This window comes from Micromesistius poutassou (assembly GCF_964030765.1).
Source record: "Micromesistius poutassou genome assembly, chromosome: 13".
Classification (NCBI taxonomy): Eukaryota; Metazoa; Chordata; class Actinopteri; order Gadiformes; family Gadidae; genus Micromesistius; species Micromesistius poutassou.
Genome location: NC_140283.1, coordinates 7,281,988 through 7,354,076, shown reverse-complemented (window position 1 = coordinate 7,354,076; position 72,089 = coordinate 7,281,988). Strand labels below are relative to the sequence as shown.

At 42.3% G+C, this 72,089-nt stretch overlaps 4 protein-coding genes across 5 annotated transcripts in view; 3 read left to right on the top strand and 1 right to left on the bottom strand.

Annotated features, from left to right (window-relative positions):
• Window positions 1-17,023, top strand: part of sf3b3 (splicing factor 3b, subunit 3) — a 32,500-nt gene extending 15,477 nt beyond the window's left edge. The window contains exons 18-27 of the mRNA XM_084477562.1: window positions 45-199; window positions 460-634; window positions 2,328-2,533; window positions 2,946-3,102; window positions 5,840-5,965; window positions 6,273-6,485; window positions 7,855-7,953; window positions 13,815-13,958; window positions 14,298-14,402; window positions 15,955-17,023. Of these exons, the coding sequence (XP_084333688.1) occupies window positions 45-199; window positions 460-634; window positions 2,328-2,533; window positions 2,946-3,102; window positions 5,840-5,965; window positions 6,273-6,485; window positions 7,855-7,953; window positions 13,815-13,958; window positions 14,298-14,402; window positions 15,955-16,095 (1,521 nt within the window). The 3' untranslated portion in view covers window positions 16,096-17,023. The remainder of the gene's footprint in view (window positions 1-44; window positions 200-459; window positions 635-2,327; window positions 2,534-2,945; window positions 3,103-5,839; window positions 5,966-6,272; window positions 6,486-7,854; window positions 7,954-13,814; window positions 13,959-14,297; window positions 14,403-15,954) is intronic.
• A 9,263-nt stretch (window positions 17,024-26,286) lies between these two features.
• On the top strand, window positions 26,287-44,673 carry il34 (interleukin 34; the record flags this gene model as incomplete). Its single annotated transcript, XM_084477034.1, has 7 exons — window positions 26,287-26,332; window positions 33,249-33,352; window positions 33,722-33,799; window positions 33,933-34,010; window positions 34,288-34,395; window positions 36,385-36,568; window positions 44,609-44,673. The coding sequence occupies 7 exons, from the start codon at window positions 26,287-26,289 to the stop codon at window positions 44,671-44,673; spliced, it is 663 nt and encodes a 220-aa protein (XP_084333160.1).
• Window positions 44,674-48,401: 3,728 nt separating this feature from the next.
• On the top strand, window positions 48,402-66,069 carry lonp2 (lon peptidase 2, peroxisomal). The gene is made up of 17 exons (XM_084477532.1): window positions 48,402-48,700; window positions 49,368-49,503; window positions 49,823-49,933; window positions 50,067-50,198; window positions 50,331-50,453; window positions 52,229-52,392; window positions 53,869-53,963; window positions 54,210-54,328; window positions 54,504-54,643; window positions 55,127-55,268; window positions 55,869-56,019; window positions 58,816-58,942; window positions 59,240-59,382; window positions 60,112-60,197; window positions 62,406-62,613; window positions 62,724-62,914; window positions 63,200-66,069. Exons 1-17 carry the CDS (start codon window positions 48,471-48,473, stop codon window positions 63,428-63,430), a joined length of 2,529 nt encoding a protein of 842 aa, XP_084333658.1. The 5' UTR covers window positions 48,402-48,470; the 3' UTR covers window positions 63,431-66,069.
• Window positions 66,070-71,658: 5,589 nt separating this feature from the next.
• The window catches only part of siah1 (siah E3 ubiquitin protein ligase 1), a 17,169-nt gene continuing 16,738 nt past the window's right edge, over window positions 71,659-72,089 (bottom strand). For both annotated transcript variants that reach the window (XM_084477528.1, XM_084477527.1), the window contains one exon: window positions 71,659-72,089. This exon is cut by the window's right edge and continues 2,278 nt beyond it. The gene's annotated coding sequence lies outside the window, so the exon portion shown is untranslated.

Below are 72,089 nucleotides of genomic sequence, written 5' to 3'. Positions count from 1 at the left end.
TCCACCTCTCGCTCTCTCTCTCTCTCTCTCTCTCGCTCGTGCAGGTGCTGGCCATGTCTAGTCGCTCCTGGCTGAGCTACTGTTACCAGTCACGTTTTCACCTGACCCCTCTATCTTATGAAACTTTGGAGTACGCATCCGGCTTTGCCTCTGAGCAGTGCCCAGAAGGCATTGTAGCTATCTCTACCAACACACTCAGGTATAGCCCCACCATTCATCATCTTTTATTTTATTATGGATTCCAGGGCACATGCTTTTTATTTTGCACTAATTGTGAAACAATCATGACTCATTAGTTTGTGAAATAGTTTTTGTTATGCATCCAAATTATTACAGTTGCAAGTCAACCCATGTCATTGTCTGATTGAGATTTGCTGGTGTAATTCTGTACTTGACTCTTGGGTCTTATAAATGGAGTGTAGCTGGTTCTTCATCCGTCATGTGGTTCTCTCCCTGAAGGATCTTGGCATTGGAGAAGCTGGGTGCGGTCTTCAACCAGGTGGCCTTCCCTCTGCAGTGCACCCCCAGGAAGTTTGTGATCCACCCGGAGACCAACAACCTCATCGTGATAGAGACCGACCACAACGCCTACACGGAGGCCACCAAAGCTCAGAGAAAGCAGCAGATGGCAGAGGTACATACACATGAAGCATGGGTTGGGGTGTAAAACCCTCAATGAAAGGTGCTGTGTCTGTATAGAATTGATTGACATCTAGCGAAACAGACTCGTTAGATTATTTATTTTGTTGGTGATGTGCCATTGTTTGCAATGGCGATGTGCCATTGGCGACACTTGGATAAAAAAAATAGTATAGTAATTTCAGTGTTTGAATAATACAGGTGCATCTCAATAAATTTGAATATTGTGTAAAAGTAAATTCATTTCAATAATGCAATTAAAAAAACAGATTCATATTAAATTGGATTCATTACACCCAATGTGAAATATTTCTAGCCTTTAAATGTTTTAATTTTGATGATTATGGCTTACAGCTCATGATAATTATTATTCTTATTCATACATTTTTTATATTATATTTTATATTGCTTCTTTTTTATATATATGTCAAGGTTGTTTCTCTTTATTTGTGTTGTTACTGTGTGTAATGCTGCTGCTACACTGCTGCTACACTATAACCCAAAATTCTGTATCTCAGAAAATTTGAATATCGCACTCTAATCGGCTGATTACCTCAAAACACATGCAATTGTTTCCTGAGACTTTAAATAGTTTCTCAGTCTGGTTCAGTAGCACACTCATGGGGAAGACAGCTGACTTGACAGTTGTGACAGTGAAGAAGTAATTTTCACCCTCCACATGGGGGTAAGCCTTGGGTCATTGCTAAAGAAGATAGCTGTTCAGAGTGCTGTATCAAAGCATTTTCACAGGAAAAGGTGCAGAAGCACCAGGGATAACCGCAGCCTTCAGAGGATTGTCAAGAAAAGGCCATTAGAAAGGCCGGGTCAATGCCTCAATAGCCACCACGCACAGACGTATCCAGGACACGCATTGCTCATGTCAAGCCACTCTTGAATCAGACAACACCAAACGTGTCTGGCCTGGAATAAGGAGAAAAATAACTGGTGTGTGTCCCCCAGTTGTCAAAAGTCCTCTTTTTAAGATTAAAGTACGTTTCATTTGGAAATCAAGGTCCTAGAGTTGGGGAAGAATAGAGGCACAGAATCTAATTTGCTTGAAATCCAAAGTCAATGCAGCCATCTACCAGGACATTTTAGAGAACTTCATGTGTCCTTCAGCTTTATGGAAATGCTGATTTCATTTTCCAGCAGGACTTGGCATCCATATATCCAAAGTTGAACTTTTCAATAGAATTATTGAAATGAATCAACTTTTGTGTATTTTTTCACTATGAATCTTTTTTTTTCCCACTAGTCTTCCGAATCACGATGGTGGCTCTCCATCGTGATGTCGGTCAGCCATCACGCATCGGCACAACCCTAATCATAACACAACGGTTATGGAAATTAGAATGACAGTACATTGAATTAAATTGCGGCTCTCCATCGTGATGTCGGTTAGCCATCACGCATCGGCACAACCCTAATCATAACACAACGGTTATGGAAATTAGAACGACAGTACATTGAATTAAATTGCAATGAAGTTACAATCCACAACATTAAAGAGAATAGGCTCCGAAACAGATAAAATAAATAAAAACAAGGTAATATTACACCAGACCGCCATTACATTTTTCATGGCACGCACCCCCTGGTGGCAGCTCGCGTACCCCTGGGGGTGTGCGTACCACACTTTGGGAATCCCTGGCCTAATGGTTGAAAAACAATGCTTCTGATCCTTGCAGGAGATGGTGGAGGCGGCCGGAGAAGACGAACGGGAACTTGCTGCCGAGATGGCAGCAGCGTTCCTCAACGAGAACCTGCCTGAAGCCATCTTTGGGGCTCCCAAAGCAGGAGCTGGACAGTGGGCGTCGCTGGTCCGCTTGATCAACCCGATACAGGGCACCACACTGGACCTGGTGCAGCTGGAGCAGAACGAGGCCGCCTTCAGGTGAGGGTAGCATTGTCGGTTCTCACGTAGATATGCCCCCCCACCCTGCCCACACCCACCCCTGCGTCATCTCTTGCACTGCTAAACCTAGTGCATGCAGTGTATATGTCAGCCCTAAAGTGTATATGTCAGCCCCTAAAGCTCTAAAAAGACTATGATTGGCCTTTTAAGACATTATTTCCTTTTTCTGAATTATGTCATGAATTTGCCACTGGCTATACTGCAGAATACACAATATTTACTTATTGTTGAAGCGCTTGTATAGCGTCCTACTGTTAATTCCCAAGGGGGACATATCTATTTGATATCTATTTGAAGTGCTTGTGTTTAGCTTCAGGAAACCCTTGCTTCGTCTCGCGCTGATGTTCTCTTTGCTGTTCCCTCCCGTCTCCCTCTCTCTTCTCCCACACAGTGTGACAGTGTGCCGTTTCGCCAGCACCGGAGATGATTGGTTTGTTCTTGTGGGCGTGGCTAGAGATATGATCCTCAACCCCAGGTCGGTGGCCGGAGGCTTCATCTATACCTACCGGCTCTCCAGTGCAGGAGACAAGCTGGAATTCATGCACAAGGTGGGAACCGACCCCTGCGTTTTCACCATCGACATTCAAATGATTCAATGTTATTTAATATAAAACATTTATTATGTTTGTTTTTTATGTGACAGTCTCATCGAAAATGATTCCTACATTAATGCAAACTTTGAGTCCTTCTATTGCATGGGTAACACAAATTCCCAGACAGAAAGGACGATGCATTAAGGAAACTCCAACTGCCGTAGCATCGGCCCTCAATGAACCTCATTTAAGTGTTTTTCCAATGGAACCGTATGTTAGAGTGGCAGCCTTTAGTGGCAGCCATAACTAACTATTTATTTTGGTGGATTCAATCAGTCAAGTAACGCAATCTGTGCCCGCGTATCGCGGTATGAAGTTGAGATGGAGACTGAGATATCAGTTTGAATAAAGGCATGGATTCTGTCCCCAGGATGATGCCACTCCTCCCCCTCCTCCAAATTGGTCTCATGCAACTTGTTGGCCATGGGGCTTTTTCAGCTCACATGTTTCCTTAACTCAAGTTGATTAAGATGGGAAGTGAGCAATAATCAGCGCGGCTCTTTTGAGCACAAGGTCTCGGTCACAGGCGCATTCCCCCGATGACATACCTGTCAAGTGTATTTATACAGCCCTAAGTGGCACCCTTTAAAAGGTCGAGGGCAGCACATTTCTGTTTTCCCACATCCCTCAATTATAGCACAGAGTGACGCTGTTTTATTCCTGCTATCTAGCAAGCTGCCTGTGTTGATCTTGTTTGAGACCAAGACGATCTTTGCTGGCCAGAAATGTGTCCCCATAACCTCGGTGTTAAGCAACAGCCTGAGACATGCTTATGGTTGACTCAGGCTGTCTTGCCACTGCTTGGCAGGAAAAAATATGATGGGGAAATTGCAATACAGACCTATGGTCATTTCCATGGACGTTCTCCATCTTCAATGTCTCTAAGAAAGCCATGTTCAGGTTTTCATATTAACAAAGAAGCCCAAAAATAACACATCACATTGCATTATACAACAGGAACTTCATGCATGCAAATATGCACATGTTAACCATTAGGGGTGTAACGATACACCAAAGTCACGATTCGTTATGTACCTCAGTTTTTAAGTCATAGGTCGGTATGTTTTTCGGTACAGCAGGGTTAAAATTGTATTTTTATTAAACTTTTTATTTGATTTATTAAATTCAATTAACCGGACGGTTGCTAGTTTGATCCCCGGCTCCTAGTGTCGATGTGTCCCTGAGCAAGACACTTAACCCTAACTGCTCCTGACGAGCTGGCTGTCGCCTTGCATGGTTGACTCCACCGTTGGTGTGTGTTCATCATTATAAGTCGCTTTGGATAAAAGCGTCTGCTAAATGTATAAAAAAATGCCTTACACACATGAAAATACATCAAATACAATTGAGCATAAAAACACGATAAAGTCCAGGACTTATTTCCATTGTGGTCCTCAACACAAAACATCAGGACAAGACAAGTCACTCAATGTGTGATAATCAATAAAAAAAAAAATAATAATTAATCAGTACACACCAACATTATTAATTACAATTTGCAATACTAGAAGTAGCAGACTTCAGCAGGCCAGTGCATGAAAGTGGGAAAGACGTTGCATTAAGGAACATTTTATATGAAGATATATATTGAATTTGAGTCAATTTAACCCCTTAGTGACAGCCAGTACCTCTGAACAACAACGCAAACAGTGACTGGTGTGGGCTTTCTTGTATGTGTTACAATATGGTACTCAAACAGACAAATACTAGGAGTATAAATACTTATAATACTCAAACAAAGGAAATTATTCTCTGAGCGAGCCACAAAGCAGGTGGAAAAGAAAAGCGATGAAGGTGACTTGGGGAAAAAACAAGTCAGTTTCCCCACCGCGCTTGAGGAGACGTGAAAATCAGAACTGTAATGTCTCGGCTATGCTACAAATATGCCTGGTCAATATGATATATTGATGGATATCTATTAATGGTGTAACGATACACAAAAGTCACGATTCGGTACCTCGGTTTTTAAGTCACAGTTTGGTATGTTTTCGGGTTAGCAGTTTTTATTATTTTATTTTTATTAAACAATTGTATTTTGATTTATTAAATTGTATCAAACAAATGCCTAACACAAATGAAAATAGATAAAATACAATTGAGGATAAAAACACAATCAAGTCCAGGACTTATTTCCATTGTGGTCCTCATCACAAAACATCAGGACAAGACGAGACACTCAGTGTCAGAGTGTGTGATAATCAATAAAAACTTGAAAGAAAAAAAAAAAAATTGGTACGTACCGAAATGAAACGCGCATCAAACCGTTAGACCATACCGAAAAATTTTGTACAAATGAGTATTGTTACACCCCTAATATCTATGTATATCTTCCTGTGGTAAAAAACTAAAATCCCAGAAGCAACTTAACCGCAATACTCTGACTCTGGAAACACTGTTAACACTGTTCTCGCTAGGAACATTCTAGAAACCATTCTAGGTACCATTCTATTTTGAAGAGAACCTGTTGCTTTGTTATTCTTTCTAAATTACACTAAAATCAAAGGGATGATTTTAATGCTCTACACACAAATATAACAATTTATCACAGACAACTTGGCACTTAAATGTTATCATTGCAATAATGGAAACATTGCAAATGTTTATGAACATTATTCAATTACTGCCGACATTTATAATAAGGAATAATCTTGTCTGCAGCTAAGTATTGATTGTCATGCTTTTTGATTGGCAGACTCCGGTGGAAGACGTGCCATTGGCCATTGCTCCATTCCAGGGGCGGGTCCTGGTAGGCGTTGGCAAACTGCTGAGGATTTATGACCTTGGCAAGAAGAAACTACTAAGGAAGTGTGAGAACAAGGTAAAGTTAATTATTGATCAACTGTAGCAGTTGGGAACCCGCCACACCTTTTTTAGGACCTTATATGGACAGTCTGGCAGAGACTGAACATGCACTGTGCTCCTTGTGTGTGGTCCATGGGTTCTTGTTATTCAGTCAATGGCCGTTATTCACGTTTGCGTTTTAATTTATAACCTGGGTCAACGTGATATGATATGAAGATTTTGTGATGGACTATTCTAAAACATGCCAACTGGCATTTGGCTACCATTACTCCGCTAACTTAATTTCTCCCCCCCCCCTTTCTCACCCGCACTCACACCTCCAGCACATTCCCAACCTGGTGACCAGCATCCACACCATCGGGCAGCGAGTGGTGGTGACGGACGTGCAGGAAAGCTTGTTCTGGGTGCGCTACCGCCGCAACGAGAACCAGCTGATTGTGTTTGCCGACGACACGCACCCCCGCTGGGTGACCACCGCCTGCCTGCTGGACTACGACACCATGGCCTCGGCGGACAAGTTTGGAAACATTAGCATCGTGAGTACGAATGGGTATTGTGAGGGTTTGATCGGTGGAACAATTGTTATTGATACTGTTCATCGGTTAGGTACTTACACGGTACTCTCATTGGTTACTCTTTTTGTTTGACTGTTTGTCTGTTGCTTTGACAAAAAAAACAAATAAAGTTATTGTACATGTTTTATTTGCAAAGCAAGCCAAACTATTATCTCAGAAAATATTCTGGAACTTTGTATCTGGGCCTTATTTGACATACTGAACCATATTGCTTCAAGGACCCAGGAGTCAGTTGAGATTGATTTTTTTGTACTCAAACTTTGGCAAACCGTGAGAACTGCAAATGAAAAAAAAAAAAAAATCGTAAACCCAAATGACTTAAAATTGGGTCTTCATAGGGGACTTCACTGACCAACCATGGTATTATGATTCTGTTAGAAATCTCCGTTATGGCAGATTTATGCGAGTCCACTGCAGTGAATCCCAGAACTCTAACTTGGCGGGCCTATCAATTACCTAAGGGGGAGGCCCTTAGGTAATGGGAAAAGTCGTGCGATGATGACAAAAAGGAAAGACATCAGGCTGAATTGTCAATAACTCACAACCAAACGAAAACGATCAGCCCAATTATTCAATCAATCACATGTCCGCTTCAAAGCAGCCCAGGGAATTGAAACTCGGCGTGCTTGCTTATCAGCCTTGCAAGCATTTGCATATTGGCATGCTCACAGAATATTGCGCACACAACGAGTTGGCTCACGCAACCATTTGCATTCAGAAAATGCATACGTGGCTATGTCTAGTATTGAATTATGTCTAGTGTTGAATATGTATTTGTTGATAGGGAGGCGGTGATGGAGGCGGGAGGGATAGTGGGCCTGTGTCTTCAGCCTCTGTGTGAGGTTTAATTGCTTTAGAGGATGAGGGGAGCCGAAACTGGAGCAGAAAATACCTTTGTGTAATTGGGTCAGAGGAATTTAATTAGCTGTGCAAGCAAATACTTTCTAGCATTCAATTAGATATCTTCCTGGATTACATTAAAAACAAGGGCTGTGTTTAAGCGGCTCTTATACTTCTTTGTAGTTACATGTGTCCATTTTTTTTTTTTTACCAACTAAGTGAGCAAATGGATTATCTCGACTCATATATTTAACATAAATTAACAATTAGATTTTCTTATTTAACTTCACTGGAGTCCTAATCGTGTTTGACCTGCTGTGCTATTCCTGGTTAATATTCCTGTCTTGCATAATAAAGTAAATATACAGCACAACCACCCAGAGGTCTCCTCTGCATGCTAAAAAAAGATTTCTGTAATGTTCTGAGCTGCTGAGGGAGACGGGGCAACAGCAGAGCTTTGTGTCATTGTTTGTTTATTTTTTCACCCAAGGTGCGTCTCCCCCCAAACACCAGTGACGACGTGGATGAGGACCCCACAGGAAACAAAGCGCTGTGGGACCGAGGCCTTCTCAACGGTGCCTCACAGAAGGTACCACACCTGCCCCACCAGTGTGACGGCAACCTCACATTCTCTATTCCAATGAGGGTGTCATTTAGGTCCTCTCCTTTTTGAAATCTTGATTTGAATTCCTACAAAATCGACCGAACCTATACACGGGCATGCATGACTCAGACAGATCCATCTCAATGGATCTCTCGACCAAAGTGTGTGTGTGTGTGTGTCTACATCATCGATAAGCAGAGCTTTGTGGAATATGGTCAAATGTGTCTTGCATTTTGCTCAGCTTTGTGTCTGGGGGATGAAACATCTTACTGGCCCTGGCAAAACTTTAGGACTGTGTACAAATTTATTTATTTTTCCCAGAAACTAAAAATGTTAAGCATATGACCTTTAAACTGCTAAAAGGTCACCTATTGTATTTTTTTGTGAACCATGCATGTGTGCATAGCAGGGGATGTGTCTTGTGCAAGTTTCCCATTCCCACACATTTCTTTAGCAATATCCCTTCTCGCTATATGCAGCCATGGTTCACGTTTCTTTTTTCGGACCCAGCCCAACCACAGTTCCTAGTTTTGTGGTCTTTGCTCATTATGTTGGGGGTGTTGGTTCTCCTCTGGAACTCAAACTCCTTCGACTGCCTAGAGCAGTATCCGATTCCTCTGTGATGGCCTGTGGCAGCTTTCCCCCGACCGTCCATCCCTGGACATGTTTAGTTGATCCTGGGTCTGTGGTGGCTGGGGTCCTGCGGGCCGGCTTTCTCTTGTGGTACTGTGCGTGAGTACGCTCACTCAGTGATGCGCATGAACGCTCTCGAGGCTTTTCTTGAACAAAAACTCACCCCCAAAGGGTATTGTGTGATTCAAACATGAACAAAACCCAGTTTTTGTTTTGTCTTTGCTGTTTGCTTTTCCGATTGCGCAATTCAAATTCATAACCAATTTCTTGGGACCCCTGACAGCAGTCGCCATAGCTGAGCTAAACTCATTGAGGGATGCTAAGATCTGGATTTTCCTTCATGCGTTTTTGTCTCAGCGGTTAATTTAATCAAAGTAGACATTTATTTAACTATTTAGTGTTGAATTGTTAGTTAAACTTTGTCAATTTTATTATAATTTCATAAAGTCTTTTAATAGATAATCAGTCACTGCTGTTTCCATTAATGGCGACAATGACGTGTGCCTGTGTGTTTACATCTGCAAATGCAAATGCCAGAGGTATTGGCCAAGAAACCATTACATTGAACACAACCTTTGTATCGTATTAGGTTGACGTTTCCTCCAGGTTGGGGGTTGGACGTGGGACTAACAACCCCACCTCTGAAAAAACAAGATGTTACAGAAACGATGACGAAGGAAACAAAAAGAGAACTCTAACCTGGGAAAAAAAGGTTCTTCATTCCGAAGACCTATGACGTTGAGTGGTGAAAGCCAGGAGCTACTGGAAGCCTCAAGACCGACAACCCTTCTTTCAACCAGGAAGAACATTACCATTGGAATGTAAGGACTATGTACCAAGCATGAAATGCAGCTCAAATAGCAGCAGAGATGAGAAATTACAACCTGGTGCTATTGGGAATTAGTGAGGAAAGATGGACACAAGCTGGTCAGAAAAGGCTCATGAGTGGAAAAATGCTGCTATATTCTGGCCATGAAGAGGAAAATGCCCAACATACTGAAGGCGTTGCTCTCATGCTATCCCAATCAGCACAGAGAGCACCTATAGGGTGGGAAGCCCATGGACCAAGAATCATTACAGCGTCTTTCTTTTTTAACAACAAAAGAGAATATAAGCATGAATGTAATCCAATGCACACACCAACCAATAACCATGAAGGAGAAACAAAAGATGAGTTCTGTAGTCTGACTGACTACAGAACATCTTGGGCAACTACTCAGAGAAAGATATGACCCTCCTTATGGGAGACTTGGAACGCAAAGATATGAAAAGACAACATATGAAGAAGTGATGGGAAGACACGGACTGGGAGAAATGAGCAACAATGGAGAGAAGCTTCTAGAGATTTGTGCATCAAACAAACTTGGAGGCAGTATATTTTCCCACAAGAACATACATAAAGTAACATGGGTATCGCTGGACTATGTTACGGTAAACCAAATAGATCACATCTGCATTAACAAGAAGTTCAGGAGAACACTACAGGATGTGAGAGTGAAACAAGGAGTAGATATGGCATCAGACCACCACCTGCTAATGGCCAGACTAAAACTCAAACTAAAGACCAGGACAGCGCACACAGGAAACAAATAAATACAACGTGAACCTGCTAAGGGAAGAACTAATTTGAGAAGAATATAGCGTGAAACTCTCCAACAAATATGAAGCTCTGCAACATCTACTAGAACAGGAGAATAGCATTGACAAGCAGTGGCAACATATTAAAGACTATAACATCAACGGGTCAGGAAGTCGTCGGCTACAAGAAATACCAGCAAAAGGAATGGATATCTGCTGAAACATTACAAAAGGTCAAAGTAAGGAAAGAAAAGCTGAACTACATCAGCAGAAAAGCCTGATCAGCCGGAGACTACGAGCACTGACAGGCAGAACTGATAGACTGAATAAATAATTTGTTCCCAGGGCCATTCAACTTCATAATCTGTAAATTAAAGGTCAATTAAAGGTAATGAGCACTGACAGGCAGAACTGATAGACTGAATAAATAATTTGTTCCCAGGGCCATTCAACTTTATAATCTATCAATTAAAGGTAAAGAGAGACTTCTCTGCATAATATCCATCCTATGTATCACATCATCACTGTCCTGTACCTAAATGTCTACTGTCTATGTTAGCCCTCATGCTCTGCCTCTCCCTCCAAACAGCCTGGACTAAATTCACTTTAAACACTAGTATTGCTTGTTATTGACTTTTTTATTTTTTCTTCCAATGTTTACACTGTACACTTTATTTCCCATATCTATTGTTGTATATCTTCAATCCATCTCTGCGCTGCCACAGGCCTCTTCTAATAGGTCCACTTAACTACTCTAGTTAGCCCATATTTAATATTTAATTTTTAATATCTAATTCTGGTCTCCTCTCATACTTGCTCTGTCTTGCCTTACCTTTGCACCTTAACATACACACTGGTCTACAATCCATCTCTGTGCTGCTACCCATACTTGTTTTTTAGTATTTAATGCTGGGCTACTGACTTAAAATTGCACTGTCTTGCCTTACTTCTTTGCACCTCACCAAACCATGCGTAGATCTCTACTGTACCACAGGGTTAGTCCCTGCCCTGTCACCCTTATCACACTGCCTCAGCACATTAATGTGGACCTTGTTTGTTTGTTGTTACTTAGTATCTTTCTCTTAGTATCTTTAACCTTATTGACTAGTGTATAGTATCTTTATTCTTATTTGTTGATTTGTTGTTGTTGATCTCCCCATCAGCTGTGACACACCTAGCAGAGATGAGATTCGGAAAGCAGTACAGAAACTGAAGAGTGGCAAAGCAGCAGGGCCAGATAATATTCCAGCAGAAGCCTTAAAGGCTTGGAGAAAAACTGCCACCAGACAGGAAAGAGGGATGCATTGATTTAAAAGTACAACTTAGCGCTGTATCAGCGGTTCTTTCCCAAATCATTTAACCAATCATTTACCCTAAAACTAGGTTTTGTTTTGGAAGCCTGGAATATACTTTGCTCGAATGTATTATTGTTATTATTATTTTAACGCATGGCATAGCCTACTATACTTCATTCATGTTCATTCATGCAGCCCTATGGAAAAAAAGTTTCCACAATCCACACGCTATTTCTATGTAGTTTCACACGTATGAATAATCTTTGACACCATAATATTTAACATGCAAATGTAGTGGTGCCTGGTTGCTGCGGGGGAAAATCAGCTTTGCGCCGGGTGCAAACTAGCAAGGACACATGCGTCGGTGTAGAAAGTCAATTGCGCCGGGCGCAAGATAGGGCCCTTCTTCTGTTTGGCACACATGGCTAATTTGCATACGCGCACAGGACTGTCGGAATGGGAACATGTCGGACTGGCAGCATTACGGGGGCGCAGAGTTACATTTAAAAATCGCGTTCAAGTTAAAATAAATAAGAAAAGCGAAATCAATCTGTGGCGCAGCGCCACACATTGGCCTATGTGTGGGAAACACTGGACCAACACCTAAGAGACCAACAAGCAGGTGTGAAAGGCGGCCTGTGAGTGGCTGGATGATGGTGGAGAGAAAGTTGACAACGACAGCCAGGTTTGGGATTATGGACCAAAAAGGTAGTTTTATTTCCTCCAAAACCAAGGTCCCAAAAATAACTAAACAAAAATAAGTCCATTAATTACAAAAATAAAGAAATGTTCCAAAACAAGAAAACAACTGTAGCATTCAATCAGCCTAGCAATCGTCTAACAAAACTACTGTGTGCTCTCGTACCTTCCCCCCCAGCCACAAACTGCGACTCCCTTTAAATAAGCCCACTAATTGGTTGCAGGTGGACCAATCAAGGCCAGTTAGGCCATACCATTTACCAAAGGGGGACATTCCCTGGCCAAGGCTGCATGTGGCACCCTTAGTGCTCCGGAAGTCAAATATCACGTTCGGAAGTCAAATATCACGTTAAAATATGATGTGAGGGGAGAAACAGGGAGAAGGAATGTTCCCCTTCTTACAGCAGGATTTAGGAAAAACCGGTCATGCATCAACTAGATTGCCACCCTTCGTATAATCGTTGAACAAACCTTAGAGTGGAACTCCCCGTTGTATATCAACTTTATTGACTACGAAAAAACACTTTCGATAGCGTGCACAGAGAGACTGTCTGGAAACTATTGACAAATCATGGAGTGCCCACTAAACTAGTGAACATGATTAAAAGCAGCTACGAGGGAATGACTTGTAGAGTTATACATGAGGGACAACTCACTAAACAGTTTCTCACAAAACAGTTTTCTCACTCACGAAACATTCGTGTTTCTCCTAGTCATCGACTGGGTAATGAAAACTGCAATTGAAGGAAGGAAAAATGGAATCCAGTGGACATTATGGACACAACTAGAAGACCTGGATTTCGCAGATGACTTGGCACTGCTTTCACACAATCACCATCAGGTACAAGAGTAGACGACTCTACTCGTAGAAACATCAGCCCAAGTGGGCCTTAACATACATAAGGGAAAGACAAAAATCATGAGAATGAACACAAAGGGGGGAGCCAATAACACTTGAAGAAACACAACTGGAAGAAGTGGAGTCTTTTTCCTCCTTGTGCAGCATCAATAAAGAGGGAGGGACAGATGTAGACATCAGAGCCAAAATAGGAAAGGCAAGGGCAGCCTTCGTATAACTGAAGAATATATGGTGCTGAAAGGAGGTACAACAACAAACAAAAATAAGAATCTTCAACTCAAATGTAAAATCAGTGCTGTTGAGCCGAGATCTGGAGAACAAATTCCACAACCAGCAAAATACAAACCTTCATAAACAGATGCATGAGAGGAATTCTGAAAATCCATTGGCCAGACAAGATCACCAATGAAGACCTGTGGACAAGAACAAAGCAAACGCCAGCTAGAGACGAAATCGGACGAAGAAGATGGAGATGGATCGGGCATATCCTTCGTAAACCAATGTTGAATACAACCAGACAGGCTCTGGCGTGGAATCCCCAGGGAAAGAGAAAGAGGTCAGCCTAGAAACACCTGGCAGAGGGAGTTCCAGATAAGACATCAAAAAGATGGGATGCACCTGGTCACAGATAAAAAAAGAAAGCCAGTGACCGAGTTCTCTGGAGATCCTTTGTCGACGGCCTATACCCCCCAAGGGGTGTCAAGTCATAAGAATGTCATGAATGATACAATAACCGACCAACAAGCATGCAGTAAAATACATTTCTCCTTTTTGTCCCCCAGGCTGAGGTGATCATGAACTACCACATTGGAGAGACTGTGCTGTCCCTGCAGAAGACCACCCTGATCCCAGGGGGGTCGGAGTCCCTTGTCTACACCACGCTGTCCGGGGGCATCGGCATACTGGTCCCTTTCACCTCACACGAGGTAATGACTGACTCATCTTTTCTGTTCACACACACACACACACACACACACACACACACACACACACACACACACACACACACACACACACACACACACACACACACACACACACACACACACACACACACACACACACACACACACACACACACACACACACACACACACACACACACACACACACACACAGAGAGAGAGAGAGGCTTGAATAACATGGTTGGTTAATTCAAACAAATATTGGTTAATTCTATGCCAGGATGGACAGTGAAGCAGCCAAGCAGTATCCTTGGCTGCTTGTATGATGGTTTAACCTGTCTCCCCTCTGACTTTTCCCAGGACCATGATTTCTTCCAGCATCTGGAGATGCACATGCGCTCAGAGTTCCCTCCCCTGTGTGGCCGGGACCATCTCAGCTTCAGGTCCTACTATTTCCCAGTGAAGGTCAGTATCACTGTTTGTTTCGCTGAACACAAAACTAAACTTGTGCGTCTTGTCTCCTTTTGGACTCGTTGTGCTCAATGTACTCCTTAAGGCTTAGTTTCATGCGTCCTTTACGTTGGAATGAACTGAGCAAAACATCCTCTAGAGGGCGTCGTTCAGATTCAAAAGTTACTCCAATAAAGTATAAAAAAAAAAAAAAAAAAAAGGTTTATGACAACAACAAACATGGCGACGATGGGGGGGATAACTGCATCTATTGAGAAGGAGGTAAAAAACGCAGGCAGAGTTGTAGACGGCGGGGGTCAGTGAGACCACTAAATACATCCCAGAGTGTGGACAGAAGGCTCCGTCCATATCCGTATCTAACATAGAGCATTAATTAGCCTTTACATGCATGGAGTCGCTTTGCAGACACCTGCATACGATGTAAGTGAATGGCTTGTAGTGATGGGTCGTTCGCGAACGAGTCGGCTCAAAGAGCTGGCTCTTTTAAGTGAATGATGGGAGTCGGCTCCCGAACGAGAGTTGTTGTCTTTTTTGTTCTCCCGTGCTACGGGTGCTACACGCATTCATTCTACGCGTGCTATGCGTGTCACGGCGCATGCATGGCAGCCAGCAACCAATCACGAGAACAAGCAGCGAGGGGGCGGGGGATTTCGATGCGCGATACACGTTGCCTGTGACTGACAGGAGGAAAAGAGGGGAGAGACGAGTGCGAGCGTGTGAGTACAAGATGAATGAGACAAGGAAGCAGCTTGAAGCAGCTTTTGGATGCATTTTGATCAGTGTGAGAACACAAAGGTCAACACGTGCGCACGTGTCAAAATGAGCGTCAGAATTACGGCATGGCACCATTATAAAAGGTATACAGTAAGCGGTAATATGAAGAGCCGTTTGGGAGCCGAAAGAGCCGGCTCTTGTTGGTGAGCCATTCCAAGAGATCCGACTCACTAAAAAGAGCCGAAATTCCTATCACTAATGGCTTCAGTCGTTTCGCGTCCCTCCTGCCGAGGCACTTATCCCCTTATGTGTCTTAGGCTCGCCACATGTTCAATGATGTCACCCGCCAATGTACGCGTCCGCTCCTTTGTAGCGTTGGTGGAGCGACTGATGTCAATTGGGCGTCTCTCTGGGCCTAGACAAGCCGGAGGCAACCCTTTGGTAGTCACTCAATGGCCCATAAAGTGAATGCACACCCTTTACTTAAAAAACACCAAACGCCTCCACATTGTGACGGGAGGCCCAGTGCCATTAGTTTGACTGGAGCAAAGATGGAACTGAATTGATGCAGTGCTACTTCTGGCTCGGTCCAATGAAATTTGTCCTCAATGTTCCCTTACGTGAATGTGATATTGAAAATGAAATGTTATTTTAAGTATCGTTCAACTGCTCATCTGCCGACTCTGTACTTGGCAAAAAAAAAGGACAGTATGTTCAAATCATAGAAGGCTTGGAATATATATTCTTCTTCTATTCTATCCCCCCAAATAATAAGTTATTTGTTGTTTAAAGCCTCCAATCGACCTGTCCCTCTTGTTTCTGCCGTCCCCAGAACGTGATTGATGGAGACCTGTGTGAGCAGTTCAACAGCATGGACCCTCACAAGCAGAAGAGCGTGGCGGAGGAGCTCGACCGGACGCCCCCGGAGGTGTCCAAGAAGCTGGAGGACATCCGAACACGCTACGCCTTCTAGGCTGACGTGCCGGCCTGTACGGACGGCCAGCGGGCGGGCCACCCCAGACGCATGTTCCACTTACATGGACTCGTAGAGGCCGAGAACAGCCCTCCTGTTCTCACCATCCAGGGACCCTCTTCTGTGTTTTTGCTGCCAGTAGGCACCTGGCGCCTGTGTTCACGCAAGCGTACGGACGGCAGCCTTGGAAATCTGCCGGTAACGGGTGGATTTCTTTGGAGGACTTCTGTTATTTAATTAACCTGGATTACTACCAGATCACTCTGATCAAATCATTCAGAACTGTTTTTGTTCTATATTTTCGGTTTCAAATGTGTTAATTGTACCCCCCATTTAACAATAAGTGGTGGCTGCCACATGTAGAAATATGGTGAAAATTGAGGATTTTTAGGACAGGCTTTTAAAAAACTGATCACTGACTGTAGGCAGCCTATGTCAACTAGAAATATCTGTATCCCTTTGTTGTACACTTACTTACACTGATTCAAGGCTTTTCTGACAAAAGATATGTGTGAATTGTTGTTGGAGTTATTGTTAGCCGATATGACTCAAAATGTAGCTGTCGGTTGGCTCTTATAAAAGTTGCTCCTTTATCTATGTGGGTGTCAGCAAGAAACTGATGCCCTGCCCTAATCCCGGGCTGGTGTCACGTTGGTAAGAGTAGCTTTCCATGGATCAGACTAAACAAGTGGGTTAAAGCATTCTGACGGATAACAGCCGCTGTATTTGGTTTGGCCCTGTGAAATTCCCAACCTCAACCACAAATATTCTGAAATCATTCTCCCCTTCGTCACACCCACCGATGAGGGGGTGTTCATGCTGTCCTTTGGACACAATACTCGGACATGTTTTTACACGGTAGTCATTGGATTGAGGTTTTTGTGGATACAGGGGGGGTTTGTAAATAAAGTTGTTTTTTTACTTTTAATAGTGTTGCTGTGTACTTTGTGTCACCGTGTGAGTAACAGCTGTGGTATAGGATGCAGATGTTTCAAAGGGCCTGACCAACAGGTGAAACATTTCCAATGGAATTGCATGTGAGCGCAAACATGATGTTAAAGTTGCAATGTCAGGAAGCTGACCAGTTATCACTAGCATGGGCTTCGAAGAGACCAGTGCCCGTGGACTAGATGGATGGACCATTTATTTAATTCAAAAACGTTTTGAATGTAACGGAACATCACCTCCAAATGAGGACATTACTGAAATGCTATATGATAAGGGCTATGGGCGTAAGTGGCCCAATCCTCACCGTAGGTTATAGGCGAAAAATGCACTTGTGGATTTCATTCTGTTCTTTAACTGATCAGAAACTGGTGGCTGTCATTATCCTATTGGTTTATTTCTATTTAACACCTAATGCAAAAAACAGATATTTCCGTTCAGTTAGGTGATTGCACTTGCCTCTGGACATAAAGTGCTTCATTAAAATAATCGTTCAGATCAAAGTTTTTAAGGGAACCACGCACAAAGTTAAGACCACACTCACCAGTTGTCAGATGTCCTAAAGACAAAATTGAGTACATTTAGGGTAGATTACCGTTGCCCACAATGGACTGTTTGTATCCCTATAGTTTAACTGGCATTGCAAATACTGCATGAAATGTTGATGGGCAGATTGGCAGTTTGAGTACTTAATTATAGATTTTCCTACCAAAACGGGATGGTAGATATCTTGTCTAATTGCTTTGGTTTTGGAACTAATACATCATTAGTTCAACTGCTACTAAAATTTTTTTGTTTTTAACCTGATCTATTTTTAGTGCTGTCTGGTTCAAAATAACCAACCTTTGATAATATGCTTTCTATTTGTGGATGGGTCAGTCTTCTGGGGCAGGCCTTAACTCGCTGTTGAACATATATACAGCTCCCAACATTGTGAGTGATTCTTCTATCGCAGCAATGTAAATTGGGTGACCTTATCTCAACAAGACTTAACCTAATTTACCTTACTTAATAAATTGTGTTGAAAGGAGCTGAAACCATACACATCCTCTTTTCCTGAAATCAGTAGTAGACCAAGCCTGATAACAATATTACCGCCACTCAGCATTCAGTCCAGAGAAAAGTAATTTTTTGAGCAGTAGCTTTTAATCATCGTATATTTATTTTGAATGATGTGAAGAATTTAGTAAAATTACAGGGTTCAGAGGTCAGCACAAGATTACTGCAAAAGTCTTAATCGAAACAAGTATTTTACATTGCTATTGTGTTTACATTGAGTGTGTGTGTGGGGGCAGTTGACTGAGGTGACGTCTCTCTTTGGCCACATTCATAAAAGTATTTTTTAAAAGTATGTGTTACTCCATCAGTAAGTGTAAATAAATCAGTTGCAGTCTAAATAAGTAGAATCCTGAAAATTGTGTAGTGACAAGTTGGGAAAATAGGTTATTCAGCCTAAACTATATGCTACTAATTAAAAAACAATTAATTTATCAATGTCACGAGTTCTTAAATTATATCAAAGTAAGAATTAAAAAAATAAATGTTCTTACTTTTCAGGAATCACATTTAATCTTCATTTCTTTCATAAGATATAATAGAAGAAGAAAGGTATTAAATTCTTAAGAAATCTTTTAGGGAAGAGCAGTTTTGTGAGCGTTGATAGTATGATTAACGTAAACAAAGAGAGAGGTACGGGCAGCATTTTTTATTTGTAGATTATATCAATTATAGGGAGCTTCCATTGATAGCATTATCTAAATAACTATCGATCAGCATTGGCTACATTGGGTTCAAATGTTACACATTGCAACTTTAAGAAAAAAACTGTGGTAATCAAGATTTATCTTAAGATACTTTTATGAATCAGGCCCAAGGTTACAAGATTTCTCCTAACAAACGGCCATTCGTTCATAGATTGAGCGCCTCTATTCCCTTGAACAGACTGTTGTAACAAGTCATCGTGGGAAGCTGGCCCAGTAGGAGTGCAAACAGCCACTCATTTCAGTGGAAGCTAGCTGGCCAGCTATCTAAATTAATATCTACCATATGGGCTCAATTGAATTAAGGTCAAGTGACTTGACAAGAGGACCAGTGCGAGCAGGCTGAATTCACTTTAGTGCTCATTCCGACCAAGATATTTAGCCAGTGGACGCCTTCCGCTTTATGATTTAGAGTATTAAAAAATTAAAAAATTAAAATTTGAATTAGCAGTTGCCCCTCTAACTTATTGGTAGACTCTCAAAGTGAGGTAGAGTGTAAATCATAAATTAACACCAATGAAAAGCTAGCAAGTTTTCATGCTTTTGTTCAGTTGACCCAGTAAGTTACCCCTAACCATCCAGGCAACCTGCAACAACTCTTTTTTTGTCAATTAGAAGGACAAAGTGCAATGACATTACATTTAGGACATTTAGCAGATGCTTTCATCCAAAGTGATTTACAATTAGTATCCAACTTTGTTGAGCCTCAGAGCACTAATGCTCCATGCTGAACTCAGTCCCCATTGATTTGACGAGCACTCCTTCCTCTTCCTCATTCCTCCCTCCACAGACTTGGAACGTCCTGTGGTAGAAAGTTAAACAACCCCACTGGTACTTTTGGTAACGGCCTTAACAACCGCAAACCTCTAATATGTTTTTCTCCATTAACACGACACAAGTACGTAAAATAAATATTACTCATGAGATAACAGTATTCAGCTGGATTCCCCTGAAATGCAGGAGGGTTGGTTTTGGAACTAATGCATCGTTGATTTGTAATGCATCAAGGTGTCCTCTAGTCTAGAGACATGTTGTTGCCTAAGGGTCATGCGCTTAAGTCAAGTGTGGTTTTAAAGTTGAAATTGCCTTACATCTGTGATCTGCATTTTACTGTCGTGTTCAAGAGTTAAACTTTAACCTCTGTTACCCTTTACTTTTGTTTCTGCATGCCATCTCTGTCTCTTTCCCCCCATCTCATCTCTTTTACGGAGGACTGCCACACATTCCTCCGTAAAAGAGTAGTGGTGGCCATTACATAGTATTGGTCATTCAAAGTATTTGTCATTAGGGCCAACACATTATTGCTCATTACATAGTGTTGGTCCTTACCCAGTATTGGTTATTACATAGTATTGGTCATAAATTCAAACAATGTGAGACAGACACACACACACACACACACACACACACTCATCTTTCGGTCATTGTTGAGGCTGATGTCAACATGCTTTAGAGTCAATGGGTCACATGAAGGTCGCATTTTCTAGCTGACCTAGGTTACACATGACCTTGAAAACAAGAGAAATCCATTCGGAATGCATTCAATGTGAATATTATTGCAGCCAGTGTGAAAGGGTGAAATATTATCGTCCTTGACTGGCTATTAGGCAACCAACCCACCCATAGGCATACGTAATATAAGGTGACCCGATTTCTGAGACAAAATCCGGGGACACTGCCCGGACGGGATGGGGGGGACGGGATGGGACGGGGGGACGGGGGCTGGGACGTGAAAACGTGAAAACTGAAGACGTCTGGTCACCCTAACGTAATAGTTAGGGTGACCAGAGTTATCCCCAACTGTTTAAATTAATTATTGTGTTAATTCAGTGACAGGTGTGCTTAAACTGAGTCACTGGTCAAGTAAGACACAAATCTTCAGTTAGTTTTTATTAAAGCTCCGCTTCAAATCACCACTGAAATGGAAGGACCAGATGCAGCCGGCCTCGTCTCTTCCCGGGGTTTCCCATGTGAGAACACCACCCAGTTCATCCCAAAAGATGGGAGTTGTGGTCAAGGGTTGGGTATGAGTGTGTTGGTTTTAGGTCTGGTTTGTGTTAATGGAATCTCCCTAGCATGCACTTCCAGAAAACAACTCCATACATTTTCTCCGAAGGATGGATAGTGATGCTAAGTATTTTCCAATCATTGATTTTGGCTCATATCTGTCGTGGTCGTTGGGACGACTCTGCGAAGGTCTGCTGCAGTTGCAACTATTTTGCAAATCCATCAATTTCTATTCAAATTCTGCGTTCCATTTCAACAAAACTCATAAAATCAATATAATTCGGATGTTACATTTGATAGGGCTATCCGACACAACAATATTGCTGGACAAAACAGCGGTAACAAATTAAGAAATATCCCCCTCGCAGATGAAAGTCCAGACAGTGTTCCAATTCATTTTTAGACTGCTGTGGCTAAATACATCAGCCTATCCCATGTCATTTAAGCTCTGTGAACTGGACACCCTTCTGTGCCACACGTAGAAAACAGACCTTCAGATACATAGTTAAAGGAGTCAATCGGCCTTTGGAGCCTAGCCAGAGGTCCACAAGTTCACCGCCGTGTAGCACGCGTAGGACGCAGATCTTTCAGATCTCTTTTAACCTGCTTGCCTGCTTTCCTCATCAGTCACAGAGGTGCTATTCTACGGATCGAGTCAGAAAGTGCCACCGCGGTCAGAAAGTAAATTAGTTGGAATATTGTGTGGCACCGTCAAGACGTACGGTGAATGACGCATTGTTGATGTCAAAGTGGAATGGTGACATATCCAGTTCATTGTGGTTTCTCCCAACGCTGCCAACTACTAAAGGGGAGGAGAGGACAACCCAGTCACAAGGAGTGTAACCCAGGCTGCACTGGAGTCTAGAGAGCTCTGACTGAGCGAACTCAATGGACTAACTCTCATTGCTACTCCTTTTTGTGAAAGCTGTTCATGAGGCATATAGGGCCAAAATTCCGATTTTTTTTCGTTTTTAATAGCATGCACTTCACCTCTAAACGGGAATAATCTACTTCATGTGTAGTACGGAGGGCTCTAGTTGTGTTTCCGTGCAGTGGAGGTGCTATCTCTGTGGGCCGCGTGTGCGCGCGCCTTGGATGGAGTCCTGAAGCCCCGGATCTCCTTTGAGGTAGGCTACAGGTGCGCATATGGATGCACGGATCAACCGTATACTTCCGTATCCTGCTCATTTAGAAACATATGTATCCTATTCCCTTTTTTTCATTATATTTTGCGTGTAATCATTGGCTCGGTTGAAAAGAAGGCATTCTTTAGCCAAAGCGACTTTAAACAGAGTCCATTTCCTTTGGTGTTTATTAGGACAGCTCTGTTTCACTAAGCGGCCTAAATTTCCGAGCATACCAATTAAATGATCCCGCCAACTACTTTGCCATATCGTCCTTTTATCTGATGCCGTTTCTCATTGAAATCTCCAAGTGAGGCTACCATCCCAACAGTGAAACACACATTTTAAACGGATACCACACGTCTGTGTATCTGTGTTATGTGTCTTGGTTGCGGGTGAATGCATGCGTCTACGGTCTACGGAAGGACCTGCCGAAACGGAGTGACTTTGCCTTGGGAAAGTGAAACAAATTCGCCATTTTATCAGACGAGTCAAAACTTAGATAAGATTAACATACGTCAATGTGGATTTTTTAACTGAGCAGTAGCCAACTATTAGACCTGTGTATACGTGATGAGATGGACATGGACACACATCCCATTCACGGTTCACTGACGTCAGTGTGCTGTATGGGTTATGTCTGGGGGCTGTGTGCGGCTGTTTCTCTACATTGGCCAGGCATTGGGTGTCAACCCAGCCGAAGGAGCATTACCTGGTGCGGTCTTGCTTCTCTTATGTGATGTAACTGTTTCTATGCGTCACTAAGAATGATTTATCTATCTCCTATGTAAAACCTCTCTCAGGCTCAGTTCCTGTTGATCGTACTACAACACCTTGTCAGGATTCGAAATTGTGCCAGGACACTTGTCCGTTTATGGTGGTGTTATATTATCCAACACAAAAACAACAAAGGTAGCCTACATCATTTGCAGTTGTAAGGAGAAGAGGGGAAGTTAGGTGATCGTTGATTGTCTGGATGGTTTTTGGCATTTCGTTCAGAGTGAAATGGTGTGGGCTGTTGGATCAGTGGAGTCTTAGCTTTCATATAGTTATCGGAGGTGAATGGAGTTGAAAGAGATAGATATGGCTGTGCACTTGTTTATGGAATACATTACACTTTACATGCTTATTCGTTTGTTTGAGCTGGTTTTGTGTTTAATTTACGTAACAACGTGTACGATAGAGTAGACTAAAAGTGGAGAATCTTTACATTTCTAGTATATTTTACATGTGCTCATCTTTATTTTGAAAGAAATTAGTTAGCAGTTGTTTACCCTCAGTTTGCAGTTTCTTTATTTTTCTTTCTTTTTTTTCCGTTTTGGTAGGCCTACTCCATCCCAGTGCACATTGGGCCTCCAGCAATAGCCCACTCGGCTCGATTAGCTGCGTTAAGAGACGAATCCAAGTTCAAGGGAGGACTAAACCATCAATTTCAAATTGGTCAGGGGTGAGAGGGGCCTCAGAGATCCAATAATGTCTGGCTGCAGCCTGTAGGACATGGACATCTAAAAAATCGTTTTACGCTAGCGATGATGTTTAGTAAATTATGTCCCTTTCAGGGTTAGGGTAGTAGTGGTTAGGGATAGGGTAGTAGTGGTTAGGGTTAGGGATAGAGTAGTAGTGGTTAGGGTTAGGGTAGTAGTGGTTAGGATTAGGGTTAGGGTAGTAGGGGTTAGGGATAGGGTAGTAGTGGTTACGGTTAGGGATAGGGTAGTAGTGGTTAGGGTTAGGGTTAGGGTAGTAGTGGTTACAGTTAGGGATAGGGTAGTAGTGGTTAGGGTTAGAGTTAGGGTAGTAGTGGTTAGGGTTAGGGTAGTAGTGGTTAGGGTTAGGGATTGAACAAAGAGATTGAAACTTTTCACTCCCCGCGAACCACGCTTCGCCACTGGACGTGAGTAGCAGTTGGATGTGGATGTCCGTGTACTACAGGCTGCAGCCAGACCCCACTCCAGAGAACATCCACTTTTTTTTTTTAACACAAAGTCTTTTAACTGATTTATTGAGTAAGGACACTAATTACTTAACTTTTCATTTCAGGCTTTTTGAGGGTCTGCCCTGCATTTGGGCACTAGGAAGTCAGTCCCACTTTTCCCCCAACCACAGCTCCACTGCACACACATTAAACAGTAAGCTCTTTGCTTACCCCACATGCCGCTCCCCCACTCTGCGTTTCTTCTCAAGATTTCCTCCTTGCTAATTAAGGGAGTCTTTTCTTGCCCTTTGGGGGGCTAGGGTTAGTGGGGTATCATAAATATATGGCTTGTTAAGCCCTTATTAAGACTGTACCTGTGATTAAGGGCTATACAAATACAATTTAATATAAATTAAATGGATCCCCTCTGTGATCATTATTTGGTAGTTTAACAAGAACAAACTACCTTCCATACTTACAATGGGTGGTAACTTAATCTGAAACCATACATGTAAAGAACTCTCATGAAATGAATGGAGTAATGAACTAATGAATACAATTAAACTCAAGTTCAAACCGGTTGATAATCGGATGATCTCAATTATGTTTGAAGTAATTTTTCTTGCTTAAGCCTTGTCCAGCCCATGTGCCTACCACCATCAGGCTGTCTGAAATATAGTTCTCCCATTCTAAACCATGTTTTCCATCTTTCCGGATTCCAACCTCTAGCTCTGAGGCCATTCACTCTGATAAATCGTTTTTAACTCCACCTCTCATTTCCACCAGACTTCTGCTGTCTGAGGGAAAGGGGTGATTGCGCAGCAGTTGGTGTGAACTGAAGAGCAGGATGATGTAGGATCCTCAATAACATGTTGTATTCCTTAGCCCTCCAGTCTATGTTAGAAATGAGTGTAGCTGCGTAGTGGTTTAGTTAATTTCATGAAAATGGTTTGGCATTGTTGCTCATCTGTGGTAGCAAACTTACTGCTGTCTGGTTAGCCTTTCCACAATCTGTAGGGTACATTCTGTACTGCTCAATTGAACAATAACAAGCTGAACAATTATTAACCCCCTTTGATGCTTTATGGTCATAATAGGGCTTTACATTTCTTTGACACGCAAAATCATATTCTTATTATATAACATTAGTTATGGGGTCTTACTCTGACTTCCAACTCTAAACCCTTGTTCCAATGTAGAATCCTGTTAAAATGCTCATTTTCAGTGTCTCAACCAGCCTAAAAGCAGCTTGGTCTTTGAAAGAAATAACATTTCTTTAAAGAATTAATAAAATACCAGTTAGTTTTCATTGGTATGAGGGAACTAGTTGTCCTATTCTTAAATAGTTTGGTAAAGTTTATGAGCTCAATAAAGTGATGCCACGTGCCGTGACAGCCTTGTTTCCAACTGCACTAGTGAGTTAAGGGCTGATTATGGCTTCACGTTCACGCAATGCAATGACCACGCAGTCGCTCCGATGTAGTCGTGAACCTTTATGGTTCTGCGTCGGGTTTACGTCTCGCTATGCATGTCCGTGGTAAAGAGAGAACAAATAGTTGGTCTTTGTCTGTGCATGCTATTACTTTACAATTGGTCTACCACTAGAAGTTTTGATTATGTTATGGTATGGATTCTAGCAACTTGAAAGCTGAATACAACTCAAACAATGTTCAACAAAAATAGAAGACTATAAATAGAAGGCTGCTAGTTGGTCGTAATTCAAAACAGATCTCCTTTTGGAGGTGATATGTCGAATCACTTTTTCCTGTAGAACAAAACCCTGCTTGATCGATTTACCTGGCCCTTTTTCATCTAGGCAAATTGTTTATCCTAGAATATTCAAAGATAGATTGCTGCTAACAACCTCAAAATACTAACATATCCAACATGGATGTATTACCTTTCGTGTGTGTATGTGTAACATTTGACATTTCTCTCCCCTCCCCCCCTCCATCGTGAGAAAAATCTCATAGTTTCTCCTGTCGGAAATGATATAGCTATAGCTAAAAAAGCTAAAGCTCATGCCACTAGATGCTGCTAATCGGATAACAACATATTGCAGGTTTAAATTTATATAACTTGAAAATTGAAACATTGGATAATGAAGGGAGTTCTTCCTCACTTTGGGGGTGGGCTTGGTTATGCTATAACCAATGCTATGTGTTATGTGTTTGCTGCTCCTTAGGGGACACCACTTAAGATGACTATCACTCACTGAAATTGATCTTTTCCCTCTGCAGGAAGCATCAAGTATCAAGGAAATAGTGAGCAGTAAAACTGGTCTCCAGCACGACGCTCCCGCCGTGCCAGTCATGGTGAAAATGCAGTGAAGTTGTGAAGGACCCAAGAAGTGTGAGGAGTCGCTGAGTGAGACCCCCCCCCCCTGTGTACATGCTGTTCTGACTGCCAGTGTCCTGCGGAACAGAACGTCAGAGCCCAGGCGATGGTCCAGCTGTCTGTCTTAACCTGCCTATTTGGAGGCCTCTTGGGTAAATATTGGTGTGTGTGATTGTATATATGCAGGTTTGTGTGTGTACGTGTGTACGTGTGTACGTGTGCGTGTGCGTGCATGCTTGCCTACATGTAGGTGTGTATATGTGCTTGTGGATGCTTGTGATGGCTTGTGGCCTCCCCTTGAACAGTTAGAGATAAAGAGGAAGCGTTGTTCTTGGGTGTTTATTGTTTATTGTTTAGTTGTGGATCCCCATTAGTTGACGCAGAAGCGGCAGACTAGTCTTCCTGGGGTCCAATGAAAATCAGAACATACAAATAATAAATCGTCAATCACATGTTATACATTCAAATAGAGTAAAAGTAACAGTGACATCAGATTACAGATATAAAAACACAGTTGTAAATAAAAATAAAATAAGCATCTGTGCACTTCAGAGTGTGCAAACACCCACACCAGAGTCCAGAGTTCATAATTAACATGCATGAAAATAGGATTTAATTAGCCTATTGAATTCTTTCTTTCCAGTTACCACACAAATTTGCAAAGGGAGTGAATTCCATAAAGACATGGATCTAGAAGGCGGTTTTCTTCATTGCATTCGTTCTACAGTGTGGTAGTAAAACTCGTCCTGCTGTTGCAGATTTTGTACCGTATGAATGAGAATCAGAGCAGAAACCAATTTCATTAAATTTCATTGAACCACTTTTCATTGAAGAGAATTTTCATTTAATAATTATCAAGGACCTAATGGATAACCTATCAAGAACTTTAGGCCACTTCAGATCAGAATGCATCCGGTCAACATTTGATCTGTAAGATCTATCAAGGGCTAGTCTCGCAGCCCTGTTTTGTACAATTTGAAGTTTATTTAAGTCAGTCTTAGAGGCAGAGGCCCAAAATACAGAACAATAGTCAAGATGGCATGATACTAATGTTTGAACAGCCTGTCTCCGTAGAGTAGCTGGCAAGTAGATGGCACATTTCCAGACCGTAGCAATGCTTCTACTCATCTTGGCAGCTATCTGCCTAACATGATCAGTCCAGGACAGAGTGTTAACAATGGACAGTCCTAGAAGCTTTAACTTTTTTTTTTTTAACTCTCCTGCTTGACTGGTTGACCAGAAATCTGCAGATCAAGCATAGGCTAACTGGCTAGACTATGCCGTGATCCAAAGACAGTGCTCACCGTTTTTGATAGGTTTAAAACAAGTCTATTTGCTGTAACCCACTTGACCACTGCATTCAGTTCTTGGGACAGAACAGACTTAAGTTTGCAGCATGTAGATGATAGTACAGTTTAAAATCGTCAGCATATAAAACTATTGTGGATTTTTGAATAACAAGAGGGAGATCATTTGTAAAGATTTTAAATAAAAGCGGACCCAAACCACTCCCTTGCGGCAAACCACAGTCAATGTTAATGCTATTGGTCAGAGTACCATTCAAGAGAAACCATTGATTTCTGAATGATAAGTAATTCTCAAACCAAGACCATTGCCTCAGGTCCAAAACCATAGTGTGTAAGTTTTTCAATCAACAACTTGTGGTCAATAAGGTCAAATGCAGCGCTGAAGTCCAACATCACTGCACCAGATCATTTCTGGTAGTCATTTTTACCAAGGCTGTGCAGGTTGAATGATCCTCTCCCTGTAGGCATGTTGTGCATTACTTTTGCATGCAAAACATTCTTAGATATATAATCATGGATTTGGTTATATACAATCCTTTCTTACATTTTACTCAGAACAGGTAGGATTGTTATAGGTCTACAAGACCTATAACAAGAAGGATGGCAAACCTTTGTGCAACATTTTCTTCAATAAACAAAGCTTTCGCCGTTGTCCAGAAATACCTTGCGGGTACTGTGTTTGCTTGTTATCCCCCTGTCGCACGGAAAGGACAATTCTGTTGACCAATTAACGGACGGCGTGTGTAGCTCAAACTTGCCAGGATCCTTTCAGGCGTCTCAGTACCTCAACGGAGTAGTACTGTGAGACGAGTATGGCTCAATACGGCTCAGTCCGGGTCACGCCCACTTTTGGCAGTGGAAACGCGACCGGTGCCGCACCTTTGCAGACTGAACTGACTCGTACCCTCCGGTGGAAATGCGCCATTAGTCATAAACACCTTTAAAAGTATAGGCTAGTGTAAATACTCCTTCTTACAGTAACACCATGATTGTGGCAGAGTTACAACATTATCAGTTTCAATGAAGGATGCAGAAGCATTACTACATTAGTACTCCTACCTATAATATAATTTATCACCTTCCATAATATCTTACTGTCATGTTGGGCTCTATCAATCCTTTGCTGATAAAATTCACTCTTTTTTACTCGGTTCACTTTCGTAACTTGATTCCTTATTTTACAATGTGCACTTTTGACTGAATTGACTGTTCATTGACTGAACCAGAGGCAATATAGCATCTTTTTACCTCATCTCTTAGTGTCATTAAGTCATTTAACTCATTATCAATCCAGGGAGTTCCATTAGGCTTGACAGTGAATTTCCGAAATTGTGCATGTTTGTTTACAATGGGTGCAAACAAATCCATGAAAATATTTAAAGATTTTTCTGCATCAGGTTCATCACAAACTTTAGACCAATGCGCATAGTTATACAATTATAGCCATGACATGAATTCCATTGTCCATTAATTTGGAAGCAAGTTCATGTGTTTTATTTCTCAAGCTGCATATGTTTAAATGAGCTAATGCCAGGCCCTAAGGAAGACCCAGCTTGGAATAATACCCATCAACGCTTGAACTAGCCATTACACACAAGTCAAGGATGCGTATCCTTTTACGAGGTGACGGCTTAACATAGTCAGTGATCTCCTGTGACTTGGAATCTAGTTTCTGCTTCTGTTTGTGAGGCCTTGCAGCCCCCACCTGTGATTTTCTCATGTTACCATAGTGATAGACTAGAAAGTTCTCAAGCTTACTTATCTGTTTAGCCAGATCCAGCGTACCTCTGGTAACCCTGGTGGTGCCAGGAAAGCTGCAGTTCAGGTGGTTAGAGGTCAGCAGCTGGAGCCCCAGGCTATGTGGGGGATTCAACTGATCTATTAACATTGAGGGTTCGAACATTTTCCTTTTTGGCCCAAATTCCCTCTCTTCTTCAACCAACTTTCCTGTCTTTCTTCACTATCCTGTCCATAAAAGGGGACAAAAGCCCCAAGAAAAGGAAATCCATACATCCATCATACGTCATGTTTCATATAATATGCTGGAATCCCTGTACTCCCAAAAGGTTGTCCCAATTGAAACATGGTAAATTAGGATCAATGTGAAGGAATACCTTCACTTAAACCCCGGCCATTGGAAAGTACAGAGTTGAGAGGTTTGCATTCTGTTTCGATAACACTACATCACTGATGACGGCTAGAGTGTCATCAGTGATGAGGTTACGAGTTGAGGAGCTTTGCATAAGTTTAGACATGTTGCGCATTAGTTTAGACATGGGATATGACTAATCACCCATGTCTAAACTAATGCGCAACTCCTCAACTCACATCAGTGAGTTTAGAATCACTCCTGGCGTCCTGTGATCTACAATAACCCTATTAACTCATAACAAACTAGCAGTTAACAAGATGGTAAAAATAAAGATGGCCCCTTTTAACTACAATGTAATTAAAAAAAGGAGTTGACATCATCACATTTGCTGGTTCACTGACACTGACTGGTGATACTATAGCTTACAAATTCATGGGAAATTCTCTTTTATGTGGTGTTTAGTTCATATTATCTGCTACAATTGTTTATGGTTGTTTATAACAGGCTTTGTTATATTAGTATTTTCATCAAATGTTCAATTTCCCAGGCTTAGATGGTCAGCACGCTTTTCATTTTACCTCGTAAAACATATATATATATACATATATTTCTGTGGGAAATGTATGACCTTCGCAGCCCTTCATGTGTGGTGGTTATATTCTGATTGATTCACAGAAATGGTCTATTTGCTTTGCTAGTGATTATGTGACCCGTGACAACGTCAGAGCCTCTCAACACCCAGGAGGCCAGGGTTGAAATATATAATACTTAAACAATGTTTTATGTTCCTTTCTTCTTTTCTTATTATATTATATAATTTTTCAGTAGAACCTCCTCCTACCAATCCACCCCCAGCCCCCCAATCATCGCCATTGTGTTCACTGCCCAAAGTAAATTAATTACTGTATACTACTTAAGAATCAAGATTAATTTTAAAAGCCAAGAAAGGATGTGATTATATGTTCTATCACTTAAACAATGTGTCATATTTTGCAGAAAGTAGAGGCACTTTGCGGCTATTGGCTCAAGGTCTTACCCTTCTTGTGATGATCGTCATTAATTGGCAATATTTCCCCAGAATGGTCGGATGCTTCAATTCGATATGTCTTTTAAATTTGTTTCCGATGTGGCTGACGTTCAGACTTGATTCCTCAGACCCGGAGGGCACAATTTGTGTTTTTTACCATTCAAATCTTTATTAGTTTGTTCATAAAATTCTTTCAAATATCAATATGCACTATTGGCTTCAGAGGTAGCTACGTTTTTGTTTTTAGAAGCCATGCTTGCAGACCGGTTGCAGTAAATCATTGGGTGCCGTTAAACAGTCGGTGAGCGTCGTTCACTATCGCCAGATTGAACGACACTCACGTTCATCCAAAACACTGCATGTGCATTAAAACTTGTGTAAACAAAGCTGCTATCCCCTCTGGGCATTGATTGTATCATCAAGGGATTCAGTACCGTGCAGTGTTATGGAAGCAGACCATCAGTGTGTTTGTGTGTGTGTGTGGCTGTTTGTGTGTGTGAGTGTGTGTGTGTGTGTGTGTGTGTGTGTGTGTGTGTGTGTGTGTGTGTGTGTGTGTGTGTGTGTGTGTGTTTTCTGTTCATAAAATACCAGCAGAGTAACACAAGAAGCTGTGTGGCTATACACAGGCAGTTGAACATTGCACAGCCAAAGTAATAGGGAGGAAATAGATAGCAGTGTTCAAAGGGGTTTGATAATGGGAATGTTATGATACAAAAATATCAAAGAAGTGAAAAGTTATTACAAAAAAAAATATATATATATATATATAATTTATTTTACAATTTTCAGTACTACATTTCAAACCCAAATACCAAAGAATGCTGCAAAACAAATCAGTAACTGATATCTAGCATCCTCAGGTCATCCAATAAAAAGGTTTATCTGAAGTGCATCGGAGAAAGAGGCAGGTCATAGGGAAGGCCTGTGCCCTCAAATTGGTCGGTGGGATAAAGAGGAGCAAAGGGTCAACTTCAAAGAGGTTCTCACGGTCTGCGCTGTTCTCTGCTTGTCAAGTTACACGTCTGAGTTGATTAGCAGTACAGAGATGACTCCGAAAGGTTAAAGTTGGGGAGGCTTATTTAATAAACTATATGGTATAGAAGCTTATATGTTTTATATGGTGTATAGTTCATATTTTCCTTGACAATTTCTTATGGTTGTTATATTAGCATTTGCATCAAATGTTCCATTTCCCATAGGCTTAGATGGTCAGCACGCTTTTCATTTTACTTCATAAAATCCACATTTCATTGGGAAATATGTGTTTCCCAGCCCTTCATGTGTGTCATATTCAGATTGGTTTGTAGAAATGGTCTGTTTGATTTGCTAGAGGACAGGGTTGAAATATATAATACATAAACAATGTTGTCCCATTTAGGCTGGGTAATTGCCAAGACACTGTGCTTGATGTTAATAAAACGCTGGAGGTTGTTCTCAGTGTTTCCATAAATATTGAGTCAGCAGTGGAAACTTTAGAGATATATTTTTCGTCACACATTGTAGGTAGTAAGGAATTGTATAAATAACTGTCCCTAATAACGCAGCAATAAATTATTTGCTTTTACGTTTTAGTTGTTTTAGATTATACAATGCATTTCTTTGTTAGTTTTCCCTTTTATTTTCCTACACGTTAACATGTTTAAGATGTGTCAATTCAACACAGATCCAGATCAAGACACATAGTTTACAACAGAATTGCAGAGAAGTAAGTTTTTCGGAATTGTCGACCAATTGAGAAGGCGAATCCCAGACCAATGACGTTGATGATTCAACTATGAGACATAATGTTCCAAAAGACTGAACCAAACCACAAAACATTTTCAACACACAATTATTCAGTTGTTAAAGATTCAACTGAAGTCCTAAGCCTCCCATTCATATCCGCTGGGGAAATCCAAAACCAAATCAACAAAGAGTAAATGGGTGTTCATTGACGTGATGATGTGTAAGTGCCACATTTAAGATTTATTCATTTAACATTTTGAGAGGTGATGAATGTGTAGCCTGCTGTTAACAAGCATCCTCCACACCAAAATTCTTTAAAGAACTTTCTAGAATGAATTGGCAAAGCTGCACCTTTGCCTTAACCTAAGAGTAGTTAGCTTGCTAAACCATGATCAATCAACACCTGGGGAGTATTGAGTTAAGGGTTTGATTCCCATGGCCCGATCCAAAGATTATTTTCAGCATTCCTCAGCCTGCCTATGCTCTTGAGCATAATTTATGACAAACTCTCCAACCACTCAGTGGAAAGCTGCTTTTGATTTGTATGCAAATTTCAGTTTCAGCGGAACAGTTTCCGCTAAATTGTGAAAACGTGTGCTCAAAGGAATGCTGAACTTATGACACATGTAGCACATGTAGTGGCACATGTAGCTGTACTATTGGCATTGACACTGAGACACACATCAAAAGATAACATCCAACAATAATGGTCATTCCTGTGTGTGTGTGTGTGTGTGTGTGTGTGTGTGTGTGTGTGTGTGTGTGTGTGTGTGTGTGTGTGTGTGTGTGTGTGTGTGTGTGCCCGTCCCTGTGCCTGTGTGCGTCTTCTTGAGCTTTTTGTGATGTTTTTGTTAATGCTCCATTAACAATGTGGCTAATGGAGTAATGACTGTCCCTCTCTGTGCTGCACCATGTAGGCCTATTACTGCTGGTACCGGTGCTCCTGGCCCCCACGCCTCCTGGAATGTGCACGGCCCTGAAAACCATCAGCAGCAACCTCAGCCAAAGGCGGAAATACATGGTGATTACATAGCAGCATGATAAATGTGGTGTTTCGTTTTTTGTGAGAATTAACATGGATTGTATCTATGGATTATATTATTAGGTGGACATATTCCTTTACATATGAGATACCTTTTTTTCCTTCTTTTTTTTTCATACCTCGCTCTAAAAGCAAACAAATACAAATAATGAAACCCCTCAGCTAAGTTAATGCTCATATGCACCACAGGATTGAGAGTGCAGGGTCAACAAGTAGAAAGCCATCATCGGCTGGGTGGGAGTGTAGACAGGTGTGAAAGCCAATGGCGCGCTTTATAAATACAACATTTCCATTCCTAATCCAAAATGTGTTGTCTCCACACCCCCCTACCCCTCTTTTCCACTGCAGCAGCATAACTTCCCCATCAACTTCACCATCAGGGTTCACTACGAGGAAGTCTTCAGGCCCTCCAACATCAGCAGGCTGGTAATGATGACTCCTCGTATCGTCTGTCTTTCTGGGGGATCCCATAAACCTGCCTGTAGGGGGGATTTGGATGTGTGCAACATCTGTTGGACCTCTCTCCTCACCATGTGGCTCTTTTCCCCTTCCCCTTCAGAAGTTAAAGATCGACAACTTGGAGATGTTTGCTCTCCAGCGGTTGTGGTTTCATGTGAACCACGGCATCTTGAAAAAGGTATGAAAACCCTTAGCAGTTCAGGAGTCACTTAATACCTCACATGCGTAGTGTTTTGCTTTGCCCCCCCCCCCCCATTTTTATTTAATTAGAACATATTATATATACAAATGCTTCCATTATACTCAGAGCTCCTTCACAGAGCCTTGTCCTCTGTTGGGGTAAACAGATCATCACCTCACAGTACCTCTAGTCTACAGTAGTGATGACGGTGGTTTGAGCGATGGCCAACTGAAGCCTCACGGCTCTTCCCTCGTCATCCCGTCTTCTTCCCCAGATCCTGCGTGTGATCCCGGAGAGGCACCCCTCCCGGCGCTACGGCGCCGAGCTGGAGAGGCGCTTCAGGGACGCCGAGGGGATCTTTGTTCAGTCCCACCCGGCTGAGGTAGACCGCAGCAGCCGCAGCACACGCAGACAGCACACGCAGACAGCACACGCATGGTGAACGGGTTCATGTGACAGTGTAGGCCTCTCTGTCAGACCAGCAGGTCACAGCATGATTTCAAAAAAGAATAAAGAGTCGGCAGAAAGATCACAGAGGTGTCAGTTTGCACAGTGAGCCCGTGTCATCAATCAAAATCTGTCATCCTTGCAGAACAATGATTGACTGCATATGAGAGACATGACTCTGCCATGCACTATTAGTCTGCAGTTTATATTTGCTTTATTAAATTAAGTTGGCGTCATGCCTGCTGTTATCTCATCTGACGGTTGACTGGCCACTAAACTGTTTAGGTTACAATCCATTGTTACTTGGGACATTATTTTGTGGATTAACGTGGTGTTTGTCCTCTGGGCTTATGGGGAATGGCCAATGTTAACAGGGGGGCAGACTCTTGCTGTATGCCAACACTTGCTGAAATATGGTTCTGAAAAAGTATCCAACCACTTTATCGGTGGATAACTCTTGAGCTGACCTCCGAAACAACACAAACAAAACCACAAATGCTTTCCTGACTTGGGAAAACAAAGATATTATCTGTAGATTAAAATTAATCTAAGGACAGCACATGAACTGTTGGCTCACATACATTCAAAATTTGATATATAGAAGGGGGATTAAGGTTGGTTAGAGGGTAGATCTTTAGTTCACCAAGATCACTAGTAAAAACACATTGGTATCAGTGTGATTTTTCTGAAAGTTTGAATGTGACCCATCTTGTAAAGCGCTCAAGTGGAAGGATGGCTTGATTTTTAATCTTCATAATAATAACGGTAACAGGAGGTAATACTCTTTCTGTGCCTTTCTATTTTGAGCAGCGGTCTTTACCTGGTCTTAGATCAAAGGTTGTTTTAAATGTGTGTAATTCTAGTCCAATTGCAGAAAAAGACATTTAGCTTCCAAAAATGAAGCTTCTTAGAGCCAGGTCATTGGGATCATTGGGATTAAGAGATCAACACAGCTTAAAGGTGCTACGTGTAAGATTATTGGTTTAAAAGATTCAAAAATGAGCTCAATTACCAACAAAATCTGAAGAAAGTTTTGAAGTTATATCAAAGACGTGCATATATTGTGTTGCCGCAAGATAGCAGCAAGCCCAGCTAGCCTTGGCTCGTACTGTCTCGTACTACCACTTTTTACCTCAAGAGGCCGTTTACGTCCCTGCAGCGTCCAGTCTGCCCTCAGTCTAACTTGAGAGGATGAAGGAGCCTAGAGGGCGTATTATAACCTCCGGTCAAAAGTAAGCCAAGAATGTAATGCTGGCTCTAACTTACCGGATCACATGGAGAAAAACTTAATGCCAAACACAGATTGTCTGTAAATAATCATAACCCTATATTCAGTTGAGAGTGACCGTGCCTGTCCTTGTTTATCACAATAGGTATTTTGTTGAGGACTTCTTCGACAGTTGGCCAAATCTCACACATTGAACCTTTTAAGGAACTCAAATCATTAAAACGAATAAAGCTTTTGAATTACCTATCAGAAACGTGTGTGTGTGTGTGTGTGTGTGTGTGTGTGTGTGTGTGTGTGTGTGTGTGTGTGTGTGTGTGTGTGTGTGTGTGTGTGTGTGTGTGTGTGTGTGTGTGTGCGTGTGTGTGTGTGTGTGAACCATACATCTTCTGATGTGTCAGGGCACATCCTGAGTGATGTAAACATGGGTCGTAGGGTGTTTAGAGTGTCAGTTTTTCCTCCTTCTATACCAGCTGCATGCACCGCTCCTATGGGTCAGTGTATCAACACAACACTGCCAGAGCCAGCTTCCTTTGGCGCCCACTGATCAATTGTGCAAGTTAAGGTTTAGACTTGACTTGACGTCCCCTACACATTCGTTTTTCCCTGTTTTTCACCTTGATGCAGGCTTGGGAACCCTGTTTCCTGTACATTCCCAATTACATGTATATAAGTACATGTGTTTTTGGTTGTGCCCAGGTGTTCCAGAGAGATCTTCCAGAGGAAGTACAGGAGAAACTGGACAGGATGACAGAACTCCTGGACAATGTGCCCGAGAGCAGCTGGCGGTTCGTCTCCCCGAAGCAGCTCCTTGATAACTTCCAGCGCTCCATGCGCTGCCTCTTTAGGGAGTGCTTCTCCCAGGTTAATTCCCAGATTGACTGTGAGTATGATGTGTCCTTGGACAAAAACCTCCCTAGGCCTCGACATTAACAGAACTCTGTGATCGGGCAACTTAAATGTGACAAGTAGTTGCCTGTTTGGGAAAGTGATTTTTTTTTAATACACTAAATATGCCTATAAAATAGAATCCTCCTCCTCCTCTATCCTCCTATATTTGGGCAAGTATGTTTTGCTATTGGGCAAGTAAAACATAACACACACAAGGCCTGCTCCCCCAGGCACGTACGTGTGTGTGTGTGTGTGTGTGTGTGTGTGTGTGTGTGTGTGTGTGTGTGTGTGTGTGTGTGTGTGTGTGTGTGTGTGCACTCAGCCCACTGTACTGCACTCACTTCATAGTGGATTAAAGTCTACGTGTGATTTTTGTGTAGGAATGCACAAGCTTGAGCAGGCCAAAGTTCACTTACCGACCAAAGGGGCCAGGAACAAAAAATAATTTCTGATTCTTACACATATTTATATATACACTTTTATTAGACTTAATTCAGATTTTCTTATTGCAATTGTTCACTATTGCAATTGTGTACTCCACTGAAATTGCATTGCAATTTTTGAGAGATTGTGTTATTCTTATATGCAAATATAATCTTTAGGTACATATTAAGTACTACTACATAGAGCCAACTCCCCAAGGTGAGGACTAAGTATGAGGTTACCCAAGGGGGGGTGATCTATTTTAAGATTAATATAAGAGACACATTTTTCTTAAAAAGAAAAAAAAAAAGAAATAATAATAATTCTGAACGCACCGAAATGAAACGTGCATCGAACTGTTAGACCCGTACCGAAAAATTTCGGTATGAATACATGATTTGTTACACCCCTATTAGACAGTAATATATAATATAATCAAATGATTTCCAAAAATAATGAAAGAAAGACAATATAAGACATCTAACAGCAAGATGCCACTGTCTTCTAGTATTGATGGCATTACTGAACCTGATAGGTCATAAAAATAAGACAAATTAAGACAAAGACAAAAGGTAAATTAACTAGTATAGATAACTATAGACCTATTGCACTTGCAAGTATACTATCCAAGGTACTAGAAGGGATCCTTATGGATAGGCTTACAGAATACATAGCATCAACAGATTTGAAGAATAAGCATGGAACTGATCTGTGTATTTATGCACTTAAAGAAATTGAATAGGTACAGATCACGCAATAGCACATGTCTTCATGTGTTTCCTGGATGCGTCAAAAGCCTTTGACCGTATCAATCATGGGAAACTGTTAAACTACTTGAGCGAGGTGTCCCCTCTTACCTAATTAGGATACTGCAGTTCTGGTACTCTCACCAAACTATGCAAGTCAGGTGGGGGATGAGTATGTCCACACAGTATGTCCATGTCTCCAATGGAGTGCGGCAGGGCGGAATTCTGTCCCCACTACTATTCAATCTGTACATGGATCATCTATCTAAAGAGTTAAAGAAGTGTAGAACTGGCTGTTTGGTGGGGGATAGCCTCATTAATCATATGCTTTACGCTGATGATTTGGTGGTACTGTCTCCCTCCAGTGCTGGCCTGCAGCAGCTACTTAGAATATGCTCTCAATATGGCATAATGTATGATATTAAATTTAACTCAATGAAGTGTGGTACTGATTGCTAGAACCAAGAAAGATAGGAAGCTTGTCTCTCCTTCTTTCTCACTGGCAGGTGAACCACTAGTGGTTGTAAAGAAGGTTAAATATCTGGGACATGTGATAAGAGATGACCTCTGTGATGATGATGATGTGCAGCGTCGGTGTGGTAAACTGTATGGGCAGGCAAACATGTTGGCACGCAAATTCTACATGTGTACTACTGATGTTAAAATATCGCTCTTATTATCGTATTACACTCCACTGTATACTGCCCACCTGTGGTGTAATTATAGTAAAGCGAAAATGGAAAAAACTTCAAGTGGCATTGTTACAACCCGGCTCGGAAGGGGAAAGGGAAGCAACATAAACCAGTTGTTTTTTTGGTAAAGTAGGGTTATTTATTTGAAAAGTGTTTAACCAAGGATTTCCAATAATCAGAAACGGGCAAGTGGGTGCTGTGTAAACCATCAAAAACAATATAACCAAAACCCAGATTCGGGACTAACAGGTAAAACAAAAGCATGAAACAAAAATCCCTCTCGTTACTGAAAACCAAACACAAAGAGCACAGCACCCCTAAACCTAGTGAGGCTAACACAAAGTGACTACAGGTGTGCAAACATAATCAGCAACAAAAGTAAGTCCTGGCCCAGTTCCTGAAAGGAGGTCACAAAACAACCACACAAAGTCAGTCTATTGACTAGCAGCACGGCTAACACAATCTTACTCAAACTCACAGTCAACCTAATCACAAGAAGTGGCAACAAGGCAAGCTGATCATCGGAATGAGAGCTGCCCCGAGCAGCAGCCCTGCAGCCTAGTTGAAGGGGGAGCGTCTTGCTGGCAGCTTCTGGATTGGAGGAACCGGTGGAGCGCCGAGCCAATCAGTATCACTGGTACCGGGAATGGAGGAGGTGAAGGAATGTTGCTCCAATGGGCGACCAACAGGAAATGGGCAGGGCTGGCCGTGGCCAGACCAGTTCCTCAACAGGGAACCGCACGGCCTGATTAGCATACCGGTTACACACAAACAAACAGCGGTGGCCGTAACACCCCCACCCTTAAAATACAGACTAAGGTTTGCAAGTTACAACCACCCAACCTCAGGAACAGCTATAATCTAGATAATGCATCTGCAAATGCATTCTCAGAACCTTTTCTATGCCGGATTTCCAAGTTGTAGTCTTGCACAAACAGGGCCCACCGCATGAGACGCCGGTTGTGATTGTACATGCGGGTCAGGAACACAAGCGGGTTATGATCTGTGAAAACTACAACTGGCAAAGAACTGGACCCAACATACACTTCAAAATGTCGGAGTGCCAACAACAAAGCAAGAGTTTCTTGTTCAATAGTTGAGTACCTGACTTGGTGCTTGTTGAATTTCCTTGAAAAATAACACACTGAGTGGTCCACACCAGCGACATCCTCCTGCAACAGAATCGCACCAGCTCCCACAGCACTGGCGTCGACCTCTAATTTAAAGGGCTTAGAGAAATCTGGGGCTGCGAGCACAGGAGCATGGCTTAAGAGAGCTTTAACACTTGCGAAAGCATGTTGACATTCTGGAGTCCAGACAAAATCTACCCTGGGACTGAGCAGATTGGTTAGAGGGTGGACGACTGTGGAAAAATTGCGACAGAAACTCCTGTAGTAACCTGCCATGCCTAGGAACTGACGAAGGGCTTTTCTGGTGGTCTGAACGGGGCAATCTGTTATGGCGGAGACCTTGGCTTCCACAGGGCGCACTTGGCCTTGCCCCACCTGTCTCCCTAGATATGTGATAGTGGCTTTCCCAAAGTCACATTTAGCTAGGTTCAGTGTAAGTGTCGCTTGAGCGAGCCGACTGAAAACTTGTTCAAGGACCTGCATGTGTTCCTCCCAAGTGCTAGTGTAAATAATCAGATCATCAAGGTAGGCATTACAGTTGGGTAACCCGACCAAAACAGTGTTCACTAATCTCTGAAAGGTGGCCGGTGCGTTGCACATGCCAAACGGCATGACGGTATACTGTAGGAAGTGGTCAGGAGTAACAAACGCAGCTATTTTGGAGGCCCGGTCTGTTAAAGGAACCTGCCAATATCCCTTAAGCAGGTCTAATTTGCTGACATATTTGGCAGTGCCTAAATTATCAACACAGTCCTCCATCCGAGGTAGGGGGTACGAGTCCTGAATAGTAACAGAATTTACTTTATGGAAATCAGTGATGAACCTTGGGGAACCATCAGACTTGGCTTCAACGAGACAGGGAGAGCTCCAGGGGCTGGAACTAGGTGTGGCCAGACCGTTTTGTAGGAGACATTCCACTTCTGTTTTCATTAACTCGCGCTTCACCTGATTAGCACGGTAGGGATGCTGTTTAATAGGACGCTGATCTTTCGGCTCTTTCAGTTCAATGTCATGCTTTAGGACAGTGGTTTGAGTCGGAACATCATTAAAGAGACAAGCAAAGCGGTATACAAGGTCCACTACATCCTGCTGCTGCTCAGCAGTCAGGTGACATAACTGAGACGGCAGTGTTTTCAAAATCTCCGAATTTGGGAGGCGGGCACCTTGGTGGGTGGAATTTCGCATCTCCAAGTCGTCAGTTTCTGACCGGTTAGGGTGATCCATTACAATTAGCACGGAGATGCCTGGGCTAGCAGCAGGTTGGGAGGACCTAAGGTCTACTGGACTGCTGTCAGTGTCCTCCCTGCAATGGTACAGCTTTAACATATTAACATGACAGACACGTGTTTTTCGCCTTCTGGTACGCACTGGACACAACGTGTCGTACATTTAAAGTTTCAAGCACCTCATTGAAAAGCCTGGACTGGACATTTGAGCCTTGATCAGTCTGGATTACGCGAGGGAGACCGAAGGTGGAAAATAACTTTGTCAACGCCTTCACTACAGCACTGGCTGTTATTTTACGCAGGGGAATAGCTTCAGGAAAGCGGGTGGCAGCGCACATGATGGTAAGCAAATATTCATTTCCACTCTTAGTTTGGGGTAAAGGCCCAACACAGTCAATGATTACACGCTCGAACGGCTCTCCTATCGCTGGTATCGGGTGTAATGGTGCGGGGGGGATAACTTGGTTTGGTTTACCCGCGATCTGGCAAACATGACAACAGGGGCAGTACTTAACAACATCAGATTTCAGGCCTGGCCAAAAGAAATGTCTGAGGATAAGTTGATAAGTTTTTGCTACCCCTAAATGTCCTGCCCACTTGCTCTCATGTGCTACAGAGAGAACATGCTGTCGGTACCTGGAGGGAACCACTACCTGGTAAGTGGCATTCCAATCAGAGTCAACAGCTACAGAAGGGGTCCATTTACGCACCAAGACCTCCTTATCAACTAAATAGGCTACTTTTTCACTGCTTGCTTTGTCGGCACTCACCACAGTGGAGAAGCAGCTCTTTAGTGTTGGATCAGCTCTCTGAGCAGGGCACAGGCGGCCACAGGTAGCCGGGGGTGCATTGTCTGGGCTGATCTCAGTCTCTTTCCCAACCCCTTCCTCCAGCTCTGTGTCCCCGGAAAAAACTGACATGAGCACACTATCCGACAATGAGACGTCACCTTCATTTTTACGCGCTTGGGCGTGACTACGCAAACAGGAAATGGATTAGGATGTGGCTGGGTTACCTGTAGTGACTCCATGCACTGAACGGAATGCAACACTTCCAGTGTGGGGGTCACTTTACCCCGGCAATTTCATTACCCATTAACAGTACAATACCTCGAATTGGCAACGCCGAAGAAATGGCTACAGGAAAAAACCCGGAAACTAATTTTGACTGGATATGGATACGATGTACCGCCTTAGGCATATAACCCATCTCAATGCCCCGTAATATAGAACCATAACCGCACGCAGACTGCTCAGTGAACGGCAAGGCTGAAGCGAGGATCACAGACTGGGAGCAGGCTGTGTCTCTCACCTGTTAATGACACAAAGCAGTCAAAAACAAACGGTTTGAAACAGGCATCAAAACTTTCATGGTGGCCAAGTTTGGTGTTTGTGCAAGACTCAACCTTGATTAACCCAACTCCCTTAGGCGGTGAACCATGGGAAGACTGCTCCTTTCGTTTACGAGTCAAACAGTTAGCGATAAGATGCCCCGGTTTATGGCAATAGAAACACTCCCGCTCTTCCCTCTTTGGAGGCAGAAATTTAGGCACACCTGCTGATGAAGCTGGATTATATTGGGGCTTCTCAACAGAGACTGATGGGAAAACAGTCTTGTGAGTCAGCACATACTCATCGGCCAGTACGGCTGCAGCGGAGAGTGAATTTACTTTTTGTTCATTCAAATATACCACAATACGGTCCGGCAAGCACTTTTTTAATTCCTCCATCAGGATTAACTCACGCAACAAATTGAAATCATCTACTTTACAGGTTGAACTCCACTTGTCAAACAGGGTTCCCTTTTCCCTGGCAAACTCAACAGCGTCTTGGGCTTTCCCGTGAATTTTGCACTGAAGCAGGAGAGACCATGCCTCAGCTGGCCACTGTAAAGCAGTACCGAGCCGTTCAAATACTCCAAAGTATGAATCAACTTCAAGTTCGCGAAACATGGGTACCAAAGCAATGTATTTACTAATATCAAATGTGATAGCCCGAGGTGAACTGGTGGAAGAGGAAGACATACCTGTGCCAGTGAATGCATTTTGTACGGGCACATCCCTCTTAGCATCAAGCTCCAGCTGTCGCAGCCTCACGGCTGTCTCAGCTTCTATCTCCAGCTTCCGTACCTCCAGCTGGAACTTTAACTGTGCTTGCCGGTCCTGTGCCTTTTCCTGGGACTCCATCCTGAGACGGGCAAGGCGGACTTTCACCCGGGCCTCGTCTCTGGAGCCAGGACTGGCAGGGGATGGATCATAGCGGGGCAGCGTGTACGGAGTTTTTAGTACCCGTCCACCTACCTCGCTTTCCACCCCTGCTTGGGCCTCAAGGTTTTGGCTAACCCCAGCTTCAGTTAGAGCGCCGTCGGCCAGCACAGGGAGCTCATCTTGCACTGGCAACACAATAACTCGCTGTTCCACCAGATCACCAACAATTAAGGCTTTAAGGTCCCTTTTGAGTATCTGTTTAGAAAATGGAATCCTGAAGTGATTGGAAATTTGGACCAACTCATCCTTACGACACCTGTTTAATTGAGTAAGGGAAGGGTTGGCTAAAAGGTTATCTAAATCAAACTCCTCAGTCATGGTGCCTAACCAACCAGCTGCACACCATCAAGCAATCTCTGAGTCAAACAACAACCCCAGGTATGGGATCAATCCTTTAACGGATAGTAATCCCGGATGAGCCCCCATTTATGTTACAACCCGGCCCGGAAGGGGAAATCAGAAACGGGCAAGTGGGTGCTGTGTAAACCATCAAAAACAATATAACCAAAACCCAGATTCAGGACTAACAGGTAAAACAAAAGCATGAAACTAAAATCCCTCTCGTTACTGAAAACCAAACACAAAGAGCACAGCACCCCTAAACCTAGTGAGGCTAACACAAAGTGACTACAGGTGTGCAAACATAATCAGCAACAAAAGTAAGTCCTGGCCCAGTTCCTGAAAGGAGGTCACAAAACAACCACACAAAGTCAGTCTATTGACTAGCAGCACGGCTAACACAATCTTACTCAAACTCACAGTCAACCTAATCACAAGAAGTGGCAACAAGGCAAGCTGATCATCGGAATGAGAGCTGCCCCGAGCAGCAGCCCTGCAGCCTAGTTGAAGGGGGAGCGTCTTGCTGGCAGCTTCTGGATTGGAGGAACCGGTGGAGCGCCGAGCCAATCAGTATCACTGGTACCGGGAATGGAGGAGGTGAAGGAATGTTGCTCCAATGGGCGACCAACAGGAAATGGGCGGGGCTGGCCGTGGCCAGACCAGTTCCTCAGCAGGGAACCGCACGGCCTGATTATCATACCAGTGCAAACAGTGGTTACACACAAACAAACAGCGGTGGCCGTAACAGCATATAATGATGCTCTGAGAATTTTGCTTAAAACTCCCAGGGGGATAGTGCCAGTGAAATGTTCATGACAAACAATGTGCCCACTTTTAATGCTGTTCTGAGAAATTTTATGTATAGATTCATGAGCATATTGACTGGGTCTTTGAACACGATTATTGTGTCTCTAACTGATGTTTCTCAGAGTGACACTAGGTACTCATCTTGCTTCTGGAAACATTGGACCCGAAGCTTGTATGTGTTTTAAATGTGTTTGTATTATAATTGTTGATGCCTCATTTGCATCCTTCTTAAATGTTTTGTATTGTTTTATATATATATATATATATATATATATATATCAATTTTTTTATTTTTTTTTTATTATTTTTATTCTTTATTATTATTATTATTTTTTTTTTTTTTTTGGACCTTCCTGTGTCTTGAATAAAGTTGATTGATTAATCTGAAATCTTTTTTTTGCAGACTGTGGAAACTCTCACTCGAAGAAAGGCAGAAAGAAAACCCAGCAGCAGCAGCCTCCAAGGTGAGGCCAATGGGTGGAAGCTGTTCCTGCCAACGGACTGATTGGGGATGAGGCAAGACCTCAAAATGAGAGAATATTTTTTTGGACATTCTACCCTAAAATGAAGGTTTCGTATTTTATTTCTAAAGTTTGCCTACGTGAAAGCTGCACATGGATGCAAAGGACAAGGTCATACAAGAGACAGATCTTGGGTTGGACAGGTTCACGGTTCATCCGTGCAGAATTCTGCTAGAAGCCTGGAAAGTCTGTTCAGGAGTACAACTTCTATAGAACCCACTATTATTCACTTTTATTCACTGCCAGAGATGATTGTTTGTCGATCGTAGGAAAGATGGTGCAGGGGTTTCAGGTTTTTTGAATATGGTCGTGTTTACACAGTCAGTATCTAGCTACATACAGTATCTAAATATTGTATGTGCATTGTTTACATTGTATGTACAGTGTTTTCCTTGCGTTCCGAGTAATAGCATGAAAGCTGTGTAGAATTGTTTGCGAACGTTACCTTATCTTACTTCAGAGAAGTTATTTGTTGAAAGCAATTGGTGATGAATCAAATTTTATCATGGTCTGTTGCATTGTCAAATCCCTTCCAAGATAATATATGAAGACTAGACTCTTCATTTCATAATCGCCACAACAAGGAATCATCCTACTTAGCCGACACTAATTCATTGCTTGGATTTACTTTATTTTTCTACAGTCAATATGCTTTGATGTAACAATCCATCGCCATGACCAATGGCTCAGCAAAAATTAATTAAACATCACAGTTATTTTTCATTTCCATTCAGACATATCAGATTATTAGTAAGATTTATTTTATTTTATTATTATAAACATTTTTTTCTTTAGAAAGACAGCTAAACAAGACAGCTAAATATTTCTCAGAAAAAAATGCTTAAAGCTTCAGTGTGTAGAATTGAGAGGCATCTAGTGGAGCTAACTTTACAGAAAATTAATATTATTTCCATAAATTTGTTTCAATTTGTATATTCCCATGAAAATAAGATTTGTTGTGTTATCCGTTAGAATGAGCCTTTTATAGCTACATAAGGAGCAGGTGCTCTTCAATGGAGCACACCATGTTGCAACGCAATGTTACAGTAGCCAACCACAAACGGCTTTAGAGCAGAAGATTTTTTATCTTTAATCATAATTGCAATCTTAATCTTGTACGCCATGACTATAGTATTACATTTTAGAGTTTTAGAGAAGTCAGTTGGTTGCAATCTGCAACCAACTACTAGCTGCTACTAAATACTACACACTACACCTTTAATATACTCATCTGTTACTGCTTATTCTTGGTTCAATTGTGAATTGACATGGAAAATCGGTTTGAAGTTGTGACAACCATCATATATGATTGAGTAGTTGACCCAGACCATTTGCCATACATAATTTGATGAAAAAATAAAAGGCTTTGCTTTTCAATGCACTTCTAGAGTGAATCCTTACTTGGACAGCAGAGCAGCCATAAACGTTTAATGAAATCCAAATGTTACAAACGATGAAAGTGGATATTGTTAATTTCTGGAAACCTAGAACTATATTGTATATGGTCACTTATAGCATACACTTTTTCCAAATGAGCCACATGGGCATGCCAATCAAAACCAAAGCGTTCATGTCATGGCGTAACAGTATTGATATGATGGAGATCATGCTGAGACATGGAAGTTCACCAACTCATCCTGCTACTGTTTCTGTCGTGCTCAAAGAGAAAATAAATAAATAATTGTATTTATTTTACTTTATTTATTTACTTAATTTATAACTGTTTGCTCCAAACACTGTTATGTTTGGTGTGTAGCCACTAAAACCAACATTTTGATAGGAAGATTAAATAAAAACTTGCTAACCAATGGCCCTTATCAGTTTTCTTTTTTATATAGTATTATGTGCTTTGAAATAGCCCTTAAAAAAACATTTTTGCTACACTATAACAATATCTACAATATCTTATAACTATTTTATGTTTCAACATAGAATTATTAAATGGCCTTGTGAATATTTTCCTTCTTTTTTTAATCATAGTGGTATTGAAGCTATCAAACTAAAGGTCACCCAATTTGAGTGTTTATTTTTCAATTTGTCGTATAAGTCAGAACACCTTTGTTACATAAATGCAAATTGTTGGTTTTATCTTTTTAACAATGCTTAAATTGAATTTATCAGCCACATTTGCCATTATATCCATTAGCTCTCAACAGTTAATAACAAGATAATATGCTATTTAAAGGGAAAACACATAGCAATTTCCGTCCACCCAAACAGAGGATAGGAGGGTCATAGAGGGTAATAAATGTCTTTGTCACTTGCACAGTCTAGGTGGAGGATTCCCCCTGATCTTGTAAGCTCTAGTCTTTCCTTTATATTTCAAATGACATAAAGCTGGAGTCCAGAAGAAGGATTGGCTACCGCTTCAATGGTGCCGACCAGTTTCTTCAGCAATCTTATGGGCATAATCAGCGAGGTGGATGGGGAACCGCTCACTGTAGGTTCTCTGTGCGACTTGCATGAACACATGACCTTACACTGTGCAACATTTGATTGAGCTGGAAGGAACAGGGAATGTGATTAAGAAGTCCTTGTTGACCTGTATCTGAAGGAACGACTATGTAGCTTACCTGCTTAAGCAGCTACTGAAATGTCTTCAGCTTGTTGCTTGGTATCTAATACACATGAGGTTTCCTATAAATGTATTAAGTTGTGCTACTTAGAGGTTGGGCATATGCCATTTTTTTGTTTTAGTTTAATACAATCCAAAACTTTCTCACTACCTTCTGTTATTTATCAGCCCACTTGCTGTGTTTTGAGTTTTGAGTTTGTGTTTTAAATTAACACTTCATCCTCTATTTTGAGATTTGTATGTATGCACTAAGATGCACGTGACATAAGAAGAACAAATTTGTACCCTTTTTTTGGCATTAAAGCCTTCTGTTCCAAGCCATGTATTGACCACCCTGTTCTGGACGTATTGGCTTATATAGTTTCTTTCTCTGCTAGGAATTAGGAACAAAATTGCATAATGGAAATACCATGTATTACAATATTGCAAAATGTTCACAGTTTTGTCAAATAATATCACTGTCACTCCAGGGGCAATGATACTGAAAATAAATACCTAAATATGCATATTCTTATTCTATTCAATCTTCTTTATTAATGTTCACCAACCATGCCAATAAAACATAACTGCCTTAAATCTAGAATTGTTGTCAGGAGTCAGGCTGTGCTATACATTTTTAACATTTGTATCATTTATTGGTTCATATGGAGAGTCGGTTTGTGCAGCTTGGCTAAAAATAGATTTTATCAGCAGGATTTTTTTTCATGGCAAGATATTGAATGTGTTTATATTTTAAACGTGTAAGTTCTGGTGAAAAGCTTTTATTTCAATTAAAAATATGTATGTTTACTAAGTCAACTTGTGTCGTGTTTCTTTTTTGTCATTTAGAAAGCATTAGAAAGCGTTATTTCTCAACATTTAGATTTAAAGCCTATTTAAAATTAAGCAATGTACAATACTTGAGGATATCTATATTTTTTATTTTTTGACATAGAAGGCATACGGATTCATTAATGTTTTGGGTATCTATTTATTCAGAAAATGGTAACCCAAAAAAACACTTCGGAAAGACAAAAAACGTTTGCCCCTTTGCCCCGACTACGTTTAACAATTATGTCCTTCGATAGACACCGTAGTTCCTTGTTATGACTGCTGTCAGGCATAGGTTCGGCAACGCTGGTAGTCAGACGCTGTGAATAGTTATCTCCAGCGATTCGTCTGGAGTAATAATGTCTAATAACGGTATTCAGATCCCAAGACGTCTTCCTCTGCTCTTGACCCATGAAGGGGTGCTATTACCCGGTTCCACCATGCGGATTAGCGTCAACACTCCTCGGAACATGCAGCTTGTTAAGAGTCGCTTGTTGAAGGGGACTTCGTTAAAAAGTACCATCATCGGAGTGATCCCAAACACCAGAGACCCTGACCATGACACGGACGATCTCTCCCCTTTGCATAGGTACGGTCACCCTGTTATAACACAACGTATACCGTATACGCAGTGTTATCTCTGTGATGTATAGTGCATACCTAGGTTTCCAGATTGGATTTTAGCCATCAGTCATTCAAATACATCAGTGGATCCAAATAGATTATACTCCAGTCGTATTCACTTAGGGACACCTGTTATATATGTTTCATAACTTCCAGAAATGCCCCATGCTCTGTCCTCTGTGTTATGCAACTTGTGTTATTCTGGTTATGATTACATCGAGCTGATAAGTTAGTTGATGACATTTCCACATTAAATGAATCTGGCCGTTTGGAAATAATAATTGAATGATGATTGTAACCTTTCATTTGTAGTAGCCTGCCATCCATTATAGAAACTATTCTCCTGCCATGCTAGATCAATTCAAACAGACCGTGAAACGGACTTTAACCTCAAAGTTATCGATTTAACTAGTGTTATCATGTGTCGTGCTTATATTTGTCAATACGTATCTTCTGTCAAAATTGTATGCATGTCATCGCATGTTTCTCCAAATCGCTATCATGTTATAGCATCTTTATGAGTTTTGTAATCTGAATAACATGTGTTGCTGTTGTCCCTAATTGAATTAGAAGAAGTCTTTCATGAAAAGTTCTACTTGTATTTGCAACATGCCTTTTCACTGTCCTATCAGCATTGGCACAGCAGGACTAGCAGTGCAAGTAGTGGGGAGCAACTGGCCAAAACCCCACTACACCTTGCTCATCACGGGATTATGCCGGTTTCGTGTCACTGGTCTGCTGAACGAACGACCATTTCCTCTGGCTGAGGTGAAATGCCTACATTTATGGGCTCTACTGTGTGTGTATCCAACAGCTGAATATAAGCATTTGGAAACAGAAAAACAACTATTGAATGAATTTTCTAACTGATCTAGAAGCCTAATCCGTTCCATTGTTTTATATCGATAAATGGATAATCGAAACCATACCGTTTTTTGAGGCCATCATTTACTAGAAAAGTCCTGAAAATGATTTAGAATAATTTCATTATTTCTGAAATGGGAATCAACAAGTAGTAAATGTTTACACATGTGTGTAGACATGCTGGAAGAACCTTGTGTGTTTGCTGAGGCCAATGTCTCCATAGGTGGAGCAGTTGGACAAGCTGGAGCAGTACTCCCCCTCTTTCAGCCTGGAGGAGCCAGAGGGAGGGGCGCTGGGGGAGCTATCTCAGGCCTTCCACCAGGCAGCTCTGCAGGTAGCTCCAGTGTGACTGTGGTCTATAGTGGCTCTGATTTACAGGCTATCAACACACACGGGGTAAGCAGAAGCATGCACTTCCCTCATCAGTCAACACCGCATCACCACATGCTGTCTTTGTTTGTGTGTAGTTGGTAGACATGCTAGACATGTCTGTTCCAGTGGTAGCCAAGCTGAAGCGTCTGTTGGACAGCCTGCCCAGGGAGACTCTGCCTGATGTTGTGGCCTCCATGATCCGCAGCTCAAACAAAGAAAAGCTACAGGTGTAATGTTCACAAATCTTCCCTGGTGTTATATTATATTATTTACTCTTTAATTCCTCAATACAACGTGGTGATGCGTCATCACATTGCTCATGTGTCCCGTGTGTGTCTGACCCCCGTGTGTTCCTGTAGGTGCTGGATGCAGTGGGCCTGGAGGAGCGCTTCAGGAGGGCTCTGCCGCTGCTCACCCGGCAGATAGAGGGCCTGAAACTGCTGCAGAAGAGCAGGAAGCCGCGGCCTGACGATGAGAAGAAGGTAACGTAGCACACAAATTCATGCACACACCCGGGCACGCACAAGCACTCGTTACCATTGAGTTTGTCATCTGTTAATACAATCAGTTGAGGTAGTTTGATAGTGCCCAGACCACAGAAGGCCTCAGTTTAGTGGTCAGGCATTCAAATAAGAAAGATTAAAGGTCCCATGGCATGCTATTTTATGGATGCTTTAATATAGGTGTTAGTGGGCCCCTAAGAGAAGAGAAGAAATTCAGCCTTAGTGCAGAGTTACAGCCACTACGAGCCAGTCCCACAATGAGCTCTCCACAAACGTGCCGTTTTTAGAGGCGGGTCAAGGTGGAGGGTGGGGGTGTGGCCCTGAGCAGCTTGCGGCCACGGTACCATGCGCTAGTGTTTACAGTGGAACATTGAACACTCCGGGTGCTCCGGCGGGAGTCCTGGAGCTGGATCTAAATAATGTCATATTATATTTAGATATACCAGTCAAGTTCCGCATTAAATTCAAAATTGTACTCCTCACATACAAGTCCCTTCACGCTCTGACCTCCTTCACCCCTACACCCCCCTGCGGTCCCTCAGGTCCTCTGACAAGGACCAGCTGCCAATTCCGCACTAGCCTTAAGACCTTTGGGGATAGGGCCTTTTGCGTGTCCCCCACTCTGTGGAATCAGCTCCCCCCCCACATCCGCTGTGCCCCTTCCATGGAAACTTTTAAAAAGCACATGAAAGCACATTTGCACTCTCACTCACTCGCCTACACACACACCCTCACCTCCCACTCTTGTGAAGCGACCTTGAGTATCCTGAAAGGCGCTATATAAAATCAATTTATTATTATTATTATTATTATTATTATTATTATTATTATATTATATCATATATATTATCATGTTCAAAAGCTGTTTGCGCCTCCGGATGATATTATGAATCTCAAACGACTGCGTCGGGTTCTCAGACGCCTCTGGTTCTTCCACTTCCACGTCAATATTAAGTACAGATTGAACCGTGAAATGGAGGAGAAAGGGATTGTTGCCCGGGGTTGTCTCCCGCAGTAGCCCTGCTGGCCCCTGCCGCAGTAGCGGGCAGCGGGGCTCCGGCGGACAATCCTGGGCAACAATCCTTTTCTCCTCCATGTCGCGGTTCCCAATTCCTTCTCAACCATGGCCGAGGTAACCCGCACTATGACTCTCGTTGTCTAAATACCAGAGACCTCAGAGAACCCGACGCAGTCTAGTCTTTTCACCAAATGGGAGCTTTATGCAAGCTTGCGTTATTGTGTTGCGTGTTGTGCGCCATAATACCAACAGCAGAATGGTTATCATATGGTAATGGTTATCATAATGGTTATTATATGGTGTCTCATTGGCTGGCCAAATTCTCTGGGCGGGCCAAGCAGAGAAAGGGGAGGTAACCTGGCCCCATATGACAACATATGGGGCCAGATCCCAAATCCACGAGTTTGAGTGTTAATTTTTTCAAAGGCGGAGCAAGATACCTACTACTTTACACCTAACACAATTTTTAGCTACTGGGGGACCATAGGCAGGCTAGGGGAACTCATATTAATGTTAGAAAACCTCATAAGTGAAAATGTCATGCCATGGGACCTTTAAGGTATTTCCCAACATTTGATAACACTGCCCTAGAATTGATCCAAAATGCCCCCAAAATGTATTGCATCATGCAAAAAAAATACTTTGTTGAAAAAAAGCGTTTCCTACTCTAGCCTATACACAAGAAAGTGTTTGATGGCTTCAAGTTGTTCTACTACTCTTTGTTCCGACTTTGCAGGTCTTTTCCGTGCGCAAGGGTGGGGTGTTTCCCGGGCGGCAGTTCTCCTTAGACGACGAGGCGGGGGAGGAGGACGGGGATGACACCCAGGTCCTGGAGAGGAAGGTGCATGGGGTCAACATGCCTGAAGCCGCCCTCAAAGTGTGCCTCAAGGAGCTCAAGAGGTGGGTGCTGCACCTTGACTTCATGTGCTTCCTTAGAACATTACTATTTTTAAACAAGGGAAAAAAATCACATTTTGCAGATATAAATAAGTTATAAGTATTTAACTGTGGCCGGGGGATATCGTAGTCATTAGGTGCCAAGCACAAAATGCGAAGGCAACCTATTGTAATCGTTAGTGTTATTATTATTCCGCCACGTTTGACTTACACAGCCTAAACCGCTCGCACACTTTTTATGAAACTTACTACAGCTGTAGAGACTGACTCAAGATTAACAGAGAGAAAATATTACACTGATTGGCCCAAAGGTGGCGCTATAGCAACAGTCCAAAAATGCAAAGTTTGAACTTGCATATCTCGTAACCGCTTTGACTTACAGTCATGAAACTTTGTTCACACATGCATATTCTCATGGTAAACAAATATGCCTCAACAGATTTACGGCCATCTTAAATTTTGTTAAAAACACTAAATTCCCTAAGGATCCTAGGTTTTTTGACTTAGACAAAAATCCTTTAGCACATATCATCTATGGACCAATGTCTTTAAAAGAAAGACTGTACAATAAAGATTAAAGCACCCAGGAGCCTTTGACTTCTAAAAGGGGTGTGGTTTAAAACACAAAAAGACTTAAATGGTTATATCAACATCAAAATGGACTCCTATGATCTTGACTCCAATACAAAAGTTGTTCAGAATCAAATTCTGAACACGATAAAGATATTTTTAAATAGGGCGTGGCATCAAAATGGGCGTGGCCTGTCACTAAAATCACCACAGTTCATAGACAAAATGTTTTATTTGAGCGGGACCGACTTAGTGGCTGTTGGGGACCAAAGTTTCAACTACTCAAGTGAAATGAAGTTGATTGACAAAACAACATGGCCGCCAGAGGCTAAAAGTCATCCAAATTTAACTTAACGCCAAAAGGCAGGGTTAACTTAACCCAATCATCATCAAACTTGGGATAGTCAAAGGCACATGGGTCAGGATGAAACTCTCTAAATTGTATCTAAATCGGCCTAAAGGTGGCGCTATAGCAACAGTCCAAAAATACAAACTTTGAACAAGCATATCTCGTAAACGTTTTAACCTACAGACATGAAACTTTGTTCACACATGCATATCCTCATGCTGAACAAATATCCCTCAAGAACCTATGACTTTATTTGGATAGATTTGCAATTTGCAATAATTTGCTTTGTTAAAAACACTAAATTCCCTAAGGCTCCTAGTTTTTTTTACATACAGTCATGAAAGTTTGTTTTGCCCATCACCAGATCCAAGCTGAGGCTATTCCAGCATTGTCAACTCTTTATTGTCTGCGTCACGGTCTTAATTGTCAACTCTTTATGGTCTGCGTCAGGGTTTTAATGGCCTGTCAGGGTCTTAATGGTTTATTGGTCGGCTTATGCTTGGCACCGTAAAATGCTGCTTGCAGCTTTAATTTGTTGTTGTGTTTGTATTTATATTCAGACTCAAGAAGATGCCCCAGTCCATGCCTGAGTACTCCCTAACCAGAAACTACCTGGATCTCATGGTAGAGCTTCCTTGGGACAGGAACACAAAGGGTATATTACACACAAGCTCTATCATTCACTCACTCACACAAACGTACACACACACAAATCAAATATCGTGGCTTAACTAATGCAGACAGTGCAGTTACAATATAATGTTAATCCTCGACTAGCCCTACCCGATGCCATGCATGGCTGAGTGTGGCTTCTTTCGACTCTCACCGAAGTGGATCTTAGAGCAGACGCCTCCATGCTATTTTGCTCCAGGTCATTTCAACTGATGCATACTCTGTGCAGATCGCCTGGACATCGGCGCAGCTCGGGTCCTGTTGGACAACGACCACTACGCCATGGACAAACTGAAGAGACGCGTCTTGGAGTATCTGGCAGTGAGACAGCTCAAAACCTCGCTGAAGGTGAACCACCATACGCCACCACTTTGCAAAGTGCATTGTGTATATTGTATGAAGCACACTACAATGTATGCCAAGTCAATAATAGAATATAATGTATGCGGTGCTCCATATGGCTGACATAATCTTTATGATCTAACTAATATAAACTGGTTGTGTTATTGAAAACAATTTCAAGGGCCCGATCCTCTGCTTTGTGGGCCCTCCTGGTGTGGGCAAGACCAGCGTGGGACGTTCCATAGCCAAGACGCTAGGCAGAGAGTTTCACCGCATTTCACTTGGAGGCGTCTGTGACCAATCAGATATCCGGGGACACCGGTAAGCAAAATAAAGTTCTGCATTTTGGGGATGATCTGGGAATATTTTCATCTCTCACATTATTAATAATGAACATGAATAATCGACTATGTCAATCCAAACTTTTTTCAACAAAGTGTGCTGTTCTTGCATGTAACCATATACTTGTCTTAAACAATGTTTTCACAATGATTTGAATAAGTAATTAGTAACTAACTTTAATTAGTTTGTAGTCTTTTAGCAGTTTAGTTGCGTATAACTTAAAGCCAGAATATCTATCCATGTTGTTGGCATCAAGTCTTTCAAACAAATACGTGGTGTTTTCAGGGTTAAACCCTTAATAAAACATAAATTAAGAAACAAATACAATATAAAATATTGAATACAAAAAAAAAAAAAGCCAACATACAGCAAACACACCTAGGTCAGATCCTGGTAATATTGCTTGTAGGCAGTGGAAAAATCGATCACAATCACAATTTTCCTTGTGTTCCTATTGGTCAGTCGGACATACGTGGGAAGCATGCCAGGGCGCATAATAAACGGTTTAAAGACGGTGGGCGTCAACAATCCCGTCTTCCTATTGGACGAGGTCGACAAGCTGGGGAAGAGTCTGCAGGGAGACCCCGCTGCCGCCCTCCTGGAGGTAGGACAGCAGGACATCTGCCTCATTTAAATAAAATATCACACATGATGACATACAATAATCATTGGCCAAATAGACACACCATTTTTCCCACAGTTTTTTCCCCCAATTATTTCTGGAGTCGTGGAGTAAGTCATGTGTTCTATCTAGAAGATGTAGATGTTTAACAATATTGACAAAATGGCCATCAGTGGGACAGCTTTTCTGAAGCAAGAATTCTGTAGTGGCCTTTTTACTTGCTGCCATCAAGATCTTTAGAAGGTAGATATGATCTTTACTTGGCCTGTCTGGGATATGTCCAAGATAGAGGGATGTGAATGTTGTACTGATGCTAAAAACCTTGGGGATAATTGTTGCTACTTCCTAATAGAAAGTCCAGAGACCAGAACACATGTTCATGATCAACTGTGATGACTCCACTGATTGCTCCAACCCTGAAACCCCCAAACAAGAGGGTCCATGTTACAGGCATGTTAAGGCGTGTTATATGAGTGTGTTCTGGATCAGCTGACCCCTGTATGCTACCACAGGTGTTTAAAGGCTAGCATGCTAATCATGTGCAAGCAAAAGCAACTATCTTCCTTCCCTTTTCCCTCTCAGGTCCTCGACCCTGAGCAGAACCACAGCTTCACAGACCACTACCTCAACGTGGCCTTCGACCTCTCCCAGGTACTCTTCATCGCCACGGCCAACTCCATGGCAACCATCCCCCCCGCACTACTGGACAGGATGGAGGTGCTGCATGTTTCAGGTGAGGCCAAAGGATTATGAACACCCTGGCCAATTTTTTGAGCCGTGAAAACGGTTCTTCTTGACGGGAGAAATTCAGAGAAAAATAAATATTTTTTTAAGGGGACATATTATACCACCCGGTGTGAGTGTGATTAGCCGTTACAAGCCGTTTGTAAAATGTGCCTCTTCTGACATCACAAGTGGGCATGTCCACCTAGATGTGTGCTGGATAGATCAGTCCACCAGCCCACGCAGTGGACTGTAGCAAACGTTGCTCATCTATCCGTCATACATCTAGGTGGACACGCCCACCTGTGATGTCAGAAGCGGCACATTTTCAAAACGGCTTGTAATGGCTAATCACACTCATGCACACACATAGCCTACATGTTAGAACAAGTATTAACAGCGGGTTAATGTTGCCCTTTTTAAACAAAGTCGTAAGTAAATCAATCACACAAATGTTTTTGAATGAAGATCTGAGGGAGCGCTGTTTACATGACTTAAAATAATGTTGATTTAATTACACTCAGTGGGGAAATTCAGGGTTTTTATCAAGCAAGGTCAAATGTAGTTACATAGCTTTTTTTTAGAAACCCCTTAGATTACATAATTACACTTACATTTTTCTGAGCACAAGAAAGAGGTAGAGAGCATGATGCTCTGCCAAAGCTGCAAGCTTTGGAATACTTTAAATCATGAGCCAGTGTCTCATCCCATGGTTTATGAATGGAAGGGCCTTGGTCCCTGCTGTAGGTGGGCTCCATGTGGAGTGGAGAGCAGAGCAGAGCAGAGGAAAGGAGAGGACGAGGAGAGGAGAGGAGAGGAGAGGAGAGGGGAGGGGAGGGGAGGAGAATAGAGGGGAGGGGAGAGGAGAAGAGAGGGCATTAGTTAGTGTGTTAAAAACGAGGGCATTATAGGAACGAAAAGGTCTCATTGCTGGTCATTTCCTGTGGTACCATGACTACTTGAGGGGTCAGGAGATGTTATCTTCCAAAGAGAAGGTGCTTGTGTTGTGTGGTGGGCTGTGCTCTGATGTACCGGGCATGTAAACACAAACATAAAAAGAGTGACCCGGCCGTCGCCATGTCCAAAAAAAAAAAAGGAAAAGGACATCTAATCAAAGCGTTCAGATTTCATCAGTGTTTCTAGATTAAAAAAAAAGGTCAGACCCTGTCCCCACCTAGACCCTCACGGCTTCCATAAGCAGATCATTTGAGCCCCATGTTGCTTATCAGGTATACTCGATTAGTCATTTAATTGAGTTGATACTAAAAGCCCTCCACTAATGCACTTTGCCAGGAGCACCTGATTACTGCACACCACCGGATATACAGTCAGGAGAATCGTACTGTAGTTATTCTATGTTCTGTTCGGTTGTCGTAGTTAATATTACATTTCCCTTTACAGTTACAGTACTTTGAAGGACCGAACGCCAGGAAACCAGGAACACAGCTGGAATAAACAAAAAAGGCTTTTCTTCAACCTGAATATACAGTATATAAAACAACTAGTGGAGACAATATCCCAAAATATAACCAAAAAAGTCAAAAATAATCTAATATAGATGATAGACTCAACGTAAACATCCAACATCGACATCCGTCCAGAACTAAACTCAAACAAGACCTACATTGTCCCGAAGATGGACTCGATGAGCTAAATTTTGTGAAAGGCTAAATGTTGTGTAAATCGGGCTGCCCCAAGTCCTTTTGGGGTAACTGGATCTCTTGCACTTAGCTAAGTCATTATGCAACGCGGCTATTATGGGCGGGTGTCTGCCTAGTGAAACTACAAGGTTCCAAAGATGGACAATTGAAAACACATCTTCACCCTGTTCGTTCATACCGCTTTTGTTTCTTGCAGGCTATATGAACATGGACATTACTTCACACACATCACATTACACATATTACTTCATTGCCAAGATTGGAATTTAAGTAAAAAAGGCTACCGGTCACAAAAGTGAAACAAAATGGTTGTCCCATTGGGAATTGTTGCCTCCACTCACCCTCCTGTCCACTCATAATTATCTACATTAATCCCCAATCATAATGATTATGTAAAAATAATTGCAGGTCATGCTGATTTTTTTTTTTGGACTGCCAAATTGTGTTGCGCTTTAAATGTTGCTGCCGAAAGCAATTGGGGGACGGCATAGACTCTTCCAATCTGTCCAGTTCGCCACACCTGCAGCTCAACACCCCTGTGTGGGTGAAACACCCAGCGCTCACATACTCCTCTAGTTTATTGAAATGAGTAATAACACATTATACAAGTGTGTTTGTGTATGCAACGTATACATTGTTTGATTCCATGGACTAGTATGCAGGAGAAAGTCCCTTCACTCCAACTTGGGTTTGCAAAGTTGACTCTAAGTGGACCACAAGACCTTGAGAGTGAACCACAAGGACACAGGGGAATAGGTGGGTGGAAATGCAGACTTATTGTCCATGTTCTTAAGTAAAGCAAACAAAGCACATCATCCCCACATTAACCTCAGACCAGCTGACCGGCGACATTCCCGGATACCTCGGAGTCAATGAGTACAACGTGAACTCCACATGTGTACCAAAATAAGGTTGACCAATATCTGGTCATGCAACAGGCCCAAACATCTCAAATCTATAAAGTCTGTGTAGCTATAAAAAAATGCCATGGTTGTCACATGAGAAGGGCAAAGCAGGAATTAATTGACCATCTTGAAAATGTAAATATAAAAAAGAATATCCTCATCCCGTTTCTTCAAGCTATAAGTTTATATAAATAGCTATAAGCTATGTAATGTGTTTGTTTCTGCACCGCTCCCTCCCAGGCTACACCCAGGAGGAGAAGGTGGAGATAGCCCGGCGTCACCTGATCCCCCATCAACTGGAGCAACACGGCCTAACGCTCGCGCATATCCAGATACCACAGGACACCACTCTGGATGTGATTAGCAGGTCTCTCTCGTTCTCTCTCTCTTTCGCTCTCGCTCTCGCTCTCACACACACACACACACACACACACACACACACACACACACACACACACACACACACACACACACAGTGATTGTCCACAGCTGGACAGAGCGATGAACTGAGACCGACAGCTGTGGAGGTGCAGGTAGGGGTTATGTAGAGGTGGGAGGTGAACTCTCGACTCCAGCCCTTACATAATCCTGCCTGATTCCTCCTTCCCTAAAACCTTGTTGATATTTATATTGTGTGTGTGTGTGTGTGTGTGTGTGTCTCTAGCTATACCCGGGAGGCAGGTGTCCGCTCCCTGGAAAGGAAGATCGGAGCACTGTGCCGTGCTGTGGCTGTGAAGGTGGCCGAAGGTCAAAAGGTCACAGAGCCGGAGCACGAGGGTCTAGGTGGCTCAGCTCAAGAGGCCAGAGGTCAGGGCCCTGTCCGGATGTCTTTTAATCATTCTGGCTTTTTAATAATTTAAGTCAAGTTTTATATTTATTGAATATATATATATTTTTTTTATAACTTTATGTTGCCAATTTAGGTATGCAGTCTGAGGAAACTGTGTTTTACTAGTGGTGCATATGACTGTGTGCACACATCCATGGGCTCTGAACAAGCCCTTTTCGTGGCATCTATAGAGAAAGGCTCTCTCTCACTTGCTCGCTTTCAGTGTGTGTGTGTGTGTGTGTGTGTGTGTGTGTGTGTGTGTGTCTGTCTGTCTGTCTGTCTGTCTGTCTGTCTGTCTGTCTGTCTGTCTGTCTGTCTGTCTGTCTGTCTGTCTGTCTGTCTGTCTGTCTGTCTGTCTGTCTGTCTGTCTGTCTGTCTGTCTGTCTGTCTGACTTTGAGGTTGTGTATGTGCGTTGGTCATCAAGTAATCCTGCAGTAAGTACTGTACCACAGGGCCGTGTACGCCGACAGACATGAATTCCAGCCACATGCATAACAGAATAACGAGTCACAAGTCACATGTGGATGAAAGGGAAGCATTCTTTGGCTCTTTCATTGTTTCTAGTGACGAAAAACTAGAAGGGAGAATCACAGGGCAAGTGACTCTTGTGTGCGTTGTAACGTGATATAATGTGTGTGTGTGTGTGTGTGTGTGTGTGTGTGTGTGTGTGTGTGTGTGTGTGTGTGTTGGATTGATGTATTGACAGACACTGCAGCACCACCGGAGAGGCCCATAGTGATCGACCACGCGGCCCTGAAAGACATCCTCGGAGCACCGCCGTTTGAGATGGAGGTAGGAGGGGGGAGGGGGGAGGGGGGGGGGGGAGAAAGCATCGGAGGGCAGCCTGAAGGTGGATTTATACTACTCTGTAAAGGGCTGTATGTAGACACGGAGAGCCCTCTCCGTCGACAGAGAGCTACGGAGACCCTCTCCGTAGCTGTACGTGCGCATCCAATATTTTTAACTATCCGTCGAGGCAACGGAGACGGACGGAGACGGCAAGGGCTTTGATTGGTCCTTGGTCCTCATTTCCGGAATCACTTTTCCCGGTGTGACTTTGCACCTTATTTACCTTGTACATTGTTTAGATTGCACATTAAGGACTAATAAAACCCCAAATAAGATTTGAAAAGCTTTGGAAGTTTATTTTCAACACTATTTACATGGTTAGTAGTCAGCATATAGGATTGATCGGGCGGCGAATTGCATTGTGTATCTGACGTCCTGATGGAGAACTGCAAATGCTCAAGGGGTCTCCGTAATACGGAGTCGGATTATGGATTACGGATACGGAGTAGTATACTTTCACCTTTAGCCCACAGTGCGAGCAGGTTAATTTGGGGCCAGGGCTCTCCCTGACCCCAGAAGCCCTGAACTTTCCCTTTCTTCTCCTGGTTCTATTCCGTCTCTTTAATCTGCGCCGCTGTCCTACTCCTCCTGCATTCTCAAGGCCCACATGGCATTGCTCAACACCCCAGGGCACCCCCTTGTTTTTCCCTGGGTTATCATGTTCAGCCCCCCCTCCAACCCCTCATCAAAGAGAGATTCCAACAAGTAGTAAAACAAAGCTATCACTCATGCAATCCGGTTCTCCATCACAGGTATCTCCCACAGAATATAATAGCTTCTAACCCTCCTGGTGAATGGAGTCATACTGAGCCAGGCCCCACCACAGAGAAACGTTTCAAGTTGATGTGCTGTTTGATGTTGAGTTTAAACCTAATGTGTTTCTTCTGTCTTGTCTGCCATACTTTGAGTAGACTTGCATGCATCGATACCACGCACTTGCACTTTGGCACCTTTAAGCTGTTACCTGTCCTCCAAGTGCCTCGTGGCACTTTTAACACATGATTTAATTCTTTAAGACTTTAAGAACTTGCTTTAATACTTGCCCAGAGACTTGCTTTGCCCAGTTGTGGCTTTGGGTGGCTTTGTCAAACTAACTTTGCAAATGGCTGCGTGCACTTTGCTGAAAAAGTTTGCAAAGTAGGACTATGTGCTGGCTGATATCAAAAGAATGTTGATGTCTACATGTCTAATCATTTTCATTAGCACAGCCCTGTTCAGTTGTCAGGATCAAAGAGCAGGATTAAGAAATTCACATCTAAGGAGCTGACTTGTTTCAATCCCTTTGAGGACTGAAAATCCTGTGTCACATGTACAAGTGGTTGTGCATGAAGTGGATTGCCCGTAGACTCATTGTGCCATTGAACTTAAGACATTTGACCTATGCTTGGCTTCCTGTCCGACCATAATCGGGTAATGATTACTATTTAGGGTGATTCACCAACAAATAAATGTTGTTGGCCATATGTTGCCCCCATCTGGACAGAAATTATACTGCCCGGAAAAAGACCTTATCGAGATTTTTGAGTTGACCCTTGATGACCTGGTTAGCAATATCCTACAAAGTAGTCTCAACCACATCTGCTTTACAGAATATGCATGTCTCAATGCCAACAATAATTATACTATTATATTAATGTATATATAACTGTATACATCTTACTGAAGATATGTTCTGGTAACATTTATCTGTTGCCATGGTATTGGTCTCTGAGCATTTCTAAGTAATTACTGTTAAACATTACACTGTTAACTGAGTATTAGATTAGTATTAAAATAATCTTGTGCTTCACAACATTTATAATGTTCAAATTTAAGAAACAGCAATTGATATTTCAGGTACTTTTCTTCCACTAGAGGGCAGTGGCAGTGCTTACATTACACACCACACTTATCAAATCCATATGCCTACCCCTAACATGCTGCTACACCCAATTATCACAGCTTTGTTGCCAGGCAGAATCATGGAAGCAAATTATCTTTGTTAAAACTTCCTCAAAATGTATCTTGGCTGTTGTAGGCTGGTGCTCCCAGAATTAGGTAGTACAACAAATATATCGGTCTAAATAAAAAGAAATTAAAAACATTATATGCAAATTTCCAAATTAATTCTGAGAGCACCAACAATATTTGTTTGTTTGTCCTTGTTGCTAGGTGTCGGAGCGCCTCACACTGCCTGGCGTGGCCCTAGGCCTGGCCTGGACCCCGCTTGGGGGGGAGATCATGTATGTGGAGGCCAGCCGCATGGAGGGGGAGGGTCAGCTCACCCTCACGGGACAGCTGGGGGACGTGATGAAGGAGTCTGCCCACCTGGCCATCAGTTGGCTGCGCGCTAATGCTAAAAACTACCAGCTTACCAATAGTAAGCATGCACTGGTTACACAATCCCTGAAATACACGCACACACACAAAACCAAACCGCTTATTCAATTATGTGTGTGTGTGTGTGTGTGTGTGTGTGTGTGTGTGTAGTGGTGGGGGGATCAGACCCGCTAGACAGTACAGACATCCACCTCCACTTCCCAGCTGGAGCCGTTACTAAAGATGGACCCTCTGCCGGCGTTACCATAGTAACCTGCCTGGCCTCACTGTTCAGCGGCCGATTGGTCAGGTCGGACGTGGCCATGACGGGGGAGATAACGCTGCGCGGACTGGTGCTGCCGGTGAGAAGTCTGTTATGTGGAAAACAAATGTGGGCTTTGATGCATGCCAATGATCAGTGATTCCAGTCTTTCATACAGGGTCTGTTTCAGTCTTAGCCACGAGGGAACTCTCTTCTCTAAGGTTGTCTAGCTCAATTATTTGCAATGGCCTGAGTTGCTGAAGGCTCATCTGCTAAAAGCCGAATACAGAGTAAAAAATACATTTAAAAAAGTTTCACATTTTAAATGCCATGCCATCCTATCCTGTTTCATACCCCGTGCGTATCGCTTCGTTTGGAACCCCAGGTGGGCGGTATCAAAGACAAGGTCCTGGCAGCCCACAGGGCCGGGGTGAAGCGCGTCATTCTCCCCAGGCGCAACGAGAAGGACCTGGAGGACATCCCCGCCAACGTGCGCTCCCAGCTGGACCTGGTGACGGCCGGGGACCTGGGGGAGGTGCTGAACGCAGCCTTCGACGGCGGCTTCGCCAGGGCGGCCCAGACACCGGAGCATCCCCGGGTCACCAGCAAGCTGTGAACCCCGCGACAACCGGACGCCATGGTTACATACCCAGACTGTAAACACTGAAATTAAGTTTTGGCATTTACTTTGAAATGCTTAATTCCACTGGTAATTTGTTTGATTGATGTTGCGTTTGTGGGGACCTTTGAAATCATGGAATAAGGGTTTGATTGCTCCATACATCACCATTATTGCCAATGCAATAATGGTCATCCTTAGTTGCAATTATTGTGTTTGCTAATCACTAAAAATAATAAATAATATTAATGGTTTTAAACACGTGACCAGTTTACTCAAACCTTTCAATTCTCAGTAATACTGCATACCTATTCAGATCTACTTTATCTCAGCACTGACATTGATTTTATTAAAAAAGAGTAATAATGGCAATGTCATTAAATAGAATAGGTCTTTATTTGTCATTGTCACGTGTACAACGAAATTCAAAGTGCTCTCTAGTCAGTGCAACATTTAAGAGTCTATGAAAATATCTATATATAATTTAAAATACTAGTGTTACTAGTTTAAATAAACATATAGCAGCATACATAAACACACAGTTATACATACCCAGTCACGCATAGGAAAACAGTATGAACACACAGTCAGAACAAACACCAGTCTGAACATATCTCAGGTGTATTGATCCATCAACATGAATACATCCATGTACAGTATTATCTGTTTTTTTTCAGTATTGAGGGTGGTTATTGCAGTTGGATAAAAGCTGTGAGTCTGTTTGTCCTTTGTGTTAAGTGATCTGTACCTTCTGCCTGAGGGCAACAGTTCAAACATGGAGTGACCGGGATGGTGTGTGTCCTTAATAATGTTCTGGGCTTTTTTGAGACAGCGGGAACTGTGTAGTTCTTCCAGTGTGGGGAGAGGGCAGCCAGCAGTCTTTTGGGCGGTGTTGATGACCCTCCGGAGCGCTTTCCTCTGAGCCGCTGTGCAGCTGGTGTACCATATGCCCATGCAGTATGTTAGAATACTCTCGATGGAGGCACGGTAAAAGGACACCAGCAGACTTTGTGTGATGTTATTCCTCCTGAGTATTCTCAGAAAGTACAGTCTCTGCTGGGCCGTTTTCAACAGCTCAGAGGTGTTCATGCTCCAGGATATGCTGTCTTCTATGTGGACTCCAAGAAAACGGAAGTCTGCTACCCTCTCCACACGGTCCCCACTGATGAATAATGGTGTGATCTCTGTTTTCTTTCTCCTGAAATCTATGATGAGTTCTTTGGTCTTTGAGGTGTTGAGGAGCAGGTTGTTAGCCTTGCACCATGTTGACAGCTGCCCCACCTCATCTCTGTAGGCAGACTCGTCTCCCCCTCTGGAGATGAGCTCCACCACTGTGGTGTTGTCCGCAAACTTCACCATGGTGTTATTGTGATGGGCAGGGGAGCAGTCGTGTGTGTAGAGGGAGTAGAGTAAGGGACTCGGCACACAGCCCTAGGGAGAGCCGGTATTGAGGCTTAGGGCCGTGGATGTATGTTGGCCTACTCTAACCCTCTGTCTGCGATCTGAGAGAAAGCTATAGATCCACATGCAGGTGTTGTGTGGCAGCCCCAGTTTGACCACCAGTTTGTGAGGGAGGATGGTGTTGAATGCAGAGCTATAATCCACAAAGAGCATTCGCACATAGCTCCCCTGCTGCTCCAGATGGGATAGTGCAGTGTGGAGTGCTATGGCTATGGGGTCCTCTGTGGATCGGTTCTCTCTGTAGGCAAACTGGTTGGGGGGCGGGGCTGCTGTGATGTGACTACGGACCAGTTTCTGGTCCGTAGTCCTCTCAAAGCATCAAAGCGTACTCTCAAAGCATCTCACCACTGGCGTGAGTGCCACTGGTCGGTAGTCGTTGAGTCCAGAGATGTGGGGTTTCTTGTGTAGGGGGACTATAGTTGAGGATTTCAGGCATGGTGGGACAGTGGACTGTGCCAGGGGCTGGTTGAAGATCATTGTAAAGATTCCAGCCAGCTCATAATCACAGTCCTTCAGCACACGTCCAGGGACGCCATCAGGACCAGTAGCCTTCCTTGGGTTGACAGCCCGCAGCGCGCGCCTCACCTCATGTTCCTCAATAGTGAGGTTTATGCTGCTGTTGGCTGTGTGGTGGTGTAGTGGTGCCATATCTGGTGCTGTGACCTCAAAACGGGCAAAGAAGATGTTCAGCTCCTCTGCCAGTGCAGGGTCACCTTCAGCGGCTCCAAGGTTGGTCCTGTAGTTGGTTAAGTGCTGAATTCCCTGCCACACCTGCCTGCTGTTGTTACTGCTCAGAGGGGTATTCCATCAACCAGGCTAAGCGCAAAGCCGGGCTTATTTCGCTTAGCCGGGCTTCTTTCAGCTAGAGTTGCGTTCCATGAACGTGACTTAAGGGAAACTCCGCTAAGTAACCATGGCAATTTATCCGACCAAACTAACCTGGTCGGGAGCAGGTTAACTGTCAGGCTAACTTGAGCGGTGTTTCAGAGAAATCCATCTGTCAGCAACAATTGTACCATCAGAAGGTTCCGCCAAGCTCACAATTTTGTCATAAATGTACATACATGAAGTACAAACAGCGTATATTTTCACTAAGGGTCTAAGATTAAATGATGCAAATTAAATAATTAAATGAATTGCTATCTATTAAGCCTATTACTGCAGCTATTTTTTCCAACATATTTTTACACAAATCTATATAGCCTATTATAGAGGCGTCCAGAAACAGCGGCTGGGTGAATGGTCTAGCACTTGCCCTGTGACACGCGTGACCCGAGTTCGCGTCCAGTGTATTTCATAGTAATCTTGGAGTTGGCTTTATTTTGTCATTCCCTAATGAAGAATATTCAAAGAAATGGAAAATAAATGGCACGAAAGTTATTTGATTTCTCTATTAGGCCTAATCCTTCCTATATTACTAATTGCATGGGGATAGAACCCCGGACGACCGGGTAGCCTACAAGTCCGACACGTTAACTCGAGACTATCTCCCTGCTTTCAAATCCATGGTCAATATTAAATTAAAATATGTTACGCTTAATACTACTTATGCATTCAACAGATCGCCGATTTTTGTGCCAGGCAGCCTCCCTGTTTCTATTTATGGTTACGGTGTTCCCTTTTTGAGTTATTATATGTTTGTACTCCTCATAGACCTCCACAAGCAGCTTCTGTTCGCCGCTGGAAAAGATCCCGCTCGGTCCTTTTCGGACATTTGATCCATGATTCGACATTCACGGTTCTGGGATGGTTACAAATCTCGTGAACGCGCGTAATCCAGGATAACGTTAGGGTTATTAGGTCACATTGACCTTGACCACCAATAGTTCGTCATTGAGTCCAATGGGTTGTTTGTTTTGAGTAAGAAATTCCCTCAAGGCAATGGTGGTAGTGCTGTCACTTGTAGGAAGTAAAGCCACATGGTCCAGAGGAGCCTGAGGTTAAGGGTCAGGTCCTGGCACCTAAGCGCGTCCAATATGCCAGTGATGACAGTTCTGCCCCAAACAAGAAGGTGAGTTCTCATAAAGCAGCAGTTATGTAATTGACACCTGTTTTGGAAATATTATTAGTAAGAAAGGCCTTTCAGATTTTGTCAGGTTGATTCTTAATTCTGATCAGCTTGAATCTACTGTGTGTGTCTGTGTGTTTCACTTAGGATTCATGTTGTGGACTGTCTGCTTATGAACTCAAACGCCTTGAGAACATCAGAGAGAGGGAAGCCTTCTTGTCTTCCTTGAAGTTATTGACAGTAAGTGGACATGTTGACTGGAACTCTAACCAACACAAGATCAACGTGTGTTGACTGGGGGGTATTCCATCAAAGTCGCTAACGAAAGCGGCGATTAGTTGATTAAGCCTCGTTAGAACTAGCGCCAACTTCCACTTGAGGCTAAAGCCGTTCCATCAACGCAGTTCAGCCGCGTCTTGCTCAGGTTAGTTCAAACCAGGCTCACGTTATCCTAGATTACGCGCGTTCACGAGATATGTAACCAGCCCAGAACCGTGAATGTCGAATCATGGATCAAATGTCCGAAAAGGACCGAGCGGGATCTTTTCCAGCGGCGAACGGAAGCTGCTTGTGGAGGTATATGAGGAGTACACGAATATAATAACTCAAAAAGGGAACTCCGTAACCATTAATAGAAACAGGGAGGCTACCTGGCACAAATATCGGCGATCTGTTGAATGCATAAGTAGTATTAAGCGCAGGGGCGTACTTAGTCATTTGGGGGCCCAAGGCAAACCCAGTCATTGGGACCCTTTATTTAGGATTAATTAATTATTCCATTAATTTAGGCCACTTTGTCCTGCTTTTGAAATCTGTTACAATTATCTGACAGCTTAAGTTACTAGTTACATAACCGTTATTATATGTCCCCCTGTCCAGTGAATAATATTTATCACCCAACAAAGATTTTGGATCAACTAAAAAGTGTGAATTTGAGAAGATTCTCCTATTTCCTGAGCTGGATAAAGTCCTTAAAATCTTTCTTGAGGATTATTATCTAACAAGTGAATCATCTCAACGCTTTTACTGTAATTGATAAGAACATTAATCAGCATTTAATATAGTTTACCATTTCGACCGCTTTAATACTCACATCTTCATGATGAAAAGCGCCAGTTGTGTCACTCTCCTCTTCATCTCCTCCTCGGCTGACACTGACAGCAGTGCTACAACCGGCAAGAGCGTCTGGCTCTTGCTGTTGTCGAGTAACTACATTTGTCACTGGGAAAAAGGTTGACACCTTTGGTAGTTTTGATAAAAACTGTTTGTTTTCCTCTCGCCTTCTCCTCTTCTCCGCTCCACTCGTATAACTCTGCTTCATTTTCTCAACCCGCGCCAACTAGTTTGTTTTGGTACCGTCTTCCTGAATCAAGCCTGCACATGCGCAGTAACATGGAGTAGTCCATTGCATGAGAAGGGAGGGGGGGGCAATATCATGATAGATTAAGCATTTTCATGGATTTTTAAGCGCGCAAATTAAGACAAAAAAAATAATAATTGCTTTAAATCAAAGAAAACTTTATTAATCAGTTTTGTATGAGACGTTTGGGGGCCCCTGGAAATCTCGGGGCCCCAGGCAATTGCCTGTGTTTGCCTAATGGTAGGTCCGCCCCTGATTAAGCGTAACATATTTTAATAGAATATTGACCATGGATTTAAAAGCAGGGAGATAGTCTTGAGTTAACGTGTCGGACTTGCACCCGGTCGTCCGGGGTTCTAACCCCACACAAGTAATAGTAATATAGGAAGGATTACTAGAGAAATCAAATAAATGTTCATGCCATTTACTTTCCATTTCTTTGAATATTCTTAATTAGGGAATTAATCAAATTAATAAAGGGAATTACAAAATGAAGCCAACGCCAAGAACACTACGCATTAGTCTGGACGCGAACACGGGTCACGCGTATCACAGGGCAAGTGCTAGACCATCCACCCAACTGCTGATTGCTGATTACGCGATAATACATAGATTTGTGTAAAAATGTGTTGAAAAAATAGCCACAGTAATAATAGATAGCAATTCATTGAATTATTTCATTTGCGTCATTTAATCTTAGACCCTTAGTGAAAATATACGCTGTTTGTACTTCATATATGTACATTTATGACAAAATTGTGAGGACTAGGTTTGGCGGAACCTTCTGATGGTACAATTGTTGCTGACAGATGGATTTCTCTGAAACACCGCTCAAGTTAGCCTGACAGTTAACCTGCTCCCGACCAGGTTAGTTTGGTCGGATAAATTGCTATGGTTACTTAGTGGAAATTCCCTTAAGTGACGTTCATGGAACGCAACTCTAGCTGAAAGAAGCCCGGCTTTGCGTTTAGCTTGATGGTTGTTTGGTCGGATAAGTTGCCATGGTTACTTAGCGGAGATTCAACTCTAGCTGAAAGAAGCCAGGCTAAGCAAAATAAGCACGGCTTTGGGTTTAGCTTGGTTGATGGAATACCCCCCTGGAAGAGATGAAGTTGCCTTGCCTTGATGAGTTAAAACTTTGTTTAACCTTCCTAACTTGCCTCTGTTCTATTGAAGTTATAAAACATTTTTCATGTTCCATCTACAGTAGTAGATGACTTGGAGTACTGTGTCTGCCTGTGTCTGGGTGAAGAGAAGAGGTTTGCTTTATTGTTAATATATTAATTTAATCAAGAAGGTGGTCTGATTGTATGCAGCATTGAGATATTGTTGAATGGAAAATAGAAAAATTCATTGGATATTAATCACAAAAATACATAAATCTAATGCATTTTGTTTGAATTTAAGCTTAATTGTTATGTATTTCAAACACATACACATTAATCATCTTGAATAGGTAACCTAATTACTATGTAATTCAAACAAATATACTTAATGTATTTTTAATACATAATCTGATTAATTGCATTTAAATTCAATAAATTATATTAATACTGAATACATAAACCCGGTGAATATGCATTTCAAATGAATAGGCTTTATTACACTGATGCATATACATCATGTAAAGTTTATTAGGTAGGTTTATGTTCAAAATATTAAAAAAATCTAATGGAACTTTGTCATCTAATTATTTTACATAAATCTTAATAGTTAGGGTTAAATATTTCTGTGAGCGTAAAGATAGCATCATGAAGTGATTTAATCCTTTCACACTTTTTTAACATATGCAGTAAGCATTGACAGATTTAAATATAATTTCACATTACACAAATCAGGAGGCCAATGAGTCATATTGTTATGGCACTAATATGAATTCAAATTATTAGACATGACCTACTACGTACTGTGTAAATGCTTAGTAAATTCAGCTATATCCCTCTAGAAAATTAAAGATGTTTTAAACCTTTTCATATTTATTTTAAGATTCATTTTTATCAAAAAAACATTGTCCGACATCAGAAGACAGTTGATAGGAATTTGAAGAATAACAAGCTCAATGCAGATCTAAATCAATATTTAGACTAAAAATATTAAGATAGATTGGGGGAACAAAATGATACGGATATTCGGCCCAAATACCTTTGATTAACCGTATACACTGTTCTAATCACTTCGGATGCAAGCGTCTCCCAAATGACGTAATAGTATAGTGCACTAGCTCAACATCACCATTGGAGGGCGCTTAATCTCATTAAACAACACCGTATGTTGTGAATGAACTCCCAAGTTTAAATTTAGAATCCAGCCCCAAAAATGCATCTCTCATTCAAATCTAGATGTCTGTTAATAAACATCGCCACCTGTTAATTCGTTTTTCGAGTAAAAACTGACCTTTTTTGTAGCACAGTGAAATAGGAAGGTATTATACAGTGTACAAACTACATGGCGGATGATCATTAGTGTGGGAAAGTGCAGACTCCACAACCACACCCAAGCCAAACCCCAATATTACGCAGTACATCCCAATGAAGCTCTCGTGGTTTACATTCCTCACCACACCCATTATCCCTGTGACTGATTCTGAATATCAGACCAGGCATGAAGGCACAACCTATACATAGCTCTCCAACGTCCTTTAAGCAGCACGACACGGTGCCCACTTGAAAGATAACACTCACTCAAGTTTGGAGTACAACTTCAGATCTAGATTGCCTGCACGTGTACGTCTGTTCCTTGTCCAAGAATGTGTGCGATGTGCAAGTGACCCTGCGAGCTGCCCTACATAGAATGACTACTTTACCAGAGAGAATTATATTTCAATCCTAAATAAAGTGGTTAGATGGTTCCAAGGGAATGGATCAAAGGCAGGGGGTTGGAGATACAATTAGATGCACGTAGATGTAAAAATGTACGTCTGGCAGCAGTACTAAGTAATCTTAAAAATAAGACGTAAAAATAAGACATTAAGTGTAAGACTTGAAAGACTTGTGCTGAGTTGCCATGCAGAAATGTAGAGCCGTCTCACTATAATGACAAGTAGTTCTACCGAGTCCTTTGCCAATAATCAAGACAGGTCTATAATTTGTGTTGGAATGGACAAAGGGCTGCTAAGAATTAAATGATTCATACATCCATTTCATGCCCTGCTAATCATCTCAGAGCAAATACATATCCGATTGGCACAAGATACGATTTCAAACACCACATCAAGCCACAATATAAAAGACATTGGATGTTGAAATGTATAGTATACTCAAAACCAAAACCTAGAACCCTTCCCCCAAATTGACAGAAGAAGACAGTGCAAGGCTTATGCACTTCACGATGCATCATTAGGAGAATGTAAATGTGTGCTGGCCCTGCCACAAACCAAAAGAGTGAAGAACCGCAGGGTATGAAAAAGATAGATTTATTTAATGACAACTTAAAACGGAACCAAATAAAAACAAAAAATACAGGAGTTAAGGGAGAGCAGCAGACTCCACATTGAAGAGAGGAGGAGAGACGATTGGCTTGACTCCTCCCCCCTCTTCAAACACAACAAACAAAAGAAAAAAAAGATTATTTCAACAAAAATAAGGACAAAGACAAATGGACAAAGACAAAAGGGGAAATTATAACAAACAAAAACTATTCAACTTGGAAAAACCACCTTCGGAAGAACGTCACAACTTGTTTTTCAACTAAAAACACTTGAAGTTTAGCCACAAGTTTTTAAAACTGCCTTTTCCATTTTTAGAGTCATTACAAAAATGATAATTATGATAATAACAATCTCCATTTAATAACAATATAATAACAATAGCAACATTGTAACGGTAGAA

Coding starts and splice junctions, on each gene's coding strand:
- lonp2 (XM_084477532.1), top strand. CDS start 48,471: ATGTCTAATAACGGTATTCAGATCCCAAGACGTCTTCCTCTGCTCTTG. Junction 49,504..49,822: donor GACCATTTCCTCTGGCTGAG/GTGAAATGCCTA, acceptor ATGTCTCCATAG/GTGGAGCAGTTGGACAAGCT. Junction 58,943..59,239: donor ACTCTGGATGTGATTAGCAG/GTCTCTCTCGTT, acceptor GTGTGTCTCTAG/CTATACCCGGGAGGCAGGTG.